General features: G+C 40.1%; 2 protein-coding genes across 5 annotated transcripts in view; one reads left to right on the top strand and one right to left on the bottom strand.

Moving 5' to 3' along the window:
* LOC124146122 overlaps nt 1-3,052 on the bottom strand; it is a 12,151-nt gene extending 9,099 nt beyond the window's left edge. The window contains exon 1 of one of the 2 annotated variants that reach the window (XM_046516240.2): nt 2,938-3,052. The gene's annotated coding sequence lies outside the window, so the exon portion shown is untranslated. The remainder of the gene's footprint in view (nt 1-2,937) is intronic. The other variant, XM_046516239.2, reaches the window with a different exon arrangement.
* Nucleotides 3,053-22,569: 19,517 nt separating this feature from the next.
* On the top strand, nt 22,570-62,901 carry LOC124146123. 3 transcript variants are annotated; one of them, XM_046516247.2, is made up of 4 exons: nt 22,570-22,710; nt 58,069-58,225; nt 59,519-59,613; nt 60,816-62,900. In XM_046516247.2, the coding sequence occupies exons 2-4, from the start codon at nt 58,109-58,111 to the stop codon at nt 61,729-61,731; spliced, it is 1,128 nt and encodes a 375-aa protein (XP_046372203.1). In that variant the 5' UTR covers nt 22,570-22,710; nt 58,069-58,108; the 3' UTR covers nt 61,732-62,900. The 3 variants fall into 3 exon arrangements, with proteins under 3 accessions (XP_046372203.1, XP_046372204.1, XP_046372202.1); XM_046516248.2 differs by lacking the exon at nt 22,570-22,710 and adding an exon at nt 29,615-29,728 and having other exon boundaries at nt 60,816-62,901; XM_046516246.2 differs by lacking the exon at nt 22,570-22,710 and adding an exon at nt 53,938-54,179 and having other exon boundaries at nt 60,816-62,901.
* The last annotated feature ends 9,188 nt before the right edge of the window (nt 62,902-72,089 follow it).

Raw genomic sequence — 72,089 nt, 5'->3', positions numbered from 1 at the left:
GAGTCAGATCTTGTGAACCTTGAGTAGGTGAGGTCTAATAGGGTTTGACATCACGTCCAAGATTATTGCACTTACATAGCCATGTGCATGCATGTGTGTGTGTGTGTGTGTGTGTGTGTGTGTGTGTGCGTGTGCGTGTGTGGCTGCTTGTACTAGTCTGGACTGATGCCGATTTATAGTGCTAGCCCACTGAGATACCATGCCGCAATTTAACATGAATACCCCACTCAGACACAGTATACTGACTCCAAGCCGACCAGTCCTTGATTTAGCCCCTTAATGCCGAGCGCCAGACAGGGTGACAACAAGTACAATCTTTTAACGGTATGGCGGTTTTTGGTATGACGCGGCCGGGAATCGAACCCTGGACCTTCCACTCTCCTGGTGGACGCTCTACCACTATACCACAAAGGTGGTGAACCCTGAGTAACTTTGATCAACCAATCAAAATATAGGATGTTTGGGTTCTTGGGCCAATCAGATGTCAGCTTTCTAAAAGAAATTGATATAATTTCTTTACCATCTATTACTTCGATGGTACTTCTTTTTGAAGACCCCTGAAGATCCGGGGTGGAATGGGTCTTCAGCAACCCATGCTTGCTGTAAAAAGTGACTAACGGGGACCGGGTGGTGAGGCTCGCTGACTTAGTTGATGCATGTCATTGTGGTTTGATGTCAGTCACTGGATTGTCTGGTCCAGACTCTGATTATTCACAGACCACCCATATAGCTGGAATATTACTGAGTGCAGAGTTAAACAACAAACCAACCAACAAACAAACAAACAAACTCCCTTTTTGAGGATAGATGCCACAGCACTCAGTGTATAAAATATCCAGAAAAATTACATGGTGTGAATAAAATATCTGAATTATTATGAGATTATGAATACAGGGACCCAGAGCTCCAGATAAGCTGCGTATCTGTGTAAAATACCCATCAGAAATGCAGAAATACGCAGTAAAATAAATTCCAAGCGTATCAAATACGCAACGAACATTACAGATACGCTACAAAAATAAAACTTGTGTGTATCATAAAAATATTGTGAAGTAACCCTGCGTATTCGATAAGCAAATCAGCAACTTATTTTGAAATTATAAGCAGGCATTCCGTCAACCTTGCCAAACTCCACGATGACAGTTACTTCACGATCATTGCCATCACACTTTCTTGTGGAAGTATCGTGGTATTTTTGAGTTCATGACATGTTTCTCCAACATGGAGACCTTTCAAACTGAAGGTGACAGTGGATGAGGTCACATGACTAATCCCATGATGCAACACAACTGATTATAAGTCACAAAAACTTTTGCCTGAACCTGGGATTGAACCCTGGACCTTTATGCTGCTAGCCCAGTGACATAACCAACAGACCATTGTTAAGGCTGATATCTGTACATGAAATTCATAACATTTTTGCATAACAGATTTGCAACATAAATTATACATTCTGCACTAACACCTATAAAGCTCTTGAACCCACACCCTGGAGCTCTGGGGACCTATTATTTTTTAGACTTTTAACAACAGCTATTGACAAGGACGACAGGACTTTTTTCATGCTTAATTTTGAACAAACAATAACAAAACAATACCAGACATATCAGTCTTGTCCTCATAAGATTAGTCAAATACCATCTTCTCACAGTTAATCATATTTTATTTTGCCATATAACTGCATGAATGAATGAAAAGAATTAACGTAACCTTTATCAACCAGCTGGTAGTAAATTTCATTTTCACATAGTAATATAGTAATACAAAAACTAAAATCAATATCAGCAACAGATGTACGAGTATTCTGACTGTCGTCTGAACCATGTTCAACAGTTAAATCCTAACAGACAAAATAGCATCAAGGCTCTGCTGCTTAGCAACACATCAATTAGCGATATCACCTGGTTTCTGTGAGACTTGCAACAGTACCACATCAATGTAAAATCTAATGGACTATTAAGACAATGTTATGGGAAGAAACATACATTGCAAGGCTCACCATATTTGGTACAGCAGTTTTTAATATTTAATAAATTCAATAATTTACTTTCAGTACATTGTCAACAATGGCTTAAATTCAGTAGTGATGACACATCAAAGATCTTTAAACTTTATACTTTAAGGTTCTCCAGAACTAATTTGAGCCCAGTTGTCTGTAGCCCTTCAAACTGATTGTAATATTTTACTCATGTGTACACAACATGCGATTATCTTCCTGTGTGTTGATTACAACAGACAGACAACACACATTAGCTGAAAAGAAAGATGATAAATAACTCACAATCTAATAAGCTCATTTAGACCTTTGGTCCTGCTGAGCTAAATGGGAATCACTTGTGTCCATGTTGCAAGTTGTATAACAATATGAAGTGGTTATACACCAGCCAGGCCATGATATAAACAATATATTTATACCTGACATCAATGTTATAACAGTGCTCCAATCTCTTCAACTTCAACAACAAGTGTCCAACAATACTTGATATATTACAATATGACAATATACAATCAATAAGCAAGGTAGCTGATGAAGGATTGACTTAGCCCCAAAGAATAACAATGTCCCAAATAAAACAATAAGCGAAAAATGACTGCTCCCTGGAATACATCCCAACCAACATATTTGGTACAAAATAACATATTTGACCCAAAATGTATTCACAAGTGCATGATACTGTACACATATATTGCAGTGGCGGTGTGGAATGGTGGCCTCGGTTCTCCCAAATTGCAGCTGACGCAGACATTATCGGGAATAGCTTGCAGCAAGCGAGGATCACAAGCAACGCGCCACAAGCAGACGAACTAGAATGATAGGCTTTTTGCATAATGAGATGATGGAGAGCAATATGTCGACGGCCGACCGACCAGTGAGATTAGCGGGGTTGCCATGCACAATGCCAGTGTGTTTCGGCAATAAACATGTTTAAGTATTACCTTCAACACCCCCGCTACTATACAGATTAATATCTGTTGTTGACAGACGACAGAAAACGCTGAATTTTATTCACCTGTGCTGTGTGTCACTTCGCCCTGCCAAACTACCTCGGCCATGTTCGATTCTTAGGGACCATTCCGTGACTTGGCATGGTTCTGCTGTGAACGGATGCTACTTCCGGGGTAGCAAATACTACGACGTACGTGGTTTATATCTTTAAGAATTAAAGGAGTTTCACCCCAGAAATGTAATTTAATAAAAATATATTCCATTGTTATAAAATGTTATTAGAAATAGCGTATGTATGACTCACAGATGGTTACAGAATGGTCAGGAATATTTAACCTTTCAATTGCAGTGGGCTTATGTTCCTATTTTAGATATAATATAATCGGAATAGGATCTTATAATTGTTATTAACATGTACAGAATATTAATATGGATGTATATGTTTAACATGTTTGATGAAACCGATCAGTCGTGGCGGTAAACACGTGGTATTTGGTGACGGTATCGGTTTCCCGCCAAAACTAGGCCTGGCGTTCGTGACTGGTTGATGGTACACGGTCCAGTGATAACTTCCTTCTTCCTAATCGTAATGCAATTGAATACGCATTAGGATGGTCACGATTTTGTAATTTTATCTTCAGCAACTTTTTTTTACACAGTTTTGTAGGAAATACTCGTTTTAAACAACTGTATCATATTGCTGGCGTTAATAAAGGCATGACACAGTTGATAATATCGCCCAAAATATGCGTTCAAAAATAAAATATAATCCAAATGGAACACATGACAATGCTTAATTCCTAGATCTGAGGCAACCTATTCTTGCCAAATCATTCCAGACTCGGGTTTCATTTCTTAATTTATTCCCTTAGATGAGATGGATATATTTACGAAATGTGCATGGTGGATATATTTATCATTCAAATATGAGGTCTATTGATAAGACGTCTGTGGCATATTGGTTTTACTTCCAATGCATGGGTTCATCTTACTGCTATAATTCAGGAAGTATTTTAGTAGTTATATCAGGAAGTGAGTAGGCCACCTTAGCCTTCTTGTGGAATAACAAGAAGTTGCTAGGCAGTATAGAAGTATATATCAAAGGCAGACCATCATTTTAAAAGGGAGGGATCCAAAATATCAAAAGCCTCTCTCAGATAATTTTACTGCCTACAACATACCACATTTGGTTTTCAAAAGGTGTGTGTGAGTGTGTGTGGGTGTGTGTGGGCGGGGTGTGTGGGTGGGGGGTGGGGGGTGGGTGGGGGGCCTCCCCCTCTGGATCCGCCTTTGTATATGTAAGCTAACTCCTATTGATTATGACACTCAAAAACTTCAATTGAATTACATTTGGTTTTCAAAAGGTGTGTGTGTGTGTGTGTGTGTGTGTGTGTGTGTGTGTGTGTGTGTGCCCTCTCCCCCTCTGGATCCGCCTTTGTATATGTAAGCTAACTCCTATTGATTATGACACTCAAAAACTTCAATTGAATTACAGTTATTTGCCGAGTCAAGAGCCTTGCAAAAGAGCAAACGTAGTATAAAGGTTAAGAGGTTGAACGTACACGCATCCATGACTTGAAGATTATTTTGCCCTTAACATCCTCGATTATCCAGCGTATTGCGACATCTCCGTTCCATAATGATGTGAGTGTCCTTCTTTATCATAATGGAATGCAGATGTGATACGCTGGATAATCGAGGCTATATACAATACAATGGAAAAGGTTTATGCTTTTCCATACCAAGTTTCTAGATAATGATAATAAGTTTTATATAAAGCTATTTCGTTTGACTCTAGGCTTAATGTTTGAACATGTATAACCGGGACATATCATTTTAAACGGTCACTATTACAAGGATAGTTCATGCAGTGGTCGTTACGTATATCAAGTGTCCACAGTAAAGCGACTCCCATACTTGAAACTGTAATAAAACCAGGGCAGGTTTGAGGAAATCGAAACGCGTCTAACACTTTAATGAATAATTATTTTCAAAATTGATGTTCACATTTTTGTTTTCCTGATGACTGACCATATTTCACCTCTGTCCAATGTTGTTACCCCACACATCCTGACATAATAATAACAATAATATTGTCGAAATGGTATCCTCCCCAAAGCTCTAATTCCATAACCCCTACAGCTAATAACAAAGTTCAGAGTTGAGTTTACAGCTACTTCCTTGCCTGATAGCTTCTTATTTAAATGGATTAATCCAAACAAAGAACCGATTTGTATGGAAATAATAATAACAATAACAACAACAATAATAATATAACACATTTTAATCATCAATCATCAAGATTCGACTTATTGTTTCGGAATAAGCACAAACATATCCACAGTATGATCAGTGATATGGATAATAGTTTGTTCTTAGTTTTGAGTGTACTTGGAATGTCGTGTGTAAGAATTTGTCGGTTTATATGGGATGGGTTGGGGTGGGTTGGTGGTGTCACAATGGTATGTATAAGGTAGGAGTGCATGTGGTATGTTATTCAGGCGGTGGGAGTGTAGCAGTTCATGTAGATGGACTATGTTTGCTTTTTTTGTTAAGTGTTGTTTTGCTATTGTTTTGGTATATTTTTGTCATTAGTTTGTATTTGGTTATGTTTTGCTCGGTCCTGGGATTGAGGCTAATGTCATCTCGCCTAAGAGGGATTAAGGTGGAGACTGAATGTAGAATTAAGTTGCTGAGGGAGGAACCAGTTCCAGAAACCATACCCTTTTCTAGGGCTTTATATTGTATGGAGTTTAGTTTTTAGTGTTGAGACGGATGAGATGGCATGACATGGCCAAGTAAGAAATGTCGGATGTCCACTTTAAGCTATGAATACACAATGCCTTTTAGAAAGTGGTCAAATGTGACAAATGTTATATATGGGAATACACTTTCTTTGTAAAGTACAAATTCTGGTACATTTTTGTTATGGAGTCCCTTCCGGGATTCGAACCTACACTCTCAGCTCTCGGCCATGGGAGCTGTAGCAAGTTACACTTATCAGAGGGATACACAAATACGTGATCTAGACTACGAGTTGTCGGACTTCAATTTGGTAGAAACTTCGGTGGCGGAGTGGGTTAGATCGCAAACTGTGTGTGCTGGTGATTAGGTGTTTCACCCTGCATGTAGGTTCGAATCCCAGGTGGGAATCCCTGATAAGAATTCTTACCTAACATATTTTCAAATATAACATTCTTCTTCAACATGTTCAGTGTTGGTCAAAAATTACTCAACCAATTTTGCTACTTTTTGGAATTTTTTTTTTTTTTTTTTAAGTGTAGTTTGGGGTGTTGAATTTGGCTTGAATGTTTTTTAATAGTAAGCCAAATGTATTTTTAGTGTATTTGGAAGATCAGTTTTGAATTGCATTTCCGCTTCTGCTCAATGTATCATTTCCTTAACACAATGGATGGTTATTGTCATATATTTAGCATAAATATCTTTGAGTGAGTGGGTGAGTTAATATTTAACGTCACATCGGCAGTATTTCAGCCATATCGTGACGAGTATAAATATCTTTGGCTACATCCAACAGATAATACGTTTGTTACCCACGGGTTGAATATCCTGCATGTCAAGTGGACAGTTTCTTTCTTATATCTTTTAAAAGCAGAAAAAACAATTTTATTGTAGGTAATTTCCCATGTAGCAACTGAAAGTGTGTCCTGGGAGAAACTGAGATTGTAGTTGCGATGCGCACCCGCAACAGTTCACACAGGACATGTATGGGGCAGGCAAAAAAACAACATAGACCACAGTGCCGTCTCGGACTCTATTCTTTATACAGTGGGGATTTCAAGAAAGCGTCGGGTAGTCATTGCATGGCCAAAGAATATATATTTATGATTTGTGTCACGAACGTTTCTGAGTGTTCTTATCACGCAATGTCTCTGATGCCACGTAAGGTAAAATATACACCCTAGCACTGTCTCATTGTGATCTTTGGTGTAATGCTCGCTAATTGGATACCATGCATGTGGATAGAAATGTCATGGAGTTTATTCCATGCCTGAGGTGTTGTCTTATTTTTCAACTGTCTAAGGGATTCCTACGTCAGCCGTTTACATCATTCGATTGAGTGAATGTTGTTTAACGCCGCAATAACAAAAATCCTTCTGTAACATTCCTGTATAATGTTGACTCTGACCAGTCAACCAGTGCCTGAAAGCATGCACAACGCTCCACGCCATCGGCTACGACGACACCAACCAGCCAGGTCACATAACCTGACCACTCCATCCCTATTGCATGTATAATCGGCTCTGCGGACAAGCATTGGACACTTCGGGACATTCATACAGATGGGATATCATCAAAACCAGTGCGATTTAAAAATATAGTTAATGATTTTTTTAATGAGTTAATTACAGTTTGTATTGAATTACTTTATACCCTATTCAGCGTGCTCGTGTAACAGAACTGGTTCTATTAAAGGTAATTTTCTTGGCATTAATGGTGCAAATCAAGTCAATAACAGTGATCTAATATCATGATTCAAATATGTTATATTAAACAGTGTTGTACCATTCCCTTAAAACCTATACATGCATGAGGTACTTTTTTAGATACAATACCGATGTATACACATCCCAATCGCAAAACAGTACCTTGTCAGGTATTAATAACCATCGGCATTTCACTTTAACCTGATGTTGTAACGACCTGATGCTAATGACATCTGGTGCCAAGCATGTTGTACTATTCCGCGGGTACACTTACCATACACCAACTATTATCTAAAGCTCTCTTATTACTCCAGACATCTTCTGTGTGTGTATCTGAATGTATGTCGACTGCTGCGCAAATCGACTGACTGGACAGACCTCAGGGACCGACCATTTCATTGTCTCGGGGAGGCGGGGGAGATATGTGTTATAGACAGAAGCTTCTTTCGACCGCCGTTCCGCAACGTCCAATTTTCTCTGAAAGTAGCCAAAAAAACATTATTTGAAGAGCTCATGTTTTTCAGGACACGTAGCTGAGAAACTGTTAAATGACCGGTCCCTATCGTCCCCTACACGGTGCTGCAGATGGAACTATACATTTTGTCCGATATGAATTAATTACGTCATCATCCGTTTCTGTTGAAATTGAGGTACCCAAATTTAAGTCCTTTCAAAGACAAATACCGAAATTGGTAATTTTGACACACGTTCCTTGAAACACAAATGACAAATACGATTTGTTGATGCGGCAGGTATAGACGGATGCGAGCGGTATTAAATGTCTATTGATTATATGCTATACATGCTTTTAGAGATAACTACATGTACACAGTGGGGTTGTTAATATTTACATATTGTTATAGATATAAGGATGTACATATATTTAAACGCATGCCTATGAAATAGTCGTAAACGTACAATGGACTGTGTTTTTAGTAGAGATTTCTTCAGTAGAAATTTTTTGTTGCTTGTGTCCAAGGGCGTAGGTTTCGGCCCTCGGGTGGTAGCTCAGGGTGGAGACGGAAGACAAAACTCAGGGGTGAAGTTTTAGACGACAGCAGCCATGTTTTTTTATGATGGGTGGAATAGGTCGAAAAGGTACGTGTTGATAATAACGTGACAGACCGCACACCGGCACCGAGTGGCCAATGTTCCCTGGTGAAGACCCGCTCTGTCACTTACACGAGTCGATCTTCTGGCTGTCTCCCTGACTGACCATGTCAGTCGGGTTTAGTAGAGCGAGGTATTACGTAACGGGTGGCAAGGTCATTGTCCCAGGTGTATGTATATACGTTAGATCCGGCGACGTGAGGAGGTGTTAATTGAAATTTATAGATAGCGCTGGAGATTAAGGGTCCTGCCCGGAGGGGCTTATGATAAGAGGGGATACGCCGAATGTTTGTTGAATATATTAAACAGACAAAGGACATAGAATTTCGGTGCACTAGGAAACATATTGAACCAGTTAGGTATTTTAAAAAAATGCAATTTTAAATAAAAGTATTGAAATGTTTTGCATTCTTTTAAATAAAAGTATTGAAATGATTTGCACTATAACATGTACTTGTGTTTGAACAGGTGGGTGAAGAATAAGATATATAACACCGCCAGTACCAGGCTGACAACTGCTTGGGTCCCGCATTTTTCTTCGTAAACATTCCCTAATACTTCCCTGAATTTTCCAGATAACTTAGAACTTTTCCAGACTTTATTATACGGCCTCCATTATAAACCGCTTTAGAATACACAACTCCAATGTCTTTTTTAGATTTTAGAAAAATTAAGTGTTATTTCCTGTTTAAAGAAAACCAAATAATTGTCCCCCCCCCCTTACAACAGCCGTCCATCGGCCACCATTTAAAGAGTTCAAACATGAAAACTACAAAATAACTCAATCAATCATTGCTTCATCAAAACAAGTATTACAATCTTTGAAAAGGAACATCAGGACTAGAATCTCACTCACAACTTTAGTTGCAGAATATACATGAACTAATTAAAGTAAATACCATCACTACTTTCAGTGCAACATTCATGCACAGTATCACACAAACTAACCATTCAAGTATACACCTATACTTTCAAAAGGTTACCACAAAATTGAGCTGTTCTGCCAGCAAACAAAACAAAACATACCAAAAAATGTTAAAGTCAAGTGGTAACTGAATTTTTCATGTGTCTTCTGATTTTTCTTCAGGCTTTCCTCAATGCGGTTTATTTCCTATTCTTGTTCTTGAAGGTTCTTCTTCAGTTTTTGCCTCAGCATCTCTTGCTTTCTTATCAGCAGAACTGATGAGCGTCTGTACAATGGCTTCAAGCATCTTTTTTCTTTTCCATGCCTGTGTTAGCTCTTCAGAAAGTCCTTTCCTTTTTCTAGACTCTGTCTGTGGTTGTTCACCTTGGGTCCTTTCCAAGAGATGCATCTTGGACTTGTTGCTTGAGTGACAACATGATGTCAAAAGTGCAGGTGTCATCTCAAAGTCTGCCAGTTTCTTCTCCGCTGCTGTCATTGAGTCATGGGCTGGTCTTTGTGCTGTAACACTCTCTTCAGCCAGGTTAGTTGGTTGGTTGGTTTGTTGTTTAACGCCGCACTCATCAATAGTCCAGCTATATGACGGCGGTCTGTAAATAATCGAGTCTGGACCAGACAATCCAGTGATTAATATTATGAGCATCGATCCACGCAATTGGGACCGATGACATGTATCAACCAAGTCAGCGAGCCTGACCACCCGATCCCGTTAGTCGCCTTTTACGACAAGCATAGTGGCCTTTTACGGCAAGCATGGGTTGCTGAAGACCTATTCTATCCCGGAAACGAGGTGAAATGACATCTTTATGCAGAGTTCTGCATATTCCTACTTCCCTTCAATGTGTCTTGGAAAGAAACGATGATGTTGAACCCTGTGAAATCTTCTTTATCGAACATCCGTGAGTATTCAACAAAAAGCTTAAACTGCTTGGGTACTTTCCATAAGGTTTTAGAGAGTTTGGGAAGGACCTTCTCAATCATGGTGTTTGTAACACCAGGTTCAGATATCATGTGTCTGGGATTTGTCAGGTTTGTCAGGTTTCAGAACAAACTATATTTCAGTGGGCACTTTTCTTGTTGCTTTGTTACAACTGCTTCCAACTTTGTGCGACTTTCATTTCTGAACTATAAGGCACTAATCCTTCTTCTAGTTCAGTGCTTTTGCTGCAAATCAACATCAATATACTCGGCACTCCTTTGATTCTCTTTGGCTGTAACTTCTACTTGTGTTAATTGTAAAGGAGTCTCTGCAGATCTAATGCAGGCATGTTTCAGGAAACGTCCCATCAGCCTCTTCAGTAAACAGATGAGACCATCTGCAATAAACTGCAACATAGGTGCATCGGTCTGGCTCCAGCAGTCCTGCTACAGACACAAAGGCTTCTAGTTTAGCAAAAGTAAGATCATCATGAATTGCATGTTTCACAACTACAAAGGAAGCAGATTTTGGTATTTGACTTTGGGTTTTCTTTAGTATCTCAGCTACATACTTAACCATGCTTGGCCAAATAGAAATTGCTCGTTCTGCAACATTTCTATCTACCACCCATCTGGACCAACAGAAGTGCATGGGGAATACCAGAGACTTAGTGATGCTTGCATTACCTTCCCTTTTAGCAGGGTTCAATTAACCAGAACATTCCCTTCAGTGGTGACCCTATGGCCCATTTCGTCTTTTGAACTCGTGTCCGAAATGCACCATGGACTGTGTGCAAACTGCACAATCCAACTTCAAGAAGCTCAGGCTGTTCTGCATCTGTTTCCCTTTCCTTGACAGTGTGCTCATACATCTTCCAGTTTACATTGGGCCCGTCAATGGAAACTGAAGGCATCTTCTTCAGTGAAATGTCCTCTGTTCCTTCTTTGAAGTTTTCTGGGGGCACGGGTGGCCCAGTCGTCTAAGGCGCCGCGACTCGCTGTGCAGAGTTGCGTCCCTTGGGCACGCCAGAAACCTATGATTGTGGGTTCGAGTCCCGGCTCGCCCCGATTATGTTTCTAGGTTTGTCAGCACCATACCCGTGCTCGTGGGTTTCATCGAAGTGGTAAACGTCTGAGACCTGCATCACTTCGGGCTTTCCTCCCACATTAAGCTGACACGCCGTGATATAACTGGAATACTGTTAAAAGCGGCGTTAAACCCAACTCACTCACTCACTCTTTGAAGTTTTCTACAAATCCTTGGCGTAGTGTGACCGAAGAACTTTGACCATAAATATCTTGATGTGGCAGTGTCATCTTTGAAGACTACAAGATCCATTTGTTCTTTTTGTACCTTCTTGTTGAGTGACTCATCAAAACATATGACCTAACAGGGGGCATTTTTCACCTCTTCAATGAGCTTTCCTTTGAAATAAGGTGCAATACCCAAACAAACGAGATATGATAGTTTGGTTGACCCCCGCTCGGCAATGGCACTATCTGGCAACATGACCCTGAAGATTTCACAGATATCACTACTTAAGTTGTATGAAAAGTGTGACATAACTGATTTAAGGGCCCAGTTAATTTCTGCTTTCTCAGAGCATTCTTGCAGATACTAGTAATATGGCTACTTGTTGCTTCAGATGCAGCTGGTGGGGGAACAGTTATATCTACCAAACTTACAGCATCACTAGGATGGGTATCTGGGTCATTCAGTGTAACTGTTGCTGTAACATCAGGGGGCTTTGCTTCATCCTTCTGTGAAATGGTCTCTGACTTACAGAAATTTGTCATTAAACCAGATCCTTCCTTCCGCATTATTGCACTTGTGTGTTTCTTCCCTTGGGCATGACTCCTGATTGCAACCTCCCCCATGTTGGAGAGTTGTTGGTTTGGTTGGTTTGTTGTTTAACGCCGCACTCGCATATTCCAGCTATATGGCGGCGGTCTGCAAAAAATCGAGTCTTGACCAGAAAATCCAGTGATTGATATCATGAGCATCGATCCACGCAGTTGGGATCGATGACATGCATCAACCAAGTCAGCGAGCCTGACCACCAGATCCCGTAAGTCGCCTCTTACGACAAGTATAGTCGTCTTTTACGGCAAGGATGGGTTGCTGAAAACCTATTCTACCCCGGATCTTCACGGGTTGGGTCTCCTGGAACCAGTTCTTATTAAACTTAGTGGCCATTATCTTGAGCTAAACCTACAATCAAAGATTACACAGGTTATCAGAGTTCGCAAGGGAATAGATAATTATAACCAGAATTGAAGTCATCTTCAGTTAGTTTCAAAGTCTAAACATATATCCAACGACAGATACACTTTTCATTAGGAAAGAGCTTTGTTGAATCCTAATAGCAATATTTTCTTTGTTCTTGAACAGTAGAAAGTTATGTGATTTGACATTTAACATTCAAACTGATTTATGAAATTCAAATGCTAAACAAATACCAAGGTAATGGAATATTTTACTCAAAATAGTTGAAATTCAGAATCTACTTAACTCTGGAGGTAAGGGGCACTAATCACTATCAGCCACTTAAAGACCTTGATGTAGCAACATTTGACAAATACCACTTCAACTAAGATTTTTTTCAACTGAATAAACTCTTTTTTTTTAATTTGCGTGGCTGCCATAAGCATTAAATTATAGGGAGTTCGAGTTCCAAGAGTCAATATAGCCTGATACATCCCTGATTTTGTAGTTTTTAATGAATTCCGATATTTCCATGACTAAATTTGTTCAACATATTACTTGTCTTACTCGGATTATATGCGGGATGCTTTATTTTTAAATTTACGAAGGTCCTTTCCCTAACAATATTGTTATTTTGCTGCAACTGTTGTTTTTGTATTTTCATAGATTGATACAGACAATCGATGACACCGGGCCAGTCCTATTTATCGACCTTCGTCTGTACAGGATGTTACGCAAATAGCAGATGTTAGCTGGAGAAAATGTGAACATGAATATGTGAACAAGAGTTCAGCTTTAGATAGTTTAAAAGAGATTTCGAGAAAATATATTCAATATTTGCCCTTTGGAACTGGTAATCTATATAACATATGTTATATATGGGATTACACTTTCTAGTAGTTTTGGGGGTTGAATTCAATCCGGGATTCGAACCCGCACTCTCAGAGTGAGGCACATAATCGCTAGCACACATAGCCAGCGATCTAAAGCGATCTAACCCACTCAGCCGCCGATGCTTCCACAAAATGGAAGTCTGACATTTGGTGGTCTCGATCACGAACTTTGTGTATCCCTTTGGCGAATAGGTGCCTCACTCTTCGAGTTAGGGTTCGAATCCCGTAAGGGATCCAACCCAAAAAAGTACTAGAATTTACACTTTACTAAGAAAGTGTAATCCCTAATATAACATTGCTTCACTAGACCACTTTCTTATATGCATTGTGTAATCTATACTTCATACCACGCTGGTGATTATTTGAAATAAAGGTGTTTTAAACTGATTAACCTTCCCCTAACACACAAGAGGAACAATCCAAAATCAGTACCCTATATATACATGTAGTCTTCAGTATTCCATCGTTTCAGTATTTGAAATTATTATGTCTACATCAGAAATCTTTTTTCCTCGCAATAATCACTCCGTGAATACCTCACGGAAACCCGGGTTTGAAAACTTCCATGGGGCTTTATTGCTTGTAGTAAGAGGCGGCGAAATTTGAACGGGTGGCCAGACTCGGTGTATTGGCTGGTTGCCTGGCATCAGACCCCAAAACATGATCATAATATCAAAGAATCCCTACGGACTGCTGGTTAAAACCTATGGAAGCGTATCAGTGCCACATTCTTGAAACAAAAATATTATCTACGTAGATGCTACTTTCATCTACGTATATGATATTATAATCTACGCAGAAGAAAGTATAATCTACGTAGACAACCATACTTACATCTAAGTAGACCTTACCTAATCTACGTGGACAACCATACTTACATCTATGTAGACCATACTTAATCTACGTGGACAACCATACTTAATCTACGTGGACAACCATACTTACATCTACGTAGACAACCATAATTACATCTATGTAGACCATACCTAATCTACGTGGACAACCATACTTACATCTACGTGGACAACCATACTTACATCTACGTAGACAACCATACTTACATCTATGTAGACCATACCTAATCTACGTGGACAACCATACTTACATCTATGTAGACCATACTTAATCTACGTGGACAACCATACTTAATCTACGTGGACAACCATACTTACTCTACGTGGACAACCATACTTACATCTATGTAGACCATACTTAATCTACGTGGACAACCATACTTAATCTACGTGGACAACCATACTTAATCTACGTGGACAACCATACTTACATCTATGTAGACCATACCTAATCTACGTTGACAACCATACTTAATCTACGTGAACAACCATACTTAATCTACGTGGACAACCATACTTAATCTACGTGGACAACCATACTTAATCTACGTGGACAACCATACTTACATCTACGTGGACAACCATACTTAATCTACGTGGACAACCATACTTAATCTACGTGGACAACCATACTTAATCTACGTGGACAACCATACTTAATCTATGTGGACAACCATACTTAATCTACGTGGACAACCATACTTAATCTACGTGGACAACCATACTTACATCTATGTAGACCATACTTACATATATGTAGACAACCATACTTACATCTATGTAGACCATACTTAATCTACGTGGACAACCATACTTACATCTACGTAGACAACCATACTTACATCTATGTAGACCATACTTACATATATGTAGACAACCATACTTACATCTATGTAGACCATACTTAATCTACGTGGACAACCATACTTACATCTACGTGGACCACCATACTTACATCTACGTAGACGATACGACTCACATCTATGTAGATGGTACTTTCATCTACGTATATGGTATAATCGTGAGTATCGTTAGTCCTCAGACAATGATATTGTCCGACAGTAGATGATACTTTCTTCTGCGTAGATTATAATATCATATACGTAGATGAAAGTAGCATCTACGTAGATTTGAGTAGTACATCTACGTAGATAATATTTTTGTTTCAAGAATGTGGCACTGATACGCTTCCATAGGTTTTAACCAGCAGTCCGTAGGGATTCTTTGATATTATGATCATGTTTTGGGGTCTGATGCCAGGCCACCAGCCAATACACCGAGTCTGACCACCCGTTCAAATTTCGCCGCCTCTTACTACAAGCAATAAAGCCCCATGGAAGTTTTCAAACCCGGGTTTCCGTGAGGTATTCACGGAGTGATTATTGCGAGGAAAATATATTTTTGATGTAGACATATTAATTTCAAATACTGAAACGATGGAATACTGAAGACTACATGTATATATAGGGTACTGATTTTGGATTGTTCCTCTTGTGTGTTAGGGGAAGGTTAATCAGTTTAAAACACCTTTATTTCAAATAATCACCAGCGTGGTATGAAGTATAGATTACACAATGCATATAAGAAAGTGGTCTAGTGAAGCAATGTTATATTAGGGATTACACTTTCTTAGTAAAGTGCAAATTCTAGTACTTTTTGGGGTTGAATCCCTTACGGGATTCGAACCCTAACTCGAAGAGTGAGGCACCTATTCGCCAAAGGGATACACAAAGTTCGTGATCGAGACCAACAATTGTCAGACTTCCATTTTGTGGAAGCATCGGCGGCTGAGTGGGTTAGATCGCTGGCTATGTGTGCTAGCGATTATGTGCCTCACTCTGCGAGTGCGGGTTCGAATCCCGGATTGAATTCAACCCAAAAAACTACTAGAAAGTGTAATCCCATATATAACATATGTTATATAGATTACCAGTTCCAAAGGGGCGGTCGGGTAGCCTAGTGGTTAAAGCGTTCGCTCGTCACGCCGAAGACCCGGGTTCGATTCCTGACATGGGCACAATGTGTGAAGCCCATTTCTGGTGTCCAAAAGCGGCGTAAAACTATACTCACTCACTCACTCCAAAGGGCAAATATAGAATATATACTGAGTCAAATTATCAGAGAAGGTAATTTTTAATCATTAATTTATAAAGAAGGATTTTAATTAATGGTGGTAACCATAATTTGTTCCAAGCACCTACGGTATTCGGTAATAACATCAACAGTTTAAATCATAAGTCCCAAGCACGAAAATCTGATGACACACAAGTTAAGTAGCGTGTATGGCCACCATGTGCGTTGACAACTGCCACACAACTGGACCTTGTGATGCTTGTGAACACATGATTGGGAAGACGACGCCATTGTTGCTGCAAAATGGTGCCAAGATCTTGCAAATTCTGTGGTTGGTTCTGGAGAGTGCACAGACTTCTGCCAAGTGCATCCCAGACGTGTTCGATGGGATTGAGGTCGGGAGACCTTGACGGCCAGTCCATGACGTTGACTCCCGCATTCTGAAGATATTCCTTGTCAAAATTGCTGTGTGGGGTCTGGCATTGTAAGATCAAACCGGGTCCAAGTGCTGCCATAAAAGGCAGAAGTTCTGGTGCCAGTACCTGGTCGCGGTAAGCAGCAGCGTTGAGGTTGCCACGGATGACAAGAAGCCTGGAACGTGCATTGCCACAGAAAGCACCCCACACCGTGACGCTTCCGCCTCGAAATCTGTCAATTTCCTGTACACAACACTGGGCGTAACGTTCATGACGGCGCCTCCACACCATCGCCCTACCATCAGCAAATCGAAGATTAAATCGGGATTCATCACTGAAGACGACTTGATTCCAATTCCTCTGAGTCCATCGTAAGTGTCGCTGTGCCCACAATTGACGTTGACGTCTGTGTAATTGAGTCAGAATCGGCCCGCAGTATGGCCGTCGTGCTTGAAGGTGAGCAGTTCTCAGACGGTTTCGAACAGTTTGCGCACTCAGTCTACCCCTAAACAGTTCATTTCTGGTTGATGTAGCCGTCAAAAATCAGTTACGGAGGTGACGTAAGACAATCTGACGATCCTCTGCATGTGACGTCACACGTGGTCGACCTGGCCGAGGGCGATCGGCGGTGGTACCCGTTTGCTGTAGACGCGTCTGTAAATCATAAACAGTCCGTCGACTACAACCCATCGTCCTTGCGACTTCAGCTACGGACGTTCCCGCCTGCAACATGCCGATGGCACGTTCACGTTGCACATTTGAAAGGCGTGGCATGACAAATGGCCGTAAAGACTTTTGTTTTCTTGTGTTTTTCTATTTTTGTTAATGACTACTAACAAGTATGGCTGAAAACACGTGCGGTATTATGGCCACGTGACCAGTTGCAAGTGAAAACCCACTTTTGCCACTAGAGTGCTGTGCACATGATTTTGATCGATTCACCTGCACAAAAACGGGTGTTATCTGAAGACAATACGTGGCCATTACTGTTTAAATACACAATAAGGGCCCACAATGATAACTGGTCAAAATGTTAAAATTTTAGGATTGTGAAAAAATCCCATATTTGGGATAAAACTTTCTCTGTAAAGTGCAAACCCTAGTAATTTTTGGAGTTGAGTCCCATCTGGGACAAAAATGGAAGTTTGACAAATGGTACTCACAAGCTTCGTGTACCACTCTGACAAGTGTTTATTGGCACGGGTACAACTTTGCAATATATTCGCTACTTATTAAACCCACTAATTATATAGTTTAAATTTTTACCCATCATATTATTCTCAAAAAGGTTTGAGGAACCATTCTACATTGCTACGTTAGATTATGAGGAGGTTATTGAGGCATATAATATCTCCTTTTAATAATCTGAAGTGGCAGTCAAACATAACAAATGTTATATTTGGGATAACACTTTCTTTGCAAAGTACAGTTTCTCCGGGATTCAAACCCACACTGCCAGAGTGACGCACCAATCGCCAGCACACAAAGTCAGCGATCTAACCCACTCAGCCACCGAGGCTTCCACAAAAATGAAAGTCGGACAACTTGTCTAGATCACGTACTTTGAGTACCCCCCTGACAAGTGTAAATTGGCACTGCTCCCATGGCCGAAAGCTATGAACACACAATGTCATTTAGAAAGTGGTCAAATGTAACAAATGTTATATTTGGGATAACGCTTTCTTTGCAAAGTACAGATTCTCGTACTTTTTCGGGCTGAGTCCCGTCCAGGATTCGAACCCACACTGCCAGAGTAAGGCACCTAATCGCCAGCACACAAAGTCAGCGATCTAACCCATTCAGCCACCGAGGCTTAAACAAAAATGGAAGTCCGACAACTTGCCATGGGAGCCCTGCCAATATACACGTGTCAGAGGGGTACACAAAGTATGTGATCTAGACTATCAGTTGACTACCAGTGTTATCCCAAATATAACATTTGTTACATTTGACCACTTTCTAAATGGCATTGTGTGTTCACGGCAGTCAAACAGTTTTGAACATTATTTGTAGTGGCGAACATATTGTAAATTTGCTCCAGTATAAATCCATTTTTCAATTTTTCACTGAAAGAGCAAGTTGAACAGAATACTACTAAAACACTAGTCTGCCTCACAGAATCTCAAGCTTTTTAGTTTCCTTTCTGCCTTTCCCTTACTAAAATGCTATAGCCCTAAAACATGAAGCAAGTGTAAATTTTTCTAAAAGCTGAATCTCTCATCTCAGTGTGGCTCTTTTTCAAGTTATTGGCGTTATTGGTTTCTATCAAATTTATAAAGACTAAGGGTTAGTCTACTAACATACCTATGAGTATGAACCTAACCCAAAACTACCATCATTAGTAATGGCTAATGAATTACCTAATTGGGTTTAAACCCGATATATATAAATGCTTACCACATTGAAGATGATTTAAATATTGGTCAAGGGATGTCAGTTTCCAGTGAATAGACACTTTATTATGATTATTACCTCCAAAACGTTTTTCAAAGAGTTGATTTGGTCACTGTAGTTTCACTGTTTTGTCTTGGAGAGTTATGTTTCAATCCTTGAGTGTCAAGCTGGCCCATGCCATCAGTGCCCTAAAGTAAACAAACTTGGACCAGCTTGCCCATGCCTGCTTCACTGGAGCAGGGGAACAACTGATAAGATCATGGCTAAAGAGTATCAGATTCAGTGAGAGGGGGGATGCTGACAGGGAGAGTTTGGGCTTGTGCCACTAACTGTATTCTCGAAAATCTCTTTTAAAAGCTGAACGTTTGTTGAAATATTCATGTTCACATTTTCTCCAGCTGTGTTTGAACCTTTGGCCAGATAACAGCTGCTATGTGCGTTACATCCTGTACAGACGAATGTCGATAAATAGGACAGGCCCGGTGTCATCGATTGTCTGTATGTTCAGCCTGTACCAGTGCATGGCCTATGGATAAATGTATACATGTCTTTCTCCGCCATTGGCGTCGCGCAATGTATAGATATCCTTGCTCATTGTTTGTTTGTTTATTTGTTGTTTAACGCCGACTCAGCAATATTCCAGCTATATGATGGCGGTCTGTAAATAATCGAATCTGGACCAGATATTCCAGTGATTGACGTCACGAGCATCGATCTACGATACGATCTACGATACGACAAGCATCAACCAAATCAGCGAGCCTGACCACCCGATCCCGTTATTCGTCTCTTACAAGCATCGTCGCCCTTTACGGCAAGGATGGGTTGCTGAAGACCTATTCTACCCCGGATCTTCACGACTCTGCATTTGGTGTGGTGCGTGTGTGTGTGTGTGTGTGTGTGTGTGTGTGTGTTATACCGCGGCGTGTCAGCTTAATGTGGGAGGAAAGCCCGGAGTGATGCAGGTCTCCGACGTTTACCACTTCGCTGAAACCCACGAGCTTGGTGCTGACAAACCTAGAAACATAATCGGGGTGAACCGGGATTCGAACCCACAATCATAGGTTTCTGGCGTGCCCAAGGGACGCAACTCTGCACAGCGAAACGCGGTGCCTTAGACGACTGGGCCACCCGTGCCCACGTGTGTCACCGTGTATCCTGAAGTCGTTGAACATTGCTCATAATAACAGTCACCGGTTTGTGTGGTCCAGATTACATTATTTACAGATCGATGGAATATTGGTGGGTGCGGTGGTAAACAACAAACAAACAAACCTTAACACCTCTGATTGCAAATCAAATGATATCCACCTACACAATATATGTATGTAAAATGTACCGGTATGAAGCTGGTTTGTTTGTTGTTTAACGCCGTACTCGGCAGTATTCAAGCTATATGACGGCGGTCTGTAAATAATCAAGTCTGGACCAGACAATCCAGTGATTGACATCTTCAGCATTGATCCACTCAATTGGGATACGATGACATGCATCAACCAAGTCAGCGAGCCTGACCACCCGATCCCGTCATTCGCCTCTTACGACAAGCATAGTCGCTTTTTACGGCAAGCATGGGTTTCTGAAGACCTATTCTACCCCGGATCTTCACGGGTAATGAAACTGGTGTTTATTCAGGAAGAAAGATAATCCTACAGTGTTTTCAAATTGGGAGGTGGACCTCACTGTAGAATCGATACCTCTTATGTTCAATTTAGAACCGAGCGCTTAAACGTTCACTAGAGGCAGTGAGGTAACACTTAACGCGTTTGCTCGAAGCCCCCCCAACACATATATATATATCCTATAGAGGACAGCCAAGGCAGTGTCAAGATAGGGATTATGGCTTTTGGACGTGTCGAGAGCAGTTCTATTGAACGTTTGAATGTCCCCAATACATGTACACTCAAATCGTTCCTCATCATATAGAAGCACTGGAGTGCCAATACGGGTTTAGCAGGCCTATGCGGGATTTAAGCGGGCCAATACGGCTTTCCTGGGCCAATATACGGCTGATTGCATTCCATATATGTCAGTTATTTCCCATGGTTTCGGCCAATCTGTAAAATGTCCAAGCTTTAAAAGAGCGAATTTATGGATGTCCCATAACAAGTTGACATCCAAAAATTCTCTTTTCCATTCAAGTTTTGGGTCATAACTTGTAGTTATTCTTTCAAATATTGATAGATTCATTTCTCTTGGCTGTTAATTCTGACTTCAATGCTATAGCTCCAGCGGATCCGGAACAGTCTTACATAACACGTCGGAAACATGGCGTTCAGGTTGGAGTTTGAGTGTGAGTGAGTTGGGGGGCGGTCGGGTAGCCTAGTGGTTAAAGCGTTCGCTCGTCACGCCGAAGACCCGGGTTCGTTTCCCGACATGGGTACAATGTGTGAAGTCCATTTCTGGTGTCCCCCGCCGTGATATTGCTGGAATATTGCTAAAAGCGGCGTAAAACCATACTCACTCACTCTAAACGTGGGCTAGGTGCGTACGTAGGTTGGACCAGAAAATGGTTAGCGAATGTTTGACGTGAATACGCTTGCGAGTGAGTGAGTGAGTGAGTGGGTGGGTGAGTGATATCTTGTAATATTCCATCAATATGGAGGCGGGGAGTCACACAGCACATATAGGCGTTACGAGCGAACCACTAAGCTCTCACTGCACCATGTCTAAAGTCCAGATTGTCTTTTTGTCCCCCGCGCTTAGCAACCACGTACCTTCTCAGTGGTGGACCTCCCTGGCCTGTACTCCCCGTGGTGAAACTAGACATATTACGTCAACCAACCCGGTAGCAAGACAGATCGGCACGATTGACCTAGTTTATAGCCACGGCAACAGTTTATAGTTTGTGGCCAAATACAGGCAATGACATCGAAATTATTTCTAAAATATGAAAAGAAAACTCATTTTAATTTAGACAAATTAAAGAAGTTATTGTAATTATAAATAATGTCGTTATTTGCTTTCAGAGATTATGTGTCTCCATAATCAATATTAAAACCTATCTGTCGCTTTGTAAACTATTCTGAGAATAATAACAGACTTTTGAATCTGGATTTATCATTAAAGTATGCTTTTACCATAATTTGAAATAGATAGGACCTTTTACCTCTTACTCGACTCTCTGTTGATGTAATGGAGAGTTGTCTCTAAGGTAAACATCAAGACTAATAATGTAATATATACATCCATGTGGAGAATTGTAAATAAGAAAAGAAAAAGATACGCCCAGAAGACGAGTAAAAAGTGCGTAAATGATAAGATATCTGTACTTATATCGTGGTTCAGGTTTCACGCTATTGATACCCAGGCTGCATGAACTTTAAACTTCCGATACGTTATCTCGAAAGTTCGCGGGGCCAAGGCATATAATGGATGTGACGTAGGATTCAAGGGAGACCACTCTCTTACCATGCCAACTTCCTGGTTTGGTTAACATCAAAGACTGATCAATGTTATGACACTTGCCTCTGTTTTCTACTGGCAGTGGGGCCACTGGCATGACGTGATTGATATATGAGACCAGCTTGTAAGTACACGTGAACCGTTTTGTTTGAACTCTGTGCCTGATGATGTGAGAATTTTTCGTATCGCTATTCAATTCCTGCCCCCCCAAAACATGCCACACAACTTCTCTACTCGCAAGTCAATTGCAACATTAAAAGTTCCTTATTTTTTTTACGAAATATGACAGCCGTCTGATAATAGCAGAAAAATTGATTTTAATAATGATGCTATGTCGCCTGGAAATTATTGAATTGATACTGTAATAGGCGTCCTCTAAATCCTGTAAAAGCGCCCAGTGACAGTAGAACTATAAAAATAGTTGACATAAGGTCTGATGTTTTACTGAGGTGCTTTGCGTTGTGTTCTCTTCTCCATGTGCAGTATTCTTTTGTCTTTATGTTCTAGGAGGCTCTTGACCGGGTTACCAATTCTAATTATAGATAAAACACAAAGAGTAAAGTTTGATTTAAAGTTTATTTAACAAAAAAAACCCCAAAACAACAGGAGCAAAATCCTTCTCCACTTAACTATAACCTACGTAATTCCCCCCCTTCCCTACGTACGTAACCCAATTCAACCTTTTTTCTTAAACTTGTTCTTTATTTACCACCCCGCTATCTTAACTCCTGAAAGTAAAACGTCTCCAAAACAAACCTATTCAATCTCTACTCTATTTTTCCCCAACCCATACCCTTAATCTAACATCCCAACGTACGGTATAATAAATAATAAATGGTCCTGATTCAGGACGCGGGAGCCGACTGTACCTTACCAGATACTGGTGAGCGGCGACTGCCGATTCCCTACCCAGGGTAGGCTTATAAAGCCAACACGCGGACCATGTGCCCAGGAAAACGGACACAACCAATGAACAAGCTCCTTACATCTTGGCTCTCCCAATCATGGCTTCCGCCTAGCCGAGCATGCAAGAAGCGTGGCATCGTCACGTCTTCCCAGCCACTACACCCGCGTGGGCATAAGCTTCCACAACAAGGACTAAAAGATAGGTACTACGTCAGCCGTTCAACTCCCCCTTAAAGGGGCACTGATCTAAAGCAATTCCCCGGGACTGGTTGTTGCCTTTGTTATTGTTTTTTCCCCGTGAGTACCCGGATGATACGCAACGCAACTGAGCGTGACAAGAGACTGGGCTACCGTCTGCAATGACAGCTATATAAACTTGGAGTCAATATTTGTTTTACTCATTTTTGAACATTGATTGGTTAACGGTGATCTATAAAGAATTTGACAAAGGGTGCATGTTAATTAATTTCTTCAGCCTAAACAAATAGACAAAAAGAACAGCGGAGCTCATTTGGAAATACCCCTGATTGTTATAGTTTAATAATAAAAAAAAACTACCCATGCAGTGAAAACATTTTTGGATTTCGGATTGCGTCAATAATACGATATCTACTCCCTTGTCATCCATGTTTACTGGTATAACCCTACACTTGTGTATTTGTTGTCATTCACTTGATGCTCAGTTAATGAATTTATTACAGGTATAATTAGTGGCAGCACCACTCAGAATACCTGACAAAGGTTCCCATTTGGCATTCATTGTGTAATTATTCAATCTAAACCCAGGTTTGAAGTGAGGTGAAATGTGTGTTATGTAATATGCACGTGGCAGCCTAGCAAGAAATGGATGATCAGTTGATTTACATTTTTGTAAATCAACTGATCGTTCCTAGTCATCAAAGGATTAACAGAGAATACACTGACTGATTAATCACTGTTATCATGCACAGTAGATATGTCAAAAGTGAGTGTTTACATGTCTAGGTTTACTAAAACAAAGGGAATACACTCGTATCATGGCTTGAAGTGCAAAACAACATACTCTTATCTGTTAGCCGATAATACGTTGATTGATTGCTCATTGTTATCTAACTCAATGGATTTTTCTAGGAACCGTGGACGTTATGAAAATAGTTGTCACCTGGGTTTTCTCAGCCGACCTTTGAGACTTGACACCTATGAGAAACACCTGAAACAATCTAAGTGATCAGTTCAGAAAACGAACACGAGTTATGATATCCCGAAACGATATATATATTTTAAAATATTTGATTGTTACAGAGACACATGACATCGAATAAGTTTCTTTGTACAGCTGCAGATGTGTGGGATATTGTTCCTTTGTATGGATATTCACGGATACATTCCTCGAACAAGGAAGCTGCCTAAAATTAAACACATAAATTTGGTAGGTTGTAATTATGATATTTGCATTTTGTTTTCCTTCATTTGCTGTAGCATTGGACAGATTCATTCTTGTTCCTCTATGTCTTGGTTGGGAAATTCTTCGATGTGCGATAGACGTTGTTTTCACAAGTCTTTTCCTTTGTAAGCGTGTATATATTACAGTCAGTTTGTAAAATGTGATTCTCTCAGGCAATTTATAAAATGTTTAAATATTTTGACTGAAAAATCTGTCCATTTCTTTAACAGATTGACTAAAATTTATTAAGACGATCAAAAGGGCCTAAAACATCACAATAGTTTATTATATAGGATTAGAAGCCAAACAATATAGAAATGTACTTTTCATTGCAACATTTTCAGTCTCTTGGTGATTATATTAAACATAAAATGTTTGGAATTCGTTGTCATAATAATACAGATGGACATATTTTTCAGTCAATTTGTAAAATAACTGAATATTCCGGCGTTTAATTTATTTCCTAAGTGAAAATTTTGCACATTTTAACTGTAAAGATATAAACACGATAAAATAAGCAATGCTCAGGAGAAATATTTACTTTGTGTTGCAAGTTCAAAATTGTGTAGGGCGGTCGGGTAGCCTAGTGGTTAAAGCATTGGCTCGTCACGCCGAAGACCCGGGTTCGATTCCCGACATGGGTACAATGTGTGAAGCCCATTTCTGGTGTCCCCCGCCGTGATATTGCTGGAATATTGCTAAAAGCGGCGTAAAACCATACTCACTCACTCACTCACTCAAAATTGTGTAAAGGAAAATTGCACAATTACCAAGCAAGTGACTTATCAAAACTTCGTCACTATTACTGATGCTACCCACAAAGATACCTACATTTCCTTATTATTTCCAAAATTGTGTTTCATTTTGTTGATCAATGTGACCATACGCCCTTATACTATCAATAAAAGTGACAAATGCGCTTACAAATTGCGCAGCACAGGTCGCGAACTAGTCTAGGCAACAACCAGTCCTGGGGAATTGTTTTAGATCAGTGCCCCTTTAAACTAACTCACCCACTACGTCCTTAAATATATATATTTACCCACAATAATCCCCAGTCGACCACAATACCCCTCCCCTAATTGTTTCCAGCCAGTAACGGCTAGTGTTTTCAGTACAAGGAATTGGTGAAGTCAAGTGTTGTAGGACATAAACGAATGAATGACGAAACTCACTTAAATCTGCAGTTCAAGGTCAACATTGAGTGTTGCAAAATGGCTTCCAGATCTTTAGAATACTCTCATAGTCAGTTGGCCACTGGCGGAAAAGAGGCTTAGTTTAGACTTTCGTTCCCGCATTTTCCTGTTTTCTTTTCTATTGCATAAAGAAGGTATCTGCACACAATTTTCATTTTTGCAAGTGTGTGCGTGAATTTTCACGGGGTCATAATTGCATAAATTGACGGAAAAATGCATAATTTGACAAAATTGGCTGTAACATTTTTATTCAGTCATCAAACTGTCCAAATTATGACTTTGATTACAGGTAATATGTTCGGTTATATAAATTTGGCAAACACTTTGTTTCATTTAACTGTTATTCTAATTCTCAGTGAAAACATTGATAAAAATCATGTGTTTTTTCAAGCTTACTACCAAATGAAAATTGTGTGCAGATACCTTCTTTGAGCAATAAAAAAGGTTTAAGGTATATACAGGAAAATGTGGGAACGAAAATCTTGTTTTTCAACCCTGGACAACTGACTATCAGCATTCAAGCATTGTGTAGGACTGTTTACTAGACTGCGGAAGTCCTCAGATTAGAGCATCTGTGTATGTGCACTTCATCTTGACCGCTGCCCGGAGTAAAGCAGCAGACGTCTCAAAATATCAATTACACTCAGGGGTTTGGCAATCTACTTCTGAGGCCCGTCCATCTGTTTATGCATGGCCCTGTTCCCCAAAGTGATCTGAGCGCTGCGATTGTTGTAAACCTCTGTTAAAGTATGGGAGTTACGATCATCTTAGCGCAGCCAGCTTCATGGTCTTTACACAAAGCGATCATGGTGCTAAGATGATCGTAACTCCAATACTTTAGCATAGACTTACATCTGTCGTAGCGCTAAGATCGCTTTGGCGAACAGGGCCCGAGGCCCACTTACACAAAGCAATCTTAGCACTAAGATGATCGTAACTCCCATACTTTAGCATAGACTTACATCTGTCGTAATGCTTAGATCGCTTTGTGGAACGGGGCCCAAGGCCCACTTACACAAAACGATCGTAGCGCTAAGATGATCGTAACTCCCATACTTTAGCATAGACTTACATCTGTCGTAGCGCTAAGATCGCTTTGGCGAACGGGGCCTGAGGCCCACTTACACAAAGCAATCTTAGCACTAAGATGATCGTAACTCCCATACTTTAGCATAGACTTACATCTGTCGTAATGCTTAGATCGCTTTGTGGAACGGGGCCCAAGGCCCACTTACACAAAACGATCGTAGCGCTAAGATGATCGTAACTCCCATACTTTAGCATAGACTTACATCTGTCGTAGCGCTAAGATCGCTTTGGCGAACAGGGCCTGAGGCCCACTTACACAAAGCAATCTTAGCACTAAGATGATCGTAACTCCCATACTTTAGCATAGACTTACATCTGTCGTAATGCTAAGATCGCTTTGTGGAACGGGGCCCAAGGCCCACTTACACAAAACGATCTTAGCGCTAAGATGATCGTAATTCCCATACTTTAACATAGACTTACATCTGTTGTAGCGCTAAGATCGCTTTGTGGAACGGGGGCCCTGGTATTTGTATATTTGAATTTGAGCATTGATGAGGATGCATTAACATTAACAGGTTTGTGTATGTTTTGAAAAGTGGTATAAATTCTATGTTGAAAGTAGCAAAAGAAAAGAGACAGGATGTCGACCGTCCTGAAGCCTTGTTTGTAAACAGTAGCCGATAACTCCTGAGCTTAGTTGGGTCTGCTTGCCGTTGTCTGTTTCTGATCCAGTGACCACACCGAGGGTGTACATGGTGTTAAACGTTTAGGCATCACTTGAGTGAAACATTCAATAGAAAAGCTTGAAAAATAATGAGAATTAGTTAATTGATTTGATAGAAAAAGTTTTATTCCTAGATATGTCTGAAATTTCTTTGTAAGTTTAATTTTCTTCAACTCTTACCGCGATCCCAGAACGATAGTGTAATCCCCATATATAATATGGTAACTGCGAGAGATTGGACCCTTCGATGACAGAAATAGACCCATGCATTTGTTACTGATTTAAGTTTTGAGTTTTCCCTGCTAAACGTCCTCCGTGGGGATTTGGGGTTAGAATAATTAGACCTGTCCCCAACAACCTAGCTACATTGATTGAAAGAGGCGACATAGAGGAGCATTAACTTGGTTCGTAGCGTGTCATTGTACATCAGTAGGGCTTCAACGGGTCCAAAAATATGGACTCGAGTACCAGAGGGGTGAGACTTGGCTCATGCTCGAGTAGGCGCAATTATACATCTGTTCAATAAAATTGGCAATTTTCCTATCGTATACAAAATGAAAGAGTCACAATGACATTGTAGATCACTAAGAAAACCAATGTTATCGCATATCAAATAAAATACCTTTGAAATTTGTATGCTGATTCATTGAAGCTTCATTAATATAAGAATTGTCAACTTGGGAAAAGAAATCGTTTACATCTCAATGTAACACATGGGTGAACAGAATATTGCTCACATGATGTATGTTGTGATTGGTGATTTGCTGGATTGTGGCGGGCTGGCTTCTTAGGTATACCTTATATGGTAAATAAGATCATTTGATGCCAGCCCCGAAGGAAATTGTCAATAAATGACAAAATATAAATAATAAGTTAAAAGTAACATTTTCAATGTTATCACAAGTTCACAAGTCAGTATTTACCTTTTTCTTAATTGAAAACAAAACATTGAAAGATTACAAGGCTTGTATTAGACGTTTTCCCGACATTTGAAGAGATAGTTCGAATTAGATACAGTAACACAATGTCAAAAAGTTATGTCCAGTTAAAGTTACATAAAGACACGTTTCTATTAACTTATTGAAAGTTGACCAAATTAGAGTTATGTCCCTTGGTCGAGTATTTGAGTCTTTCAAACTGGACTCGAGTCCAACTAAACTCGGCCTGTGCCCGAGCACTCAAGTCCTCTTTGAAGCCCAGTGGTGTGGATCATTGCCCATGATGTCAATCACTACATTATCTGGTCCAGACTCGAGTATTTACAGGCTGCTGTCATATAGCTGAAATATTGCTGAGTACAGCATTAAACAACAAACAAACAAACAAACAAACAATCTCTACTAAACTGAGCTATGCAAGTCTATATTCCTTTCCAATGCTAAGAAACACATAAAACATAATTTTAAAAAGTGGCCTAAATATCTAAACACCTGCAAATGATGCCAACCACATGATATACAATTCAAGATAGAGGAAAACCTTAGTCCTTTTTCTCTGTTCTGTAGGATGTATCTTGACATTTCACATTGGCAATGTATCATTTTTCACATGATATTTTTCCATTCCTTTTCATTAGCATATTAGGAAGTTGTAATTCTGTTCAGGGTGAATAAGCCATTGTATCTGGCGGAATATGGCAGTAGAATGGAGTGCAGGTTATTCAAGGTCAGTCATAAATCTGCCTCATCCTGTATAAGCATGTGCGACAGTGAGTTACATATTATGTCATAATTCTGTCCTGGGTGACCCAGTTTCCATGTTATCTGTGTCTGTGCATATGTCGTTGCTGTGGGTGCTGACACCTTCTACATGACCAGGAACTGCCAATTTGGAGGGTCGTCTCACTCCGTGTCTTTCCATGGTAGGTGTCATCTGTGTGTGCATACAGGGTTTATGACTGGACATAGACAATTAAAGAGGAGACTGTGCTACGCTGTGTTCTGTGGCCATTGGCCCGTTTCCTGTCCAGGTCTAGACATTGTTATTTGCAAGGATGAAAATTTTCCGTGAATCTGGAATTCCGCAGATTTCGTTGCATAAGGGTCACTTTTGTGAAACATGGCATTACAAAAGATGCCGGAATTTTTATCTATCACATCTTTTTTGTGTGCTTTGATATATACAACTGTTTTTGGTTAAACTATTGTACATATACATGTTTTCGTTGTCAAAAACCGATGTGTAAACTTTTGTAAGAATCCGCTATGCGGATTCATACAGTTTGCTCATCGTTTTTTTTACGCAAGAAAGTGTGATGGCAAATGATCATGATGTAACTGTTATCGTGGAGTTTGGCAAGGTTGAGGGGAATGCCCGTTTATAATTTCAAAATAAGTTGCTGATTTGCTAATCGAATACGCAGGGTTACTTCACAATATTTTGATGATACGCACAAGTTTTATTTTTGTAGCGTATCTGTAATGTTCGTTGCGTATTTGATACGCTTGGATTTTATTTCACTGCATATTTCTGCATTTCTGATGGGTATTTTACGCTGATACGCAGCTTATCTGGAGCTCTGCTACGACTGTTTCTTAAGCGTCCGAAAACCCGTAACATGGGAATACTACATAAAGTTGGAGCAAACAGATGTTTGAATGACTTCCGTAACCAGGATATTTTACATTATGTATGGAATATATAAATATTTGAGATTTGTCAAGAAGTGCTTTTCAGCAACACTCTGTGTTTGGTGTATGGAAAAGTCAGGCTACAGAAACACGTCTCAGATCGTATTGTAACACAGGAAAATCTTGTTCTTAAATATATGGACTTATTCAACAATCTGACTGATCTGAACGCACTACGTCATGCCCACGACCCATAGAGTAGTGATACAAAGTGGCAGAGTTGGAAGGGTTATATAACCCCTTTAAATGATGTTTTATATTTAATCTAACCAACATTTCCTTCTTTGAAGATTTGATACAGATATTAATATACTACCCAACAGTTGATAGGGGTATTCTGAGTGTCCGGGTGGGGGATAAATCTGACTCATTTTTTCAAGATGTTGACTAAGGCGACATTTTTTTATTTCTTGGTTTACAGATTTCAAATTCATTTCAAAAGTGAGGTAGGCAAATAATAATAATAATAATAATAATAATAATAATAATAAAAAAAAAATACCTTTTGTCCTAAAAAGATATTCTTGAGTAACAAAAGTAAAACAACTCTATTTTTCAAGAACATTTTATTATATCCCTGGCACACAGCTTGGGCACAAATGGCAATATAACAATATTTATGTCATGGTGAATTGCATGAAAGACGCCGCCATTTTGGCAGCATAGGCGACGATTAAACTGGTCACCACTGCACTTAGTGTTGACAAGCTTTGATTGTATTAGAGAAGGATCCCAACCTGTGAAGATCCAGGGTAGAATAGATCTTCAGCATCCCATGCTTGTCATAAGAGGCGACTAATGGGATCGGATGGTCAGGCTCGCTGACTTGGTTGATGCAAGTCATCGATCCCAATTGCGTGGATCGATGCTCATGATGTCAATCACTGGATTGTCTGGTCCAGACTCGATTATTTACAGACTGCTGTCATATAGCTGGAATATTGCTGAGTGCGGTGTTGAACAACAAACAAACAAACAAGAGAAGGATCCCAGCGAGAAATATGAGAGTGACTTCCCTTTGCTTTACACTTGACGAGAATTTTTTTTTCTTTTTTTGTTTGAACTTTTTATGCATTTTTTTAGGTAAGGATTGGCGGTAATAAAAAAAGGAGTAATTTGTATTTTATTTTTTTCAACATTTGGACTTTGAAAGAGTGGCGCATCCCTTAACCAAGAAATGAAAAAGATGTCGCCTTACAAATAGGATGCGATTTTGGCTGGACCTGATGCATGTTAAGTAGTATAGCTTGAACTATGACATCTCAAGTTAGCAGTTATGTACTTCTTGATCAATTGTTTCTTTTGCATAATAAAGCACTTTATCACATAATGGGGGGGCGGTCGGGTAGCCTAGTGGTTTAAGCGTTCCCTCGTCATGCCAAAGACTAGGGTTTGATTCCTGACATGGGTACAATGTGTGAAGCCCATTTCTGGTGTCCCCCGCCGTGATATTGCTGGAATATTGCTAAAAGCGGCATAAAACTAAACTCACTCACTCACTCACAAAATGGGTATATTTCTCAGCAGGATAAAGCCAACGGATCAAAAAGTACCCGTTGTGGTCAATTACGGATAAATTGGCAAATGTAGAAGGTCAGTTAGGTTCTACACTCAGTGTTTTCAAACATCGTGTCACCATGTCTTTCAGCCAGTGAGTCAGAATTAACAGTGAGGCACCTGGACACATCACTGGGATAACTGTTATCATTATCCAAAGATAGTCTAAGATACCCAACATTATGTGTAGCAGGGACCAAGCTGGGAGGCCTTTTACAAGTGTATGCCATTGTAATAGGGCTTGGAGTCATCCCATAGATGAGATCCTTACCTTGTCCGCTTGTTGACGGGGTTAACCTCTGGTCACGTGGACAAGGTGTCCGACCTCAGATCAGAAGGTCTGAGGTTCAAATTCCATCACACGAAATTTTATGGCCGCTCCAAAAACATAAATTGCAAAGCAATGTGAGCGAGGACGCTAGTGAGATCAGTTCCATAAGCTGTGCTTGTAGACTTCTCCTAGTGAGATCAGTTTCCATCAGCTGTGCTTGTAGACTTCTCCTAGTGAGATCAGTTCCATTAGCTGTGCTTGTAGACTTCTCCTAGTGAGATCAGTTTCCATTAGCTGTGCTTGTAGACTTCTCCTAGTGAGATCATTTTCCATCAGCTGTGCTTGTAGACTTTGCTAGTGAGATCAGTTTCCATTAGCTGTGCTTGTAGACTTCTCCTAGTGAGATCAGTTTCCATAAGCTGTGCTTGTAGACTTCTCCTAGTGAGATCGGTTTCCATCAGCTGTGCTTGTAGACTTCTCATAGTGAGATCAGTTTCCATTAGCTGTGCTTGTAGACTTTCCTAGTGAGATCAGTTTCCATAAGCTGTGCTTGTAGACTTCGCTAGTGAGATCAGTTTCCATTAGCTGTGCTTGTAGACTTCTATTGAGATCAGTTTCCATTAGCTGTGCTTGGAGACTTCTATTGAGATCAGTTTCCATTAGCTGTGCTTGTAGACTTTGCTAGTGAGATCAGTTTCCATCAGCTGTGCTTGTAGACTTTGCTAGTGAGATCAGTTTCCATTAGCTGTGCTTGTAGACTTCTCCTAGTGAGATCAGTTTCCATAAGCTGTGCTTGTAGACTTCTCCTAGTGAGATCGGTTTCCATCAGCTGTGCTTGTAGACTTCTCCTAGTGAGATCAGTTTCCATTAGCTGTGCTTGTAGACTTTCCTAGTGAGATCAGTTTCCATAAGCTGTACTTGTAGACTTCGCTAGTGAGATCAGTTTCCATTAGCTGTGCTTGTAGACTTCTATTGAGATCAGTTTCCATTAGCTGTGCTTGGAGACTTCTATTGAGATCAGTTTCCATTAGCTGTGCTTGTAGGCTTCTATTGAGATCAGTTTCCATCAGCTGTGCTTGTAGACTTTGCTAGTGAGATCAGTTTCCATCAGCTGTGCTTGTAGACTTCTCCTAGTGAGATCCTTTTCCATCAGCTGTGCTTGTAGACTTCTCCTAGTGAGATCATTTTCCATCAGCTGTGCTTGTAGACTTCTCCTAGTGAGATCAGTTTCCATCAGGTGTGCTTGTAGACTTCTCCTAGTGAGATCAGTTTCCATTATCTGTGCTTGTAGACTTCTCCTAGTGAGATCAGTTTCCATCAGCTGTGCTTGTAGACTTCTCCTAGTGAGATCGGTTTCCATCAGCTGTGCTTGTAGACTTCTCATAGTGAGATCAGTTTCCATTAGCTGTGCTTGTAGACTTTCCTAGTGAGATCAGTTTCCATAAGCTGTGCTTGTAGACTTCGCTAGTGAGATCAGTTTCCATTAGCTGTGCTTGTAGACTTCTATTGAGATCAGTTTCCATTAGCTGTGCTTGGAGACTTCTATTGAGATCAGTTTCCATTAGCTGTGCTTGTAGACTTTGCTAGTGAGATCAGTTTCCATCAGCTGTGCTTGTAGACTTTGCTAGTGAGATCAGTTTCCATTAGCTGTGCTTGTAGACTTCTCCTAGTGAGATCAGTTTCCATAAGCTGTGCTTGTAGACTTCTCCTAGTGAGATCGGTTTCCATCAGCTGTGCTTGTAGACTTCTCCTAGTGAGATCAGTTTCCATTAGCTGTGCTTGTAGACTTTCCTAGTGAGATCAGTTTCCATAAGCTGTACTTGTAGACTTCGCTAGTGAGATCAGTTTCCATTAGCTGTGCTTGTAGACTTCTATTGAGATCAGTTTCCATTAGCTGTGCTTGGAGACTTCTATTGAGATCAGTTTCCATTAGCTGTGCTTGTAGGCTTCTATTGAGATCAGTTTCCATCAGCTGTGCTTGTAGACTTTGCTAGTGAGATCAGTTTCCATCAGCTGTGCTTGTAGACTTCTCCTAGTGAGATCCTTTTCCATCAGCTGTGCTTGTAGACTTCTCCTAGTGAGATCATTTTCCATCAGCTGTGCTTGTAGACTTCTCCTAGTGAGATCAGTTTCCATCAGCTGTGCTTGTAGACTTCTCCTAGTGAGATCAGTTTCCATTATCTGTGCTTGTAGACTTCTCCTAGTGAGATCAGTTTCCATCAGCTGTGCTAGTAGACTTCGCTAGTGAGATCAGTTTCCATTAGCTGTGCTTGTAGACTTCTCCTAGTGAGATCAGTTTCCATCAGCTGTGCTTGTAGGCTTCTATTGAGATCAGTTTCCATCAGCTGTGCTTGTAGACTTTGCTAGTGAGATCAGTTTCCATCAGCTGTGCTTGTAGACTTCTCCTAGTGAGATCAGTTTCCATCAGCTGTGCTTGTAGACTTCTCCGGGTAGGGGTCATTTCCCTAAGTTAAAACAGTTTGATTTGACCAAACCTTTACCTTGTTGCATTTTGGCACTGTGTGTGCATCACGTAATGTTACGAGAGGCCAGGCAGACTTTAAACAACCGTGACGTCTCATAGACTGGAGTAGCTTTCTTTTGATAAAAGGCAAATACTCTAGCGGTTGGATTTAACGGGATGGATTCACATGAACGGGGATCTCTGACAACGTTAAAAACTTTATATGTCGGCAATTGAATGAGTGAGTGAGTATGGTTATATGACAGTTTTAGCAATATTCCAGCAATATCATGGCAGGGGACACCAGAAATAGGCTTCACTTGTAGGCAATTTTTGTTTTTGAAAATATTGCTTTGTATTCACGCCAGTCAAAAACACTAGAGTCTGTTAGAACTGTGTTAACTGTTGTCATTGTTTTAATCACTGACCGTGTGATAGAATATACTCTTGACAAAAAATAAGGGAACTTATGAAATGATAGTGAAGGTGTATTGACTGTGAAATTAATTTCGGGCATGTATATCAATATCTGATGTGTCCACCATGTTGGGCGACACATGCATGGCACCTTGATGGCACACTGGTGATACTGGTGGCCCTTGGTATTGCCTGCCATTCCCCCTGAAGAGTTACCTAGAGCAGGGCCACGTTGGTGGGTGCTGGGTCTCTGTCTGGCGTAGACACTGCCCGAGAACATCCCACAGATGGTCTATTGGGGACATGTCAGGGGCCTTGGCAGGCCTGTCCAATGTCTGTAGCCTCGCAAAGATCAGGGTAGAGAATAGGTCTTCAGCAACCCATGCTTGCCTAAACAGGCGACTTTGCAGGATCTAATGGGACTAACGGGATTGTGTGGTCAGACTTGCTGACTTGGTTGATGCATTTCATCGTAACCCAGTTGCGTGGATCGATGCTCATGATGTTAGTCACTTGATTGTCTGGTCAAGACTCGATTATTTCAAGACCGCCGTCATATAGCTGGAATATTGCCGAGTGCGGTGTAACAAACTAAAAAACAAAAACCAAAAAAAACCAAAGGGCAATGTCTGTATGCCTTCTTGTTGGAGACAATCAGCAATGACCTGGGCACAATATGGTCTGGCATTGTCATCTTGCAGTTCCCCTCGTATTTTTAGCAAATGGACCAACGACAGTATGCAAAATTTCATCATCATATTGCTGGCCTGTCAAATGTCCATTCACAAGAACCAAATTAGTTTGCCAGTCATGTGTGATACCACTGCACACGATGACACTACCTCCGCCAGAGTGAGTGAGTGAGTGAGTGAAGGAGTGAGTATGTTTTTACGCCGCTTTTAGCAATATTCCAACAATATCACGGCGGGGGACACCAGATATGGGCTTCACACATTGTACCTGTGTGGGGAATCGAACCTTGGTCTTCGGTGTGACGAGCGAACGCTTTAACCACTAGGCTACCTGACCCCCCGCACATCCCCCAGACTGATCATTGCCCTGGCACACCGCTGGGCACATCATCACCAGCAACATTTTTGGCAATCTGTTCATTGGAGGATAACCTTGATTTGTTTGTAAACATGGTGTAACGCCCGTATCTCGTGCTGCCCGGCCCACCCTAATGTTTGTCGCCTATGGTAAGCTGTTTGGGCCACACCCGTCGCAGGACGCCTTGTTTTCAGGCAGGCTACATAGAACCAATTTTTAACAGCAGATGCTGATATTAGCATTCCTGTTATTGCACAGCATGTTCTGTTGATAATGGGAGCAGATTCGGATCTATTGCATAGTGTAATTAGTGAGATGATCTTGTCTAGGTGTCGTTTTTTAGGCCTGACACGCCCAGGTCTCATTGCAACCCGGCCCGTTGCAGTACTTGTCCAACAGTCAAGAAATTACACGTTTTAATTTGCAAAACATTTGGGCAACTTTGCTGTCCCTTGTCTATCATTCCCACAATTTGTTATTCTGTCTGTTCCTTTAGATATTGTCTTGGAGGCATTTTCGCCTGTTCTTAGCTGGATTACAGTGATTGCGAGTTCCGCTGTACTAAGGTGAACACGCGTTGGTTTCTCTGTTGATGCACGATGTGAAATTTCATTGTGCGTGATGTTGCGTTCAGACGCAATGCGGTGGTATTGTTAATATACACCTCAACGATAGCTACTTTGAGATCATTAGTCCCTCGTCTATCATTCCCACAATTTGTTATTCTGTCTGTTCATTTAGATATTGTCTTGGAGGCATTTTCGCCTGTTCTTAGCTCGATTACATTAGTGATTGTGAGTTCCGCTGTACTAACACTTTGGTTTCTCTGTGCACTTGCATCATGTCCTGTTGATGCACGATGTGAAATTTCATTGTGCGTGATGTTGTGTTCAGACGCAATGCGGTGGTATTGTTAATAAATACAAAGTTTTATTGTCAAATGCTGGGCTGTTAATAAATGCAAAGTTTTATTGTCAAATGCTGGGCTGTTAATAAATGCGAAGTTTTATTGTCAAATCCTGGGCTGGCTATCGAACGCCGGTTGACATCGCCAGTGGAAGCTGAAAGTGAAACACCTGGAAAAAAACCATGTGATCTTCAACTCCGTGTATGAGACAATCCCCCTTCTTAACCCCCTCATTCTAGGTACGAAAAACTCGCCCTATACACAGCGATATACGGTACACCTCAGCGATAGCTACTTTGAGATCATTAGTGCCCTTATTTATGGTCGGTGATTAATGTGCACAATACAGAAAAACTGGGTATGTTTAGGTCCTGTTGTTAGAGATGAGAATTACAAATTTGGTGATGGAAGGATGACATTATATGATATGAGGTCATCACACTTGCTTATTTTGGGATGGTTTATACTTAGAATAGCAACAGGCTTGCTGAATACATAAGGCTTACTCCTAATACAGGATATTTACCACATGGGATATCCTCTCTGACATGCTGTGGTAGATGTATGTAAGAGTTATTTAGCATCCTGCTTGTACTTACGAAGAACATCGGTTTCTCAGAACACTTGATAATATTGTAGATATTTATGGATAATATCTGCGTGCTGAAAATTGAATAAATTCTTAGGGAGGGGAAAACATTTCAATCCATAAATCCGAGAACATAGACGGATCCAGAGTCTGGACCCCACCCAACCGGATGTTGAATGTTGAATGTTGTGTTGTTGCATTAAGTGTTTAAGAAGTCGCCTTCTACCTAAGAAATTTCGACTGACATGTCCCTCTTTGGGACTCCTGTGTGTGAGTAGGGTACACACAGTTTTGAGTTTGGTATTCACATAATTTCTGTTTTTGTATTGATATGATTTCTATTTTCTTATATTGATATGATTTCATTTTTATCCTTGGCTGCTCTGTTTATATACGTTCGAGTAGCTGTCCATCTCTCAGAAATAGAGTTAGTTTGGCCTTCGCTATTGCATCTCTTGGCTTTAGGAGATCTATGACAGATAGGGGATCTAACTGCAATTCTTGTTTTAACCTAGCCCGGGCTGGGGCAATTGGTCTAGTATCACGTGAGCAATGGTTTCAGCCTGATTGCAAGATGGACAAACCTTGTCATAGTGCTTTTTGTGACCGAGTCTGAGGCCTGAGATGGCAATTTCAATTTTCCTTTCATTTGAGTATGAGTTTGGCTTTTGTTGGACCTTGGGTTGAATTTTGTATAGCCATCTGCCGATCTTACTTTTTTTGTTGAAGGCAGTATACCAACTTTTGTACCCTATGCAGTAACTCACCAATTTGCTTCAGTTTAACATCAAACATTGCCGCCGCTATTGTAGGTTAATCCAATTGAATTAAATAAACTATGAACACATTGAATGACCATCACTTACTCACAGGCTTCTCCAGTATATTAAACTAATCTCTCGAAAATCTACTGGATCCACCCTTGTGTGTATCACGGATCAGTGTGCGATATCACTTTGGTTTAGATTGGATAAATGTGAGTTATAGCCACTGAGATGCACCAGCATTATCCCCAGGAACTCAGCAACCTGGATTCTAGATGGTGCAGGGTAGAATAGGTCTTCAGCAATCCATGCTTGCCGTAAAAGGCGTCTTACTTGTCGTAAGAGGCGACTAACAGGATCGGGTGGTCAGGCTCGCTGACTTGGTTGATGCATGTCATCGTATCCCCATTGCGTAGATCGATGCTCATGATGTCCAACACTGGATTGTCTAGTCCAGACTTGATTATTTACAGACCGTCGTCATATAGCAGGAATATTGCTGAGTGCAACGTTAAACAACAAACAAAACAGACGTACATGAATTGACTGAAGCCCTTGTAATTTATTATGACTTACTATGAGGAAAGGACAAAAACTCAAATAGGGCTGATCACAGCTAGCTCCACCACCAGCCCTCATTCTGAAAAGAGAGGGGCGGTCGGGTAGCCTAGTGGTTAAAGCGTTCGCTCGTCACGCCGAAGACCCGGGTTCGATTCCCGACATGGGTAAAATGTGTGAAGCCCATTTTTGGTGTCCCCCGCCGTGATATTGCTGGAATATTGCTAAAAGCGGCGTAAAACCTTACTCACTCACTCTGAAAAGAGAAATTGCACATATAATAATTTCTGAAAGGGATAAAAACGAAATCACAGCAAACTTGCCTGAAACTTCACACAGATCTGGTTACTTGCCTGACGTCCTCGTTAACTTCAGAACACTGCACTCCCTTCACCAGAAATGTCTTGTACAGTAGCATCAGACATGGGTACAGTACAAGTTGAAGCACTTTCACGAGGGGTACATGTGGTTTTATGTGTCGCATGTGTTTAAATATTTTTTATTTTTTTTTACTGAAAATGAGGGTTGTGCTCGTTTTTGGAACAGAACTCCAAAACTGTTGTAGATGAAACTTGGTATAGAGATCAGTCTTGTGGTGAACTTGTGCCTTTTGATGATTTGGGATTTTCATTTTTTTAACGTATTCATGACAAGATGACTTTACTGAAAATGAGGGTAGTGCTCATTTCCGTAGCAGAACTCCAAGACTGTTGAACATTTCTTATTTCAATAAAGATCAGTCTAGTGGTGGACTGCCTTTTGAGGATTTAGTATTTTGAAAAATACTGATTAGCATTATTTTTGACTGAAGGTATCCAAAGGCAGTGAACTAAAAGTGGGGTTTCAGTAGTCAAACTCCATTTTCGAATTGCACCTGACCGGGGGGATATGACTCTTGTTTTGAAAATTATTTTGTTTGATTTTTCGTTTCTTAATGAGTGTGCTTGATGTTGTCGAAACACATACACCTATGTGAAAAATTAAAATACTTTGCCAGCAAACCATCAAACGTGTCAGCATCTTGTCATGACCAAAACCACCATGTTGTACAGTCTCTGTATTCATACACTAACAACTAAATCCGTATCTAAGTGACTATGAAACAATAAAATGCAAACACATATTAATATTAATGACAAACATTTTTTCTTTAAATCTTACAATTTTATTTCAAATAAATTTTGAGAGAGTGTCCAGATTTTTACCCCCGACTTATTGACCCTTAACCTTGGGCATGTTTTTACAAAATAACAATAAAAAGGCATCTCTGTTTCATCCCTAAGCAGTATGTTTACAAAGAGTGATTTCTGAAGGATCCGATTGGCTAAAAACCTCAAATTTTCAAATTTAGCGCTCTAAAAGTTATGGTGCGATTTCCTCGGTACCAGTATTACTGACATGTGTTCCCCTTGCATGGAACAGGTCACATACCGTATGCATATTTTTCAGAAACTTAATTTTGGTATTTTCTAAAAGAGTATTCATTGTAGAAATGCAAAAGAAGATATCATTTGTTAGGCACATGAACGCATATATTTGCCACTGCGTGGAAACGTTTACTGTCTTCGAAACTGCGTGTACCGTCTCGCAAACAAATGACTAGTAGACAAAACACTAAGGGGAGGTAACCGATGCCTGACTAAACGTTTCGTGGTGGTTAGGACAAAGAGGAAATGTATTTAATCAAGGGGTCCGGAAAATTTAAAATTCCAATCAGACATTTGCATTCATGCCACGCCCCCTTGAAATAGTGTATTTTAGTACAACTTTTCACATATATTACAAGTTGTTACGTCACTGTTCCCTCGTTATTGCATGGTTCGGTTATAGCGAGCGGTAAAGCATGGCTCCCAAAACTTACTATCTATCATTTTTTATAAACTCAAGTTTTCCAATGACACGATGTTTTCCCCCATCTCTGAAAACATTATCAGCTGATCACCGCAATCACATAACACCGGAAGTACCAGTCAACAAATCCGAACTGAAGTATGCAATAAGTCCTATTATTATGATATCTGGTAATAAAAAAATTGTTCATTGTTTTTTTGGACTAATGTTTGAAATGTATTTGATTAATTATATTCAAAATTTCATTCAATAATTATAAAAATGTTTACAATAATTTCGGTGAAATCGTATGCGAAGTGATCGCTAGATCGCACAACTCACCGTTATTTACAGCAACCACGGTCAGATTACTGTTATTGACGCCTTGAAACGAACTTTAGTTGCAAGAGAATGGATGCAAATATCATAAATGCTGTACCATGACTTGCTAAAAGTCATATTTGAGGCGGTCAAATGTCAACATAACGTTTTCGCAATCGAAATACATGTAGCGCGGGAAGTCCCAACGGTGACTGGTCAAAATCGTTCCATACGTCCAAAAATATCCTGCATACCATATGTACCAAAGTGCTACGCTTATATGGTGGAAGCTGCAACTAAAATAACACAATATTGGAATATATTATCCCTGATAAAATAATAATTTCAGATACAATTTCTTCCGACCATTGCATCAAAATTCTTTTAAGTTGTATCATTGGGTACGATTTAACTGAATCACCGGTAGATTGGGAGGAAACATGTGCACAGCCGATCGCTATTTCCGGCTTAGTTTACGAGAAAATACACACAGTAATCTTAATCCCTGCATATGAAACAATGCCTTTGAGAGCAGGAAATACATTTTAAATGGTAAATTATCATGTCTAGTGATGTTTTATATCAAATTTCATTCTTTTATTGACCAAGTTTGTTATTTTCAGCCGGACATTTGAGATTCCCAATCAAACATGTCCGGCGCATATGACCGTTTCCGGACCCCTGATTTAATCCCATATTTGGTTTACAATTTGCAAGAGAGACTATATTATTAGTTGGTAGTAAAATTATTGGAAAACCGCAAATACTTGATTTCCAACTAACACACTAACTAACAAGATTTAATTTTGATAAGTTCCCACGCATGTGATATTTTCTAATGTAAAATACTTGGCACTTGTGCTGTATTAGCTGATTTTGAACAGCAAATTTCTTGTGTACATGATTTTGATATTTTCGTAAAGCTTATTCATAGCAGAGATACAACACATGTGTGACCTTTTCAGGCACATAAACGCACACGTGTGCCATCGCATTGAAACATTTCTACTTTCTTAGTTTAAACATATTTTGTTTCAACTTTACTTGAAAGGGATTGATAAACTGGCTTATGTAAATACCACTCCCTGTTACGTAATAACATTTGTAGGTTAAATAAACTTTAAGGTCGGGACACAATACAAATTATATAGTAAGAAGACTCATGTTACCAACACTACAGTCAGATGAGTATAAGCTGAACATGTGTTTATACTCAATGCACAAACCTACCACTATTTTCTATAAAATCAGGGGGCACGGGTGGCCCAGTTGTCTAAGGCGCCGCAATTCGCTGTGCAGAGTTGCGTCCCTTGGGCACACCAGAAACCTATGATTGTGGGTTCGAATCCCGATTCGCCCCGATTATGTTTCTAGGTTTGTCAGCACCATACCTGTGCTCGTGGGTTTCACCGAAGTGGTAAACGTCTGAGACCTGCATCACTTAGGGCTTTCCTCCCACATTAAGCTGACACGCTGTGATATAAGTGGAATAATGTTAAGAGCAGCGTTAAAACCCAACTCACTCACACTCACACTCCAAGCTGTACGCCATGTTTCCGACGTGTTATGTAAGACTGTTCCGGATCCGCTGGAGCTATAGCATTGAAGGCAGAATTAACAGCCAAGAGACCTGAATCTATCAATATTTGAAAGAATAACTACAAGTTAAAAGCGACGTTAAACTCAACTCACTGACTCTATAAAAACATGGGCAGACATAAGTATGTTGTGGTTGACATCTCTTGTTAACTTCCTGGTATCAAAACCCTTGTGTCGTAGTACATGGTGCTTCTGATGTTGCGGGGGGCACGGGTGGCCCAGTCGTCTAAGGCGCCGCGATTCGCTGTGCAGAGTTGCGTCCCTTGGACACGCCAGAAACCTATGATTGTGGGTTCGAATCCCGGTTCGCCCCAATTATGTTTCTAGGTTTGTCAGCACCATACCCGTGCTCGTGGGTTTCACCGAAGTGGTAAACGTCTGAGACCTGCATCACTTCGGGCTTTCCTCCCACATGAAGCTGATATGCCGCGATATGACTGGAATACTGTTAAAAGCGGCGTTAAACCCAACTCACTCACTCACTCTGATGTTGCGATACATAGGACAAGTAATGAGGAAGGGAAGTGGAGACTCAAAAAAAAACCTCAATCTAAAAATTGAAATGTGTCTTTGAACTCTATGACTATTGAGATCACTGCATCCAGTTCTTAAACGAGCATGGGCAATTTGACGCTATCAAGTACCGTAATTTAAGTCAAAGTATATACAACTTTCGGAAGTATGGAATGCCCTTTTAAAACCAGTGTACATGCTAGAATGCTTAATATCCTTTGATAACAGATTCCAAAGATGGAAGAAAGTCTTACAATATGTTTCTTGTTACAGCATACCATTTCTTAAATTGTAATAATTATCTATATAGATCTGACACGGAGCAAATTTACACATATTTTGGAGCAATACTGAGAGACTGCTCTCATAAGCATGTGACTGGAGTCGGTCAGGGTTGGTTTGTTTGTTGTTTAAAGCCGCACTCAGCAATATTCCAGCTATATGACGGCGGTCTGTAAATAATCGAGTCTGGACCAGACAATCCAGTGATTGACATCATGAGCATCGATTCATACAATTGGGATCAATGTCATGCATCAACCAAGTCAGCAAATCTGACCACCCGATCCCGTTAGTTGCCTCTTACCACAAGCATAGTCACCTTTTACGGCAAGCATGGGTTGCTGAAGACCTATTCTACCCTGGATCTTCACGTGTCTCTCATAAAATGATACTGAAAGAATAGACTGAATATTAGAGTAACTTAAGTAAGGTATTTAATTAATTATGTTGTAATTTGTGCAGTAAGCAAACACCTCTCCTCACAGAAGGAAACAGAAAACTGAAAATGAAATGATCAACATGTTCATCACCACAAGATTCACGTTCAGTGAGCACAAACATGGCAAAGTAAATAAAGTTTAAATAAAGTTAAGATTTAACCAGCATGTTGACGTCATTTCCCCCCATGGACATTTCCCCATATTGAATATATAAATATTTTACTTTACAGCCCTATTTTCAATTTGACAGACTATTATACCATAAATGTTTAAGTCCAACGTCACTTGTGAAGTTCACTGAAATGTCACCAGGTGGAACTTATCACAGCTGAACATTGATTCGAGGCAAGTTTGGTCTTCTCTGACATACAATGCATAAACAGTTTGAGTGACTTCCTTCAGAGAAAGAAAGAATTAAGAATCCTAAAGACATCCTTTCTGAATGGTGTTCACAAGTGTTAACAAGTGTTAACTGCCAATTTCCTCTAATAATAAACTGTTAAGTTTGGTATCCCCAAACACCAATACTCAATAAACTGTTAACTTTGGTATCCCCCAAACACCAATACTCAATAAACTGTTAACTTTGGTATCCCCAAACACCAATACTCAATAAACTGTTAACTTTGGTATCCCCCAAACACCAATACTCAATAAACTGTTAACTTTGATATCCCCAAACACCAATACTCAATAAACTGTTAACTTTGGTATCCCCAAACACCAGTACTCAATAAACTGTTAACTTTGGTATCCCCAAACACCAATACTCAATAAACTGTTAACTTTGATATCCCCAAACATCAATACTTAATAAACTGTTAACTTTGGTATTCCCCAAACACCAATACTCAATAAACTGTTTACTTTGGTATCCCCAAACACCAATACTCAATAAACTGTTAACTTTGGTGTCCCCAAACACCAATACTCAATAAACTGTTAACTTTGGTATTCCCCAAACACCAATACTCAATAAACTGTTAACTTTGGTATTCCCCAAACACCAATACTCAATAAACTATTAACGTTGATATCCCCAAACACCAATACTCAATAAACTGTTTACTTTGATATCCCCAAACACCAATACTCAATAAACTGTTTACTTTGATATCCCCAAACACCAATACTCAATAAACTGTTAACTCTGATATCCCCAAACACCAATACTCAATAAACTGTTTACTTTGATATCCCCAAACACCAATACTCAATAAACTGTTTACTTTGATATCCCCAAACACCAATACTCAATAAACTGTTTACTTTGATATCCCCAAACACCAATACTCAATAAACTGTTAACTCTGATATCCCCAAACACCAATACTCAATAAACTGTTTACTTTGATATCCCCAAACACCAATACTCAATAAACTGTTAACTTTGGTATCCCCAAACACCAATACTCAATAAACTGTTAACTTTGGTATTCCCCAAACACCAATACTCAATAAACTGTTTACTTTGGTATCCCCAAACACCAATACTCAATAAACTGTTTACTTTGGTATCCCCCAAACACCAATACTCAATAAACTGTTAACGTTGATATCCCCAAACACCAATACTCAATAAACTGTTAACGTTGATATCCCCAGACACCAATACTCAATAAACTGTTAACTTTGGTATCCCCAAACACCAATACTCAATAAACTGTTAACGTTGATATCCCCAAACACCAATACTCTATAAACTGTTTACTTTGGTATCCCCAAACACCAATACTCAATAAACTGTTAACTTTGGTATCCCCAAACACCAATACTCAATAAACTGTTAACGTTGATATCCCCAAACACCAATACTCAATAAACTGTTTACTTTGGTATCCCCAAACACCAATACTCAATAAACTGTTAACGTTGATATCCCCAAACACCAATACTCAATAAACTGTTAACGTTGATATCCCCAGACACCAATACTCAATAAACTGTTAACTTTGGTATCCCCAAACACCAATACTCAATAAACTGTTAACGTTGATATCCCCAAACACCAATACTCTATAAACTGTTTACTTTGGTATCCCCAAACACCAATACTCAATAAACTGTTAACTTTGGTATCCCCAAACACCAATACTCAATAAACTGTTAACGTTGATATCCCCAAACACCAATACTCAATAAACTGTTTACTTTGGTATCCCCAAACACCAATTCTCAATAAACTGTTAACTTTGATATCCCCAAACACCAATACTCAATAAACTGTTAACTTTGATATCCCCAAACATCAATACTCAATAAACTGTTAACTCTGATATCCCCAAACACCAATACTCAATAAACTGTTAACTTTGATATCCCCAAACACCAATACTCAATAAACTGTTAACTTTGATATCCCCAAACACCAATACTCAATAAACTGTTAACTTTGATATCCCCAAACACCAATACTCAATAAACTGTTAACTCTGATATCCCCAAACACCAATACTCAATAAACTGTTAACTTTGATATCCCCAAACACCAATACTCAATAAACTGTTAACTTTGATATCCCCAAACACCAATACTCAATAAACTGTTAACTTTGGTATCCCCAAACACCAATACTCAATAAACTGTTAACTTTGATATCCCCAAACACCAATACACAGGCTTTTTTCTTTGCATTTCAATAGATTCTTGCAGTTTCCATTTTATCCAGTGATTGATGTTGGTGTGGAGACTTTTGGTTTGTTGCCAGCAAATATCGTAGACAGGATGATCATTATATTGTTATTTTTGTACATTAATCCAACCCTTGTAAACATTTGAGCATGTTCATGTATTAACTCAACACTGGTCATCTAATGAAGGGACTCTGAAAAGTCGATGCAAAGAATAAAATGGTTGTTGTTCATAAACAAGTGTCACATATTCATCATCATATATGTTTCGTTTCGACTATATATGCCGGAAGTGGAGAGTTGTCTGGACGAATAATTTGCTCAGGATCTGCTTGATTTTTGCTCAGGGGTTTCTAATAGTCCCCGTTGATAACAATGTCATTAGGCCAGTAGGCTGACAGCTTTCAAACACAACTCCCTAGATGCAGGCCTTTAAGCTGAAGCTTCTAGCAAACCCTTTTTAAAAAAGAATATAGTGAGAGAAGAAATTGTTTTTACTTGCTTGAGCATAAGTCATATTGATTCAGATTTGTAGAAGTCACTGTCAGTTTTCACTTAATGACCGGCGTTGGTGCCCTTGTGACGTGGATATAGCATGCATGAACTGTCAAATGTTTGCATATCATTTCTTAAAAGTTTATGTTGTGATGCAGGTTACCCGGTACACTTTTGTGGAAGATTTATTGAAATAATGCTTCCTGTAAATGCACAGACTGGTTTCTTTTCAACCCGAAACAGTTAGCAGGAAGGAAGAGCATTATGTTGTCATATTCCCCGGACTAGTTGTCAGTGGTAGGATATTCTGCAGACCTGTTCGCAGCTATGAAAGCTATATTTGGCAGACCGATAGTGTTACACACAGACTGATAGAGATACACACAGACCGATAGAGATAAACACAGACTGATAGAGATGCACACACATTGATAGCATTACACACAGACCGATAGTGTTACACACAGACTGATAGAGATACACACAGACTGATAGAGATACACACAGACTGATAGTGTTACACACAGACAGATAGTGTTACACACAGACTGATAGAGATAAACACAGACTGATAGAGATACACACAGACCGATAGTGTTACACACAGACTGATAGTGTTACACACAGACTGATAGAGATACACACAGACAGATAGTGTTACACACAGACTGATAGAGATACACACAGACCGATAGAGATAAACACAGACTGATAGAGATGCACACACATTGATAGCATTACACACAGACCGATAGAGATACACACAGACCGATAGAGATAAACACAGACTGATAGAGATGCACACACATTGATAGCATTACACACAGACCGATAGAGATACACACAGACTGATAGAGATACACACAGACTGATGGAGATACACACAGACAGATAGTGTTACACACAGACTGATGGAGATACACACAGACTGATAGTGTTACACACAGACTGAAAGAGATACACACAGACAGATAGTGTTACACACAGACTGATAGAGATACACACAGACTGATAGTGTTACACACAGACTGATAGAGATACACACAGACTGATAGAGATACACACAGACTGATAGAGATACACACAGACTGATAGAGATACACACAGACTGATAGTGTTACACACAGACTGAAAGAGATACACACAGACTGATAGAGATACACACAGACTGATAGAGATACACACAGACTGATAGTGTTACACACAGACAGATAGTGTTACACACAGACCGATAGTGTTACACACAGACTGATAGAGATAAACACAGACTGATAGAGATACACACAGACTGATAGAGATACACACAGACTGATAGTGTTACACACAGACTGATAGTGTTACACACAGACTGATAGAGATACACACAGACTGATAGTGTTACACACAGACTGAAAGAGATACACACAGACTGATAGTGTTACACACAGACTGATAGAGATAAACACAGACTGATAGAGATACACACAGACTGATAGAGATACACACAGACTGATAGAGATAAACACAGACTGATAGAGATACACACAGACTGATAGTGTTACACACAGACTGATAGAGATACACACAGACAGATAGTGTTACACACAGACCGATAGTGTTACACACAGACTGATAGAGATAAACACAGACTGATAGAGATACACACAGACAGATAGTGTTACACACAGACTGATAGAGATACACACAGACAGATAGTGTTACACACAGACTGATAGAGATACACACAGACTGATAGTGTTACACACAGACCGATAGAGATACACACAGACAGATAGTGTTACACACAGACCGATAGAGATACACACAGACAGATAGTGTTACACACAGACTGATAGAGATACACACAGACTGATAGAGATACACACAGACAGATAGAGATACACACAGACAGAAAGTGTTACACACAGACTGATGGAGATACACACAGACTGATAGAGATACACACAGACAGATAGTGTTACACACAGACTGATGGAGATACACACAGACCGATAGAGATACACACAGACAGATAGTGTTACATACAGACTAATAGAGATACACACAGACTGATAGAGATACACACAGACAGATAGTGTTACACACAGACTGATAGTGTTACACACAGACCGATAGTGTTACACACAGACTGATGGAGATACACACAGACTGATGGAGATACACACAGACTGATGGAGATACACACAGACTGATAGAGATACACACAGACAGATAGTGTTACACACAGACCGATAGTGTTACACACAGACTGATGGAGATACACACAGACTGATAGTGTTACACACAGACTGATAGTGTTACACACAGACCGATAGTGTTACACACAGACTGATGGAGATACACACAGACTGATAGTGTTACACACAGACTGATAGAGATACACACAGACAGATAGTGTTACACACAGACTGATGGAGATACACACAGACTGATAGTGTTACACACAGACTGATGGAGATACACACAGACTGATAGTGTTACACACAGACTGATAGTGTTACACACAGACCGATAGTGTTACACACAGACTGATAGAGATACACACAGACAGATAGTGTTACACACAGACTGATAGAGATACACACAGACAGATAGTGTTACACACAGACTGATGGAGATACACACAGACCGATAGAGATACACACAGACAGATAGTGTTACACACAGACTGATAGAGATACACACAGACTGATAGAGATACACACAGACTGATAGTGTTACACACAGACTGATGGAGATACACACAGACAGAAAGTGTTACACACAGACCGATGGAGATACACACAGACCGATAGAGATACACACAGACAGATAGTGTTACACACAGACTGATGGAGATACACACAGACCGATAGAGATACACACAGACAGATAGTGTTACACACAGACTGATAGAGATACACACAGACTGATAGAGATACACACAGACTGATAGAGATACACACAGACTGATAGTGTTACACACAGACTGATGGAGATACACACAGACCGATAGTGTTACACACAGACTGATGGAGATACACACAGACTGATAGAGATACACACAGACTGATAGAGATACACACAGACCGATAGTGTTACACACAGACTGATGGAGATACACACAGACAGAAAGTGTTACACACAGACCGATGGAGATACACACAGACCGATAGAGTTACACACAGACTGATAGAGATACACACAGACTGATAGAGTTACACACAGACTGATAGAGATACACACAGACTGATAGAGTTACACACAGACTGATAGAGATACACACAGACTGATAGAGATACACACAGACTGATAGAGTTACACACAGACTGATAGAGATACACACAGACTGATAGAGATACACACAGACTGATAGTGTTACACACAGACTGATGGAGATACACACAGACAGAAAGTGTTACACACAGACCGATGGAGATACACACAGACCGATAGTGTTACACACAGACTGATAGAGATACACACAGACTGATAGAGATACACACAGACCGATAGTGTTACACACAGACTGATGGAGATACACACAGACAGAAAGTGTTACACACAGACCGATAGTGTTACACACAGACTGATGGAGATACACACAGACTGATAGTGTTACACACAGACCGATAGTGTTACACACAGACTGATGGAGATACACACAGACAGAAAGTGTTACACACAGACTGATGGAGATACTCACAGACAGAAAGTGTTACACACAGACTGATGGAGATACTCACAGACCGATAGTGTTACACACAGACTGATAGAGATACACACAGACTGATAGTGTTACACACAGACTGATAGTGTTACACACAGACCGATAGTGTTACACACAGACTGATGGAGATACACACAGACAGAAAGTGTTACACACAGACTGATGGAGATACTCACAGACCGATAGAGATACACACAGACTGATAGAGATACACACAGACTGATAGAGATACACACAGACTGATGGAGATACTCACAGACTGATGGAGATACACACAGACTGATAGAGATACACACAGACTGATGGAGATACACACAGACTGATAGAGATACACACAGACTGATGGAGATACACACAGACTGATAGAGATACACACAGACTGATGGAGATACACACAGACTGATAGAGATACACACAGACTGATGGAGATACACACAGACTGATAGAGATACACACAGACTGATGGAGATACTCACAGACCGATAGTGTTACACACAGACTGATGGAGATACACACAGACTGATAGTGTTACACACAGACTGATGGAAATACACACAGACAGATAGTGTTACACACAGACTGATAGAGATACACACAGACAGATAGTGTTACACACAGACCGATAGTGTTACACACAGACTGATAGAGATACACACAGACTGATAGTGTTACACACAGACTGATGGAGATACACACAGACAGAAAGTGTTACACACAGACCGATGGAGATACACACAGACCGATAGAGTTACACACAGACTGATAGAGATACACACAGACTGATAGAGTTACACACAGACTGATAGAGATACACACAGACTGATAGAGTTACACACAGACTGATAGAGATACACACAGACTGATAGAGATACACACAGACTGATAGAGTTACACACAGACTGATAGAGATACACACAGACTGATAGAGATACACACAGACTGATAGTGTTACACACAGACTGATGGAGATACACACAGACAGAAAGTGTTACACACAGACCGATGGAGATACACACAGACCGATAGTGTTACACACAGACTGATAGAGATACACACAGACTGATAGAGATACACACAGACCGATAGTGTTACACACAGACTGATGGAGATACACACAGACAGAAAGTGTTACACACAGACCGATAGTGTTACACACAGACTGATGGAGATACACACAGACTGATAGTGTTACACACAGACCGATAGTGTTACACACAGACTGATGGAGATACACACAGACAGAAAGTGTTACACACAGACTGATGGAGATACTCACAGACAGAAAGTGTTACACACAGACTGATGGAGATACTCACAGACCGATAGTGTTACACACAGACTGATAGAGATACACACAGACTGATAGTGTTACACACAGACTGATAGTGTTACACACAGACCGATAGTGTTACACACAGACTGATGGAGATACACACAGACAGAAAGTGTTACACACAGACTGATGGAGATACTCACAGACCGATAGAGATACACACAGACTGATAGAGATACACACAGACTGATAGAGATACACACAGACTGATGGAGATACTCACAGACTGATGGAGATACACACAGACTGATAGAGATACACACAGACTGATGGAGATACACACAGACTGATAGAGATACACACAGACTGATGGAGATACACACAGACTGATAGAGATACACACAGACTGATGGAGATACACACAGACTGATAGAGATACACACAGACTGATGGAGATACACACAGACTGATAGAGATACACACAGACTGATGGAGATACTCACAGACCGATAGTGTTACACACAGACTGATGGAGATACACACAGACTGATAGTGTTACACACAGACTGATGGAAATACACACAGACAGATAGTGTTACACACAGACTGATAGAGATACACACAGACAGATAGTGTTACACACAGACCGATAGTGTTACACACAGACTGATAGAGATACACACAGACTGATAGTGTTACACACAGACTGATAGTGTTACACACAGACCGATAGTGTTACACACAGACTGATGGAGATACACACAGACAGAAAGTGTTACACACAGACTGATGGAGATACTCACAGACCGATAGAGATACACACAGACTGATAGTGTTACACACAGACTGATAGAGATACACACAGACAGAAAGTGTTACACACAGACTGATGGAGATACACACAGACTGATAGAGATACACACAGACCGATAGTGTTACACACAGACCGATAGTGTTACACACAGACTGATAGAGATACACACAGACTGATAGAGATACACACAGACCGATAGAGTTACACACAGACTGAAAGAGATTATTTACAGACTGCCATCATATAGCTGGAATATACAAATAAACAAACAAACCATCACTCACTTAATAATGCCACAAAACAGAACCCGACCAAGTCCAACCTTCTGTTGCCCCTGTACTCAGTCATCCGACAGACCCCGGAAGATTCCGGGGTAGAACAGGTCTTCAGCAACCCATACTTGCCCTAAAAGGTGACTATGCTTGTCGTAAAAGGCGACTAACGGGATCGGGTGGTCAGACTCACTGACTTGGTTGATGCATGTCATTGATCCCAAATGCGTGGATCGATGCTCATGCTGTCAATCACTGGATTGTCTGGTCCAGGCTCGATTATTTACAGATCGCCGTCGTATAGCTGGAATATTGGTGAGTGCGGCGTTAAACAACAAACAAACAGTCATCCGACATATTCACATCAAGAACAGTATCAGCAGATTTGACAATATTCAAGTACAGTTTACGATGTATAAGGGTTAACATTTACACTGAACAGTTGCCATTATCATTTACAAGAAAAATCGACTTTGGCAAAAGAAATCTTGAAATATGCTACTACTACATTCCTAGGAATTTAGTACCCTATTTAGATATTCTCCTAAAAGTGATTAAACAGTAATGACAAGGAAGTCATTGTTACATGATGTGACTGACCGAGCGTTTCACATAGATGCTTTCATTTTCCTGTTATGAATCACAGTTTCTGTTGTGACAAGATCTGGTTGACAAGTAAACCGATAGGCTTTGTTTGGACGAGGTGGGCAATCTGCAACACAGTCATTGGCCTTGTGTCTCCGAATTGAGGCTGTCAGTGTGGACTGTGAGCAGTCAACATTGGATGATCCTTGGAGAAGAAAGGATGTAATTGTTATGGACATGTTAATCTCTCTGATTGGAATATTGCTGTAGCTGTCGACTAAGTTCTTTTTAATCTGACGATATTGGCCGTTTAAGATGGTTGGGAATACGCCAAGAAGAAGGTGAAGTGTCTTTTGTTTATGAATGTTTGTTGTTATGTCTTTCTTGATGGCTACTATATTTATCTGAAAATATGAGGTGAGGTGAAATGGGGTTTAACGTCGCGTCCAAGATTATTGCACTTATATAGCGACGTGCATGTACGTGTGTGTGTTTGTGTGGCTGCTTGTACTAGTCCAGACTGATGCCGATTTATAGTGCTAGCTCACTGAGATACCATGCCGCAGGTTAACATGAATACCCCACTCAGACACAGTATACTGACTCCGAGCCGGCCAGTCCTTGTTTTAGCCCCTTAATGCCGAGCGCCAGACAGGGTAACAACAAGTACCATCTTTTAACGTCTTTTGGTATGACGCGGCCGGGGATCGAACACCGGACCTTGCGCTCTCCGGGCGGACGCTCTACCACTAGACCACTGAGGCGGTTCTGAAAATATGAAGTCGAGGGAAATAATATGTTTTAACACCTTATACTGGAACTACTTTCAGTCTGCCTTCATGAGACTATGGTTTTACATGAACGAACGTGAAGATCAGTATGAAAATACTTAACAATAGAAAATTTGTCTTTTGGTCAAACAGCAATTTTATGTCATCTTTTGACCTGTCAAAGTTGACATTTTCACTAGTGGCTGTGCCATTTATCATTGCTCCGATAACATCAACTTTGACCAAAACATCCATATGCCATACAGAAAATGCAAGTGACACACGTTTTATGCCAGCCAATCTAATTTGTTTGCCAAGAGTATGTAAACATTACATTGAAAAACGTGCATACATCCTGTTGTAGAGCTGTTAAGTGATAACATTTATTGTCACTACAACAGGAATTCAATTTAAAAATGTAATTGCTGCACACGTGGGGCCAATGTCGGCCTCTGAGTAGGTCCATATCACACTATACCCGTGAAGATCCGGGGTAGAACAGGTCTTCAGCAACCGATGCTTGCCGTAAAAGGTGACAATGCTTGTCGTAAGAGGCGACTAACGGGATCGGGTGGTCAGACTCACTGACTTGGTTGATGCATGTCATCAATTACCAATTGCGTTGATCGATGTTCATGATATCAATCACTGAATTGTCTTGTCCAGAGTTGATTATTTACAGACTGCCGTCATATAGCTGGAATATTGCCGAGTGTGGCGTAAAACAAACAAAACAAACCATATCACACTAATATTGAAGTTTGATCTGTTGATAAGAAGAAAAAGCTGGTTACTTCATTTGCTCAACAGTCCCTAGATTTGGTCCTCACCGATAATATTTCAGTAATGAACACACAACGCCATTTAGAAAGTGGTCAAATGTAACAAATGTAATAGATGGGATAACACTTTCCGAGTAAAGTACAGATTCTCGTACTTTTTTGGGTTTAGTCCCGTCCGGGAGTTAAAAGTTTAAATCAAACGTATCACACTTAATATTGGTACCAAATAACCCTATGTTTGATAGCCGAGGTACCACAGAAGTTGTAGCAGTATCACGAGGGGTACATGTGGTTTTATTTGTCCTGCATTAGATTGTATACCACGAGCCTTATCTTTATTATGACCGCCTCCGTGGTCTAGTGGTAGAGCGTCCGCCAGGAGAGTGGAAGGTCCGGGGTTCGATCCCTGGCCGCATCATACCAAAAGACATTTAAAGATGGTACTTGTTGTTACCCTGTCTGGCGCTCGGTATAAAGGGACTAAAACAATGACTGGTCGGCTCAGAGTCAGTGTACTGTGTCTGAGTGGCGTATTCATGTTAAACTGCGGCATGGTATCTCAGTGAGCTAGCACTATAAATCGGCATCAGTCCGGACTAGTACAAGCAACCAGACACACACACACGTGCATGCACGTCGCTATAAAAGTGCAATAATCTTGGACGCGACGTTTAAACCCAGTTTCACCTCACCTATCTTTATTTATTCTTCTGCTCAGGAATCCATGTACAGCCTGTCTTCTTTGTGGTGGGGTACAAGGGATTTGTTTTCAAGTCTGTCTTCTTTGTGGTGGGGTATAAGGGATTTGTTTTCAAGTTTGTCTTCTTCGTGGCGGTATCAGGGATTTATTTTTCTGCTCAGAAATTTATTACCCTCCCAGGCGGGATAGATAGTATTTTTCAAGATCCTGTGAACCAATCAGATCTCATCGTTCTGACATGGAGGTATGACAGGTGTTTTAGAAAACTGCGAAGTAACTACAACATGTACAAGTACACCTAATACCTTTTTCTTGTTTCCTGAACACGGAAGAAGAGCCTTTTTTTCTGTAACCATTGTTGTGTGACTGGCTGTTGTCTATTTTCAGTCACACTAGTGTATATGATCCCCATGTCATGAACACAAATAGAAGTATAATTCCATCCCCTTACATACGAGCATGATAAACACTTTTTTCCTGGATCACAACATAATAAGTATTATATTTCGTATGTTAAGTTTAGAATTTAGGATATAGAAAATTGCGGTGTGAACCTCCCCTTTCAACATGTTTAAAGCACACTAAACATTTGTATGAACACTTAATCAGTTTATAGATGAAAATAAACCCATAAAAACACTATAAAACATTTGGTGATATATTTTCTGCTCTATTACATGACCACTGCATTTGTAAATGTGTATATATTATACAAATCTCTGAGTGTGTCTGTTCCTATAGTGGAATTGTTCATTTGTACTATTTTCCTCGAGGGGTATTATTCATATGGATCAGGTTGATACATTTACACTAGCAATTGTTGTTCCAGATGAACTGTTTTTGTTTGTTTTGTTTGTTGCTTGATGCCGCACTCAATATTCCAGCTATATATAAGCATTGATCCACGCAGTTGGGATTTGATGACATGCATCAACCAAGTCTGTAAATAATCTAGTCTGGACCTGACAATCCAGTGATGAATATCATGAGCATCGATCCACGCAATTGGGATCGATGACATGTATCAACCAAGTAAGCGGGCCTGACCACCCTATCCCGTTAGTTGCCTCTTACCACAAGCATAGTTGCTTTTTACGGCAAGCATGGGTTGCTGGAGATATATTCTGACCCGGATCTTCACGGGTCGGAAACACCCAAGAGCAAGCATATTGCGACTCAAATCAAGGATCATTATTGAGGAAACACTTGGGGTTCTGTTGTCTTCAGAGCCTGCACCGAGAGCATGGAACAATGCTGGGTATATAAGCTATATATAAGCATTGATCCACGCAGTTGGGATTCGATGACATGCATCAACCAAGTCTGTAAACAATCTAGTCTGGACCTGACAATCCAGTGATGAATATCATGAGCATCGATCCACGCAATTTGGATCGATGACATGTATCAACCAAGTAAGCGGGCCTGAACGCCCGATCCCGTTAGTCGCCACTTAGGACAAGCATTGTCGCATCTTACGGCATGCATGGGTTCCTGAGGACCTATTCTACCCCGAATCTTCACGGGTTTCCGGATGGTTCTAATTCCATGTGGAACTGACGAATGCATCCCTTCTATATAAAGAGCTGTATCTTCACTTACATGGTTCAAAAAGGAGGTGCAAAGATGCGAAGTTAGCCCAGCATTTTCCGGACTAGCTCTATAAGTTTGTGTTCTTTCTTGTCACAGTGCCACAGTTTGCTTAACAGAGTTGCGTCCCTCTGTCACCTATGATTGTGGGTTCGAATCCCAGTTTACCCTGAATATGTTTTTGGGTTTGTCGGCACCATACCGTCTAGAGTACTTTGGCAAGTCAAGATTTCTGCAATTCTCTTGGCTCCCTTCTGTTAAATATTAAAAGATAATTAAACAAAAAAATAATCTTAAGGTATTCTAAATCTTATCAATAAATGTTAGTCTCATATTTTTTCACCATGTATTTTAGAACACCTTTGACATGTGTGTGCTTATTTTTTAGCGCCAACCGCCAGTCTGGAGCACTCTATCAAGGCATCAGCATGGCTCGGGAACTCGGCTTACCAGAGAACCATCTTAGGGCTGCTCGCGTTCAGAATATTCCCGATGAGATCAAAGCCCTGCCGTACTTCTATGCAAAATTTGGTGACAGCAAAATTGTAAGTAAATTATACAAATGTATTTTATAATATAAAGATATTATTTGAACATGCTATTTGACTTAGTGTGTATCATAAAATGCTTGAATGTTTACAGGCAACGAAGGTACACACAGAATTCAGTAAAATATCTAGTGTCACTGTGAGGACCAACAAAGTCTCTCATTTAGCAGAGACTGAATGAAGTCAGTACTTCATCATTTGGTGCATCCTTGTAAAGTGAAATAGCCTCTTTGGTTACTGGGCGGTTGGGTAGCCTAGTGGTTAAAGCGTTCGCTCGTCACGTCGAAGACTCGGGTTCAATTCCCGACATGGGTGCAATGTGTGAAGCCCATTTATGGTGTCCCCTGCCAAGATATTGCTGGAATATTGCTAAAAGCGGCGTGAAATCTCACTCACTCACTCACTCTTTGGTTACTCTCCTTAGCATGTCCAGTCAATAATTTTCAAGAAATTTGACAATGAGGAAATAAAGGCAGGTGGACATGGTAGAGTCTAGTTGAGCAACTCAAAAAAGATTTACTCTTGCCTTGAGTTCAGGAAACATTTTGATTTTGTTTACCCCTTCCCCAACTGACTGATGTTTCCCCTTTGATGATACACATGAGCATGACTATGGTGCTAACAGACCATCAAAATATGGGATTTGAACCCGTGATCATTTGATCCTTTTGTAGCTGAGGGACACAAGTTGTGGCCACCTAAACTACTGAGCCACCAGTACTTAAATGAAACAGATTACAGTAAAGGTGTTGTTCCTTGTTTCGGCTGTCATATCTGTTATTATCCCCTGTCACGAAGGAATGGGTGCTGCCCGCCCCTCGGTCCATCTGTCATGTTTCGTTTCCGTAGCAGAACTCAAAAACCATGAGAGATATCCTAACCAAACTTGGCACAAAGATAGTTCTAGTGGTGAACTTGTGCCTTGTGATAGATTGGGATTTTATTTTTTTTTATTTTTTGAGTTTTCATGGCAACAACTTTGACTGAAAATGGCGATGGTGCTCCTTTATGGAGCAGATCTTGAAAACCATACAATATTTCTTCACCACACTTGGCACATAGATAGGTCTAGCGGTAAACTAGTCCCTTTTGATAGTTTGGGATTTTTTAATAATATTTTTTTCGAGTTCACATGGTAACGATTTTGACTCAGACTGAAAATGGCAGTAGTGCTCGTTTCCGGAGGGCTAATGTCTTGCACACAACCGGACATGCCATATTGGTGGGGGATATGAGTAGTTCCTGCTTGTTTTGTACGTACCATGGAACACAATATTTTTAAATTTTCAGGCAACAAGATATGTTGAGCAACATGCCCAGGGCCCTGGCTATTACTTGCTGCGTCTTAGCTCAAAGGGAGATAACTATTTGTCTCTGTCTGTCAGGTAGGTTAATTCTTCTGATGTCTCAAATATCTATCAGAGTTTCAATAAGAAAAGTTGACTTAAGTTTGCAATGTCCTCCATTGTTGCTGCAGTGATGTGTCACCCAGTTGATGTGTCCATTTGGGTGATTACTAAGCCATATATGTGGAAATAGTGTGTAATTTGGTATGCATGCATATACCAATACGAGTTGATAAAAGTGGAAAAACTCTGAGGCTTGTTGAGGACTTTTTCCACTTTTATCAACGAGTGTTGATATTTATTATGCCTTATACATCGGTTTACCTTGGTGTATATATTTGCGAGTCCTCGGGATTCTAATTGTAAATTTTGGGGGTCCCATGAATTTAAATTGGGATCCCCTGTTCCAATAGAATATATAGTATGTATGATGCCTTATGCTTATTGGGGATTTTCTTGCTTAATCAAACTTACTGAGTGAAGGAAATTTGACATGGGCTGTTCCATCATTGATTGTTTTTCTTAAATCTTAGGGGGCATAGGTGTCCCTGTTGTCTAAGGTGCCGTAAATCACGGTGCAGAGTTGCTTCCCTCGAGTGTGACAAACCTGTGATCGTGTGTTCGACCGGTTTGGCTCGATTATGTTCCTTGGTTTGTCAGCACTATTCCTGTCTTCATGGGTTTCACCAAAGGGGTAAACCTCGGGCTTTCCTCCCACATTCAACCAGGGGTCCGGAAAATTTAGAATCCCAATCGGACATTTGCATTTAGGCCACGAATGATTCAACAGACATGCTGCGATGTAACTGGAATCCTGTTCAAAGCTGTGTTAAACCTAACTCACTCCCTCTTAAATCTTATGTAGACGTCAGTTTAATTAGTTTCAATCTTTCCAATGGGACTTGTTGTGGATATTATTTTGCATTGATTCTTAATTGAATGCATATAGGATGCAGTATTTTGTATCCAGTAGAAACCTGCTTATTTACAGTAATCCCCCGCTACAATGCAACCTTAGGGGTCCAAATAATTGATGAGCGTAATAGAAAATGGTTATATTTTTTTGCGATGTGGAAAACTTGAGTTTATTAAAATATATGTAATTTTTGGGAGCTATGCATTACTGCACGCTGTAACCAAGTTAGCATTATACTGAAGGGCACATTAGCAAGGAACACTGTTTTTTGTTTTTAAAATCATTTTTCCACTGCTGTAACCTTTGAAACTTTTTTTCATTTCAGCATAGCAAATGCTTCTGTCCGGCATGTGAATGTTGTGATCGAGAGAAGGCCATCTTTGAAGTACTACATCGTGGAACAGGTCAAGTTCAACAGCTTCCATGAACTCAGCAGCTACTACAGCAGCCACCGAATCTGTAATCTGGAACAGATTGAAAATGTCAAACTCTTACACCCAATCAACCAGGGGGCAGACTCAAAGGAAGACTATGCTTCGCCACAGTCACCTGTTAATGGAGAAGGTGGTATTCCCATTCTAGGCAGAAAGAATTCTGACATTGGCCTGCCCAAAACACCCAAATCAGGTCAGTTGACAGCTAGTTTTGACTATGAAGGAGGTGTGAGGTATGTAGGAGTTGAAGACAAATTTCCACCAATTCCTGTCGCAGGAACACGGGTACGGGGAGACAGCAGTCTTTCACGACCTCTGCCGAAGACGCCAAAGTCCAGTAGTGAGACCCGACCACCGTGCCCCACTCCGCCTGGGTTTGAGGGCAACTCGGACCTATACTACTCCCGCCCGAGGGATGTTAGCAAAAATAGGATCGATGAACTTCGACAAATTTTAAGGGACTCCGAAGTGTGTGATTGTGGTGTGCACTTAAGTGACTCAGAACTCCCTCAAGGCTGGACGTTGCATAAGAGCCACGACGCTGCATCGTATGGATGCCTCTTCTACCAAAGTAACCAAGGAGACACAACATGGAACCTGCCTCTACATATTGTGCCGGAAATCACTCCCAGGATGAAGAAAATTATCATTGATTTGAGTCACCAGAGCGGGAAGGCGCCCCCGCCGGTGTTGTTTCCGCCGTATCAAGATCCAGCGAGGGGGAGAACAGATGCCGGACAGTGGAATGGGATGAACTCTATGAATAGTTCGGGGAGGGGAGCAAGGAAGTGGAGTGATGAAGGTTAGACTCTGATGACTTTTTCGTGCATCTTTCTTTTATGAAGTCCATTCATGACGTGGATGTTGTTAATCTTGAGTGAGTGGTCTTCCATGGTGTTTATTGTCGGCTGAGAAGATACAGAGGGAACAATGTTTGTGCCCAGTGTTGACTATACGGCATCAAAGCAGACTTGAAAACTGTCAGCGGATTGATTTACAAGGGGACTATACTCGACGTTCTGGTGCCAATTTCCAGTACAGATCTGGACCTGTAAAGCTGAGACAATGTCTGTGTAATAAGGGTAATCATTTACTGGTATTTTGGGCACACACCATAAACATCGAGTTGTCAGACTTGAATCAAATAGCCAGGACTTCCAATTGGACAGAGCCAAATTCCTCCTCAAGAGCAACATTTGGGGCGATGGGGGTAGCCTGATGGTTTAGGTGCTTGCTCGTCACCCCGAAGACCAAGTTTTATTCCCCTTGTGGGTACAGTGTGTAAAGATCATTACTGGTGTCCCCTGCCGTGATATTGCTGGGATATTGCTAAAAGTGGTGTAAAACCATACTCACTCACTCACAAAGAGCAGCATGTCCTTGGTGAGTCAACAAAACTGTCAGCTTCAGAGGCTTCAATAAAAGTACTAATATTCTGATTGAATGAGTTTCACAGAAAACTAAGGACGGTACAAGATGATCGACATCGGCCCAGATGAGACAGAAGTGGAGCTAAAAATGAGACTTCAGACTGTTGTATGATTGGATGATTGTTTCTGCAATCGATAGTATTTGTTATGTTTTTTGTACATTGAACTGAGATAGAAATCATGAACCAAAGAGAATTTTTTGAAGGGATTTCTTCAGGAATGTACAGAGCTTAAGCCATGCTTGTGGTGAAAACTTAACACTGCTCAACGCCTTTTCCTTATTAACCTCATACAAAGATGATGCGTTTTACCATGGTATTCATCATGTTAGCATCAATAGCGACTGATCATTTAACATGGTATGTATGCTGGAGGATAGGGGCCTGAATGTATTATATTCTGGGGTGGGGGGGCCTGAATGTATTATATTCTGGGAGATAGAGGCCTGAATGTTGTATATTCTGGGGGGGTGGGGGCCTGAATATTTCATATTCTCTAGGTGGGGGTCTGAATGTTTTATATTATGGGGGGATGATTATCCTGAATGTTTTATATTCTGGGGTGGGGGGGCCTGAATGTTTTATATTCTGGGGTGTGGGGGTCCTGAATGTTGTATATTCTGAGGGTGGGGATCCTGAATGTTGTGTATTCTGGGGGGTGGGGATCCTGAATGATGTATATTTTGGGAGTTTAGGGCCTGAATGTTTTATTTTCTAGGAGGATAGAGGCCTGAATATTGTATATTTGGGGGTTTTGAGGCCTGAATGTTTTATTTTTGGGGGTGGGGATCCTGAATGATGTATATTTTGGGAGTTTGGGGCCTGAATGTTTTATATTCTGGGAGGATAGAGGCCTGAATGTTGTATATTTTGGGGTTTTGAGGCCTAAATGTTTTATATTTGGGGGTTGGGGCCTGAATGTTATAAATATGAGGAAGTAGTGACCTGAGGACTGCCAGGCCATTTCAGGAAGAGTTATCTCCCTTGACCATTTTCTTTTCTAGTTTCTCAACCATGAGATGGTATTGTTTCCTTATAGATATGTTATTTGTTTGTTTGTTGTTTAACGCTGTACTGAAATTTTCGAAGAAAGAGCATGCTCGGTTGTCCCTTGAAAGTTATGATTTGTTTGTTTGTTGCTTAACACGGGACTCACCAATATTCCAGCTAATTGAAGGCGGTCTGTAAATAATTGAGTCTGGACCAGACAATCCAGTGATTGACATCATGAGCATCGATCCATGCAGTTGGGATACGATGAGATGCATCAACCAAGTCAGCGAGTCTGACAACCTGATACTGTTAGTCGCCTCTTACGACAAGCAGAACAGCCTTTTAGTTTTACGGCAAGCATGGGCTGCTGAAGACCTATTCTACCCTGGATCTTCATGGGTTGAAAAGATATATTAACCAAGATGGCATGGTTTGCCTGGTTCAGAGTTGGTTTTTTACAGGTGACTGTCTTACAGCTGGATCATTAATTAGTGTAGCCTTAAACAGCAAACAAATCTTGTACTGGTGTCATTTTGATAGGTTAAGTGATGGAGTCTCATGTTTCAAAGAGAAATATATGGTATACCGTATTCGACGTAATAGGCGCCCAGGTCGCTCTCAAAATTATAAATAGGGGTGCTCTTATTGGAATATTATTTTTGTGAAAAAAACAGAGTTGAAAGTTCGTAAATTTCGTGGTTTATGCTGACAACCTGAAATGTTTATATACGACATATATATTTTTCCAGGATTTAATTGCCCATAATTAAGGGTGCATATAACTCACGAGTGCATATTATACACGAATATATAAGTCTTGTGTACATTGATCGGAAGGGGTGCTAATTGAGATTGTTCACTAGCCAATATATTAGCAAATATCGCCGTGGGCGCTTATTAGAGCGGGGCGCTTATTACGTCGAATACAGTATATTCAGTGTTCAGGGATACAGAGCATAGTCTGATGAGGTGTAGAACTGACTGTATGTATATGCAGTACCTGTGCTCCAGTGCCTTAAATGAACTAAACAGATAGTGTTATTTGCATTATATATTTCAGATTTTATCATGAAATTGTGACTTGCAGAACATGCAGCAAATGAAGCAATTCCATTTTGGGGATAACTTTTTGAAACAATTTGTATTTTCTTGGTTTGTTTTAAATATATATATGTGTCTAAAGTAGGTCAAATCAGCATCCATATCAAAGGTTGGGTAGTGTGTTTTGTACAATAAAGTTTTGTTGTTTTTTGCATATATAGCTGTATATTAAATGTTGGAATTGCAAAGTTTATATAGTGTTGTTTCTTATAATGTAAGCTGTAAATTGAAGCTTTCACATATTTGACATTATTTTCTAAAGTACAGTAAACAGAATTGAATTTGTGTAAATAGAGATTTTTATCAAAATATATTTTATTTGTGATTATGCAGATTAACTTAAAATAATCAAAGATTGATTGGAAAGTCTATATGACCAAGCTGTTGAAAGCAATTTGCCATAATCAAACCCGAATGATTTTGCCCCTCTCTCAACCCTGAGATAGTTTTGTTTCCTGAGGTTTATTTACTACTTTTTACATATTACTGAACTTAACATTTAAAACAAAATGTTGCTTGACCGATCAATGGTTGATTGTTTCCAAGAATGATCCAATCATCAATCATGATTTTACAACCAATTTCATACAATATATGCTATATATACTTTATGCAGGTTATGACAATGATAAATGACTGTGATATCACTAAGGTACAGCAAAAGCTCACATTCCAACTTTTGATACCATATTTATTTATAACAGCTTTTATTCAATAGTAGGTAAGTCTTTATACTGTTATCTACACCCAGGGTTTATGATGTTTCATGTGCAGTGTTATACCATGTAAACATGTGGAATAATGTGTATGTGTACCAGAAGCAGCCCAAGTAAATATTCTGAACAGTTTCCTATTCATATTTTGATTTGATTATACTGTCACTTTAGATTGAGAGAGAGGTTTTTAAAGATCAATTTGGCACAGTAATTTTTTTTAACTAATGGGTCCAACATTTCAAAGGCAACATTTGTGTCAGCAGAATGGCGTGCAGAATAAGTGTATGTAGGGGAAAACCAAATTCTACATCATGCATGTCTTGACTTTCGTCACATTTTGTGCTGACATTCCTAAATGCAGGGGGGCACGGGTGGCCCAGTCGTCTAAGATGCCGCAAGATGGCAAGATGGCAAGCCAGAAACCTATGATTGTGGGTTTGAATCTTGGTTCGCCCTGATTATGTTTCTAGGTTTGTCAGCGAAGTGGTAAATGTCTAAGACCTGCATCACTTCGAGCTTTCCTCCCATATTAAGCTGACACGCCGCGATATAAATGGAATACTGTTAAAAGCGGCGTTAAACCCAACTCACCCACCTAAATGTAGGATATTCTCTAGGAACAAGTTATGTTTTTAGAAAGTGTTTCTCAAAATATCCAATTTGTTTTGTTTTTGTTATTTGCGTTACTTGTTTCCTCAACAATGAAATAATTGTGTGCTTAGCATGAGGATATTGGGTGCTTTTTCAGTTAAAAAACTTCCCTCAAAATGTTCAGATTTACTTATTTGAGTTTGAGTAAACACAAGGGAAGTTTCATTAGTTGATATTTTCCATAATTTGAATGTCCTTGTATTATAAATGAAATTTGGAAGTTTATGTGTCAAAGGTCCTTTACAACTGGAATAAATATTTCCTGTTTCGTCAAGGTCAGCCTGGTGAAGTAATGATTCCTGGGGAATCCTCGTGCTCGGAAATAATCTTTGATTGTTACACTAATCATGTGTTAAATGATGCAATGTGTATTCATAGGAGTTTCAGTTGTTATTACAAAGAGTTTGAGAAACTCCTTCAGATTTTGTTGTCTCAGCAGATTCATGGGTTGTGATAAGGCCACATATGCAACTTGTTTGATCAATTAAATTTAAAAGTTATTTTTTTGTTTAACTGTTGTAGTTGTATTTTTTAAATATTTTTCTAATCAATCAAGATAGAGCAGTTGGCCAAAAAAATTAAAAAATTTCATCATATTTAATGTAATTTCTGAATGTGGATTTTGGCTTGAACAGTTTGATTTCGTAAACTGAAAAGTAACAGTGTCTCCCAACAATGCATAGGAACGGAAAAGGAATTAATTATTCCTCAATGGGGTAAATTCCCCTGTGGGGATTCTGGGTCAGATTAGGTCCCCCCCCCCCCCCCCCCCCCCCCCTGCTTGTAATGGACTGACCGTTTGATATTCTGAAGTGGGGTGGGTGGGGGTGTTTATGTGGAGGCTGGAATTTAGTATGGAGACAAGATATTTTTTCAGCAACAGCTGCAAAACCAGATATTTTTTTAATTAAAAATATGAGTCTAGATATTTAAAAAAACAAACAAACCACCTTCCAACGATGTATTTGGATGGTTTCATGGCGGATTGTTTCTCATGGATCAGTTGTATAGACCATGGCTAATGCTTTCAGTCTTTGGCATCAGGACCAAAGCTTGACTGTTTACCAGGTCTACAGGCTGTTGTAATTTCACTGTAATAAGTTGTAAAAACTGATGTTTGTGTACAGACCTTGTTTTGTTCTGTTATGTTAAACATGTGTGGGTAAAGTGACATATCAGAATCATTGTTTATGAATCTACATGTAGAAATGCTCAGTTTATTGTTCTACTTTGTGTAATCTGAGAGAGATTACTTCTGATTCATTCCCTTGACATGGCTGCTGATTGGAAATAGAATCAATGGGTTCACTGTGAATGACAGTTGTGTTTGTCTGTGTATCTGTGTATGCGAGAGTATTGTTAGGAATGGTCGCTGTTACACTTGCATGAGAACCAACCTAAGGTGGGGAAGATAACTCTAATTGTTATTAAATTGCTTCAAATTCTGTCTTAAACTGTCTATGAATCATGAATTCTACCATGACTTTGGAACAATTCTTGATTCTAAGTGGTCAATCAGGTTTCAGATAACAGTAAAAATTTGCATCGCTGCAGAAGCTGACATTTATAGGAAAAAATATTTTTTTTTATGAGTAATTAGATATCAGAGTGCTGGAAACTTAGATATGTCGGACTGTGTACACATTTCTTGTGAGACAATGCCTAGACTTAATGTCTTAAGAACTTTCTGACGTCATAATTGTCACGTGCACAGTAGGGCCCAGGGCCCTAATCCACAAAGTGATTGTTGCACCACGACTGTCGTAAGTGTGTCAAAATATGGGAGTAAAGTACGATCACCTTGGTGCTACAGTCAGGCTTGATATGTATTGATTCTTCTTCGGAGGTAGTCATGGTGCACACGTCAATCCCTGTGCATGTGAATAGAGTGCATGCTTGAAAAAAATGTGTCTGTGTGAGAATTTAGAAGTGATCACCGTTTGAAATTTTCCCTGCTTCATATTCTGTCTAGGGGCGGTCAGGTAGCCTAGTAGTTAAGGCGTTCGCTCATCATGCTGAAGACCCGGTTCGATCCCGACATGGGTACAGTGTGTGTGCCCTGTCATGATATTGCGGGATTATATTGCTAAAAGCGGCGTAAAACTCACTCACTCACTCATATTCTGTCTAAACTGTCAATGTGTGTGTACATTTATGTATATCGTAAATGAAAACCCGAATTAAAGTTGTTTTTTATTGACTCTCACCGCAAGATTTCAAGTGTACAGCAATGTACACATGATATAAATCCAAACAAATCTGGTTGGTATGAAATGTAAATACCGGAGATTTTTGTAAACCAAAGTTTTTCCAGAAGTCTATTCCGCTGTTGTTGTAAATCTGAATATGTAAGTTTATTCCACCACCGATGTAAATTGGAATATCAAAGTTTATTTCGCTGTTGATGTAAATCTGATTATTACACTGCATTCTATTGACCAGTTGCCATGACTATATTCAGCCTTGTTGTATAACCTACAAGCTAGTTGGTATTACATGTGTAGGTTTCCTTGTTTGTAAACCCTGCACAGAGAGGTGGAGCATTGATTTGTTGTATTTATAGATGGATGGTCATAATTCAGCTTTATATATATCTGCTATTGTCATAATTTACTTCCCTAGGGCGTTAATACTTGGTATTACCCGGGTTACTGTAGTGGTGACAGCTGATATGTGATGGGATAATATTCCTGGTCTTGTTTATGGCTTGCATTAGAACAGGCAGTATAGGGTCAAGGTTGTTATTCATGTTCTCATTATTTTAGGGTCACTAACCGTATGTTAGAGTTGCACAAGTATTAGTTGAAAACATAATTCCTGGATTATATATATAATAAGAACAAGTTGTCTGCAAAAGACTGGCATTCTTTGATGTACTGACTGCTTATCTAGACTTGCCTATTGTGAGTATAGAATTACTATACATCCATGGACTTATTCAGTTGTTTGTTTCTTTCTTTGTTGTTTAACGCCGCACTCAGCATTATTTCAGGTATATGACGGTGGTCTGTAAATAATCGAGTCTGGGCCAGACAATCCAGTGATTGACATCATGAGCACTGATCTACGCAATTGGGATACGATGACATGAATCAAGCAAGTCAGCGAGCCTGACCACCCTATCCCGTTAGTTGCCTCTTACCACAAGCATAGTTGCTTTTTACGGCAAGAATGGGTTGCTTGAGATATATTCTGACCCGGATCTTCACGGGTCGGAAACACCCAAGAGCAAGCATATTGCGACTCAAATCAAGGATCATTATTGAGGAAACACTTCGGGTTCTGTTGTCTTCAGAGCCTGCACAGAGAGCATGGAACAATGCTGGGTATTATTTCACTGCTATTGTTACAGTTTCCTTCCTAACCATAGACGGAAGCATTAAGCAGGTTTTGGGACTTGATAGCTGGTTATCTGTTAATCAGAATATGTGTTTCACAATATGCCAACCCTGATCTTAATAAATCATCAACTATTTGTGATAGGAAAACACTAAGTGTAGCAACAACAATCTCAACTGCTCGTGTCAGGGAATAACATATTCATTTTACCACTTTTGTCTTTAGATGTTTTTCTAAACTCGATCAACATTTTGGGTACATATATAATATGTGTGATGCCTGATTTGAATCCAAACTACGACAATACGTATGTCAATTTCTATCTGTTCTTGCACAATAGACATTAACAGGAGACTATGCCTAATGGTGGAGGTCTGGTGGTGGCCAGTGCAGGTCACAGGAGACTATGCTCCGTGGTCTGGTGGTGGCCAGTGCAGGTCACAGGAGACTATGCTCCGTGGTCTGGTGGTGGCCAGTGCAGGTCACAGGAGACTATGCTCTGTGGTCTGGTGGCGGCCAGTGCAGGTCACAGGAGACTATGCTCCGTGGTCTGGTGGTGGCCAGTGCAGGTCACAGGAGACTATGCTCCATGGTCTGGTGGCGGCCAGTGCAGGTCACAGGAGGCTATGCTCTGTGGTCTGGTGGTGGCCAGTGCAGGTCACAGGAGACTATGCTCCGTGGTCTGGTGGTGGCCAGTGCAGGTCACAGGAGACTGTGCTCTGTGGTCTGGTGGTGGCCAGTGCAGGTCACAGGAGACTATGCTCCGTGGTCTGGTGGTGGCCAGTGCAGGTCACAGGAGACTGTGCTCTGTGGTCTGGTGGCAGCCAGTGCAGGTCACAGGAGACTGTGCTCTGTGGTCTGGTGGTGGCCAGTGCAGGTCACAGGAGACTATGCTCTGTGGTCTGGTGGTGGCCAGTGCAGGTCACAGGAGACTATGCTCTGTGGTCTGGTGGCGGCCAGTGCAGGTCACAGGAGACTATGCTCTGTGGTCTGGTGGTGGCCAGTGCAGGTCTGGATAGTGTTATGAGGGTCACAAGTCGGAAGTCCATTTAATTTGTGATCTTTTGTCAGTAGTCATCAGTTTTTCTGCTTAGTAATATGGTCAAGCTGTTAGGTTGAATCGAACATGCCTAGTTTTGTTGTGTTGTTAGATCTCGTTATATACGACTTTAATGAGATTTTTGCACAATTATGATAAAGATAAGAAGGTTTTTATAGACATTTTACATTAATCTTTTAGGATATAACTTTGACTCATCTTATGTTTATGATAGTTTTTTTAGTTGTTTTCCCCTTAAGCGTATACCACATCGGGGCCCTTAAAAAATGTTACCTCTGTTATATGTGAACTGAGACACTGTCTCCATGGAAATAGGGTCATCATTAACTGCTAAAAGGATGTAAATCATACACTTTAAGTTAGCATAGAAACAAGTTGGTTATTGGTGACATGAATTAGTCTCACTAAATGTTCACGAGTCATTTACCTGTTTTCTTACACTCCCCATTTCCCCCTTTTAATGAAAGAAATAATTTAGTTTCAAAATGTTTTGTATTAATATCTTAACATTATAGTGTCTGTCCAGAGGAGAAGGAATCATTATCATAATCTTGCAGGGATGTATAAAAGTTTACTCAGAGTAATTTAATGTTATCTAGATGTTTCATAAAAGTTTGTCTTATAAAACATTATGAAATATTCCGAATTTATCTTGTTATTACTAAAAAAATCTATGCATTATTGTATGTATCATGTAGTGACACTATGCATTGGAGTATAAGAATTATTTGTACTTCTGAGTTAAGCATTTATAGGCTACAAGACATTTATCATTAGCTTTTCAAAATTTCTTCTTTTTCTCCCAGTTTGTTTTCTTTGAGTTTTCATGTCACAAATAATTTCATCTCATCGATTTTGTAATATAAACCCAAACATATGTAATGTTTATATGAAATAGATTTGAGCCCAATACTTGATAGGTTACAATATACACGACTTTTGATACTTTTATGTAATAGCCATACTTCCTAGAGAAGGGGGCGGCTGGGTAGCCTAGTTGTTAAAGCGTTCGCTTGTCACGCCGAAGACCCGGGTTCGATTCCGACATGGGTACAATGTGTGAAGCCCATTTCTGGTGTCCCCCGGTCTGATATTGCTGGAATATTGCTGAAAGTGGAGTAAAATCAAATACACTCACTCACTCCAAGAGAGGTATTATTTTTTATAACAATAAAGAGCAGAAATCATTTTTTCATTTTTCACTTGGTGTTCTTGGTATTCCAGAGTCGTTTTCTTGTTATCCAAGGGTAGTCTGTGTTTCTTGTGACTGAATTTTTACCACCGATGATCTTGAGCCATGCAAGTAGTTCCTTGCTTTAATTGTACATATGTACATTATGTATAGCTTTTACATGTGTTATCGAATAAATTTGTGCATATATCTGATTTATATCTTGATTGTTAAAATTTTCAACCATCCTCTCTTCTTTGAAGCTCACATGATGCAGTGGCCTTCGTGGTCAAGGTGCTGATATTTACAGTGCAGAGTTGCCTACCTTAGTCATGTCAGGATCCACAGGTCATGGATTCAAGTACTGGTTTTGTCCTTATGAGTAGAAAAACAACCCATGATGCTAAAGGTATTCTGGGCCCATTCCACAAAGTGAATGTAAAGCTACGACTGTTAGGGATTAGGAAGCCCTGAGCAATGGAAGGCTGCTTTTGAGTTCCCTGGTTTGTCAGCACCATATGCTTCTGTTTGGCCAAGTGTTGATATATTTGATATCAAAATACACGAGGGTGAGATTCCATATATCATCCAGCATCATTATTCCATCTTGTCACTTTGTAAACAATACTGGTAATAAGCAGTGTCAAGTGTAATAAGTACAGCTAACCGGCTGCAGTGGCAGAGAGCTTAGTGATGTCATTCGAT

Source organism: Haliotis rufescens, unplaced genomic scaffold, assembly GCF_023055435.1.
Source record: "Haliotis rufescens isolate VD_foot unplaced genomic scaffold, xgHalRufe1.0.p SCAF_68, whole genome shotgun sequence".
NCBI classification, from domain to species: Eukaryota; Metazoa; Mollusca; class Gastropoda; order Lepetellida; family Haliotidae; genus Haliotis; species Haliotis rufescens.
This window is presented reverse-complemented; position numbering and strand designations above follow the sequence as displayed.

Coding starts and splice junctions, on each gene's coding strand:
- LOC124146123 (XM_046516246.2), top strand. CDS start 54,154: ATGGTTGGGAATACGCCAAGAAGAAG. Junction 54,180..58,068: donor GGGAATACGCCAAGAAGAAG/GTGAAGTGTCTT, acceptor CTTATTTTTTAG/CGCCAACCGCCAGTCTGGAG. Junction 58,226..59,518: donor AATTTGGTGACAGCAAAATT/GTAAGTAAATTA, acceptor TTAAATTTTCAG/GCAACAAGATATGTTGAGCA.